We start from the raw sequence: 70,960 nt of genomic DNA, 5'->3' as shown, positions 1-70,960 counted from the left end.
AGGCCAGCTGGGCCGGGTTGACCCAGCAGAACCGCCGGGTCCGGTTCACTCAAAGAATGAACCAGACCCGGCCCGTTTGTACCATTTTTATTAGGTTAAATAATACTTTATTATTAAATTACAATATTTTATTTACAAATTAAATGGATAAACTTTCAAAAATGATGCCACGGATGAGATTCGAACCAAGGACCACCACCATGGAGATTATCTGCATATCTTTCTTGTTTAAATATAAACCATAAATAAATATAAAGAAGCTGCAAATATTTTTTCTTAATTTAATTCCAAACAACAAAAAATTTAAAATAATTTATAATAACTTTAAAAATTTTAAGAAATATCAAAATAATTTCAAAAAGGATAAAATAAGTTACATTTTAATTTGTTTATCTATCAAATTAAATTATTAGCACATCTTTTTAAGTTCAACAAAAATTACATATCAAGTAATATTCTTATTTTAAATTAAAGTTATCATCAACTTATTTACTTATTATAGTTTAGGTTGCCTCTAGATTTCAATTTGGTCTTTAACTATAGGGCATCATGTTGTCATTGAAAAAAAGTTACTAATCAAAATAATATGGTGTTAACCATTATTCAAAGATATTCCTTTTTTACTAATATATTTTTTTATAAATTAATATACATAATTTAAAAACAATTTTTTGTAATTTTATTTTTTATTTTGTAAATTGAAACAAAATAATCTAATATATATGTGACAAATAAGAGTGCCCCTATTTAAGAGAATTTAAGAGTGCATGTGTAGGGACTTAGTGCTTATGAGCCAAAAGACGATTGAGAAAATAATTATTTTTAAAGAAAAATATTTATGAAAATTTATTGTTTGATACTTTGATATTTTACAGATTGATTTATATAGTTTTTTAATTTATTATATGGTCTCTTAATTTTTTATAAATTAAATATATATGTAAAATATTTTGATCCATATCCTACATCTATCTATATATAATTTTCTAATGAATGTCAAAAATAAATTGTAGCTCAAATGGTTTGTTTTTGTTGTCATTAATAATAATAAACCCATGTTGCACTTAGTTAAAAAATAATAATAATTAACAATAATATTAAAAAAAACCTAACCCGGTTAGGCACGGGCCCGGCCTGCCGGGTCCAACCCGGTGGGTCAACCCGCGGGGTCACGGGTTGTGAAAATCTCAACCCCTAACCGGCCCGTCTACACTACAGGCCGGTTATGGGTCAATGAACCGGCGGACTGGTTCCGGGCCAGGCCGGGCCGAATTTCCGGACGGCCTGCGCCCATGTCTAACCGGTACTGGTATCTGCATTCAATGGCCGGGGACGCTCATCACAAATTTAAATTTAAATCTTACAAATCGTCACGTGGAGATTACCATGCTTGAATTTCTGGTTACTGTTTTTTCTTTATTCAAATGAAACCTGGCAATGCAGAGAAGCATGTCTCGCAAAACCGTACACAAATAATTAGAACTACAAGACATCGTACAACACGTGATGTTCGACCTTTTCGTTGGTCATGAATTATGTGTGCAAACTATCGCCACAAAATTCTTATCTCTAGCTCTCTGGTCGAGTTTTTTTTTTTAAAAAAAAAAAATATTAAGTTTAAGAATAGATTTATGTATACCAACCACCACAAATTCACTTTTTTTTATTTTTATTTTTTATGTTTTTGCCTTGCTTTGAATGAGAGTATTTATATTATTGGGATATAAAGTTGAATTTATTCTAAAAAATTTTATTTAATTAATATTATTAATGGTTTGAGAAATATTTGTTAATTATTGATGAAGCAAACACCATATTGGGATTTAGTATATTTTTTTTTGTCTCATAATATTGTACTGCATCCATTGAACATATCTAATAATTTTTTTAAAATTTTTATAATTTAATTTTATGATCACATATTTAATGTATTGCTACAATTCCACTTTGTGCTAAGTTTTTTCAATTAACTTCAAATTGGGGCCTTAGTCTTCTTTTCAAATTTTCAATTAACTTTAGAGATCTCAACGGAGGGCTCCTAATTTTTATTAAAGGAGGGCTCCTAATTAATTCATAACATTTTTCTCATAATTCAGTATTGATATCCACAAACTAAGCTTAAAACAAAACCAACTTGATCTTGTTCATCTTAAAAATTTCAAGTATCAACATAGGTATTAATTCAGTCTCATAATCCACATAACTAATTAAGAGAATATTTTTTGTTTTTGACAAATTGGCGATAAGCACTTTTTTATTATTATTTTTTTGCATTGTGCTCAAGAGGTTTCGAACTCGAGATCTCCCAAACACAAACTAAGCAGAAAACCACTAGGTTATGCCTTGGTTCCTCTAATTAAGAGAACATAATTCATTATTTCATCAATAAACAAGATACGCATGAAAGCCATTTAAAATTGTGATGAAATATGCTAATGAAAAACAAGAGTACCAGAGCACAACCAGACCCCACTCTTCTGATATTATAAAAAGGCAAGCCTTCTCCGCATCTTCATCTTCATCTCCCACATAAACCATCAATCAAACAAACAATGGCAGCAAAATCAAGACCAAAAACTATCTCTCTGCTTGCATTATTCATTGGCATTCTCTGCCTATATTTCCCGGTGACAACAGCGGCAGTACTTCCTCTAGTGGAAAAGTCAGGTGCAGCCGTCGATCTCCTCTACTTGACTCTCGTGGTATCATGATATCATCCCCTTCTTTTAAAGATTTTGAGCATCAAACAATGTGAAAAACACTAACAATAACATCAAATTAATCTGCTTATTGTAGTGGCCGGGGACATTCTGTTACTCAGGACAATGCTGCATGCCAACAACAGGGGAACCAAGTAACGATTTCTTGATTGAAGACCTGAAGACATTAGACCAAACTGGACAGATCGTCCAGGACTGCAACTCAACATGCAGATTCTCTGTTAATAAGGACCCGGTCATACTCATGTCACTGAGCTTTTCCACTTCTTGTTTCTCTATAATAAAAAAAAAAAAGTGTTGAATTAAAAATTTAGTTATGTTTAATTTAAATACATTAATTGTTTTCTTGTTTTGCCAACCATGAACTGATGGAATTCCATTCTCTTCATAGATGCCGTCTTTAATCCCTGACCTCTACTCAAACTGGTGTAACTTGAGCTGCCCATGCAACAACGGCTTCGCTAACTGGAACAACACCTGGTGCGCGTACGGTCAATGCTCACAACTCAACCAAACAGACTACTTCATAGCTGCGTTCAATATGACTGCAAAAGCCAACTTGCTCAATGCCTTTCAAGTTAAAAGCATTGTACCCTCATCTTCTGCCTCCTACAAGCTCACAGAGATCAATACCGCTCTGGCCAATCTCAGCTTATCGGCTCATGTTGAGTGCGTCACAAAAACAGACGGGGCTTCGTTGCTCTCTAAGATCAGTTTCTGTATCTCTACAGATGGCCTGAGTTTTATCGACTGCCCTTTCGACATCAAGCAGACATGTGACTCTGAACTGTGGTTCTATCCCTTCTACATTAACCAGCTCAATACTGAATGTGACTACGATTACGTTGGCTCTGGTGACCTCATCAAGATGCCTACTGCGAAGCACCTTCCTATGTGATAGATTTGCTGCTCCAGCTAGCAGTCCATTCCGCTTCTAGTGAAATTATGACTAAATAAATGTAATCTAGTATCCTCAAAAAATCTATGAATGGACTGTAATCCTGCACCAACTGAAGTTGAATGAGGATCAATGGCAATAAAATTTTGGGATCAGTAGTTATCTGTCAACAAAGAAACCATAACTATCTGCAATTGAATAATTTAAATATCTTACACAACCAAAAAAAGAGCTAGCCACCTGAATCAGGAATTAAAATTAATGTAGTGCTTATGATCTTAACTCCTCAAGACTGCCTTAAAAAAGTGCCCCACAACCATAAGAGAACCGAATGAATTTTCATTGCACTATTATTATTCATGGCACATAAATCTCGAAATCTCGAAATCTCCCTCTGGACAGCTCCTCAACATTAATTCCGCATAGGATATTATCATCAGGTTATTGTGTCAGTGATCAAATTTTATTTTTTTAATATATAAATTTTTACCTAAAGCTTTTCATCTGGTGATATGGGTTCCACTAAGGGTATGTTTGTTTGGATGTATTTTAAAGTGCAGTGAGTTTTGAATTACAGTGTAACTGTAAATCCTGAGATTTAAAAATCAGGAGACTCAAAACTAGTGTTTGGTTGGCTGTATTTGAAGATGCTGGATTTCAAAATTTTGTATTTGTTTGGAAGGATTTTTAAATCTGGATTTTGAAAGCATGTGTTTGGTTGGATGTATTTCTAGTATAATGAATAATCATTAAATTTGATTAATTGTAAGATACACAAATAGAAATTATTAACAATAACAAATTTCATGAAAAAGTATTTTTTAATATTTATTGATTTTTTATGTTATCTATCAAATTTTGGTAACACATTGTTATTAATATTAATAACAAATTTTGTTAAACCCATAGGGTAATGATTTTTTTTTTTTTTGTGTTATTTAAATATATTATTAATATAAATAAAAACCATCTTGGCTCATTGTCAAACAAATATATATTATTAATCTAGGCTACATCACTAAATTCTCAAACTGCTACTTGGAAGAGATGGTGTCAAAGAAGCTTGAGACAACAATCACAAGCTAAATTCAAAGACCCTTTAGTGATGTAGCCTAGATTAATAATATATATTTGTTTGACAATGAGCCAAGATGGTTTTTATTTATATTAATAATATATTTAAATAACACAAATCATTACCCTATGGGTTTAACAAAATTTGTTATTAATATTAATAACAATGTGTTACCAAAATTTGATAGATAACATAAAAAATCAATAAATATTAAAAAATACTTTTTCATGAAATTTGTTATTGTTAATAATTTCTATTTGTGTATCTTACAATTAATCAAATTTAATGATTATTCATTATACTAGAAATACATCCAACCAAACACATGCTTTCAAAATCCAGATTTAAAAATCCTTCCAAACAAATACAAAATTTTGAAATCCAGCATCTTCAAATACAGCCAACCAAACACTAGTTTTGAGTCTCCTGATTTTTAAATCTCAGGATTTACAGTTACACTGTAATTCAAAACTCACTGCACTTTAAAATACATCCAAACAAACATACCCTAAATCTTATGATGTCTTTGAAAAAGGAGAAAGATACCTAACCAAAGAAAAATAGTGCTTTTTCAAAGAGTAGGCATGGGGAGCGTTTTTTTGTTGGGAAACTTGTGTTTGGATGGAGGGCTTGTCTTAGATCCTACTTTTGTTTGGATAAATATTTTTAATTTAATAAAAAAAAAAAACAAAAGAAGTGAACTCTGATAATCCAAAATTATTCAAATCTCACTTTTTTTAGTCCCTAATTTGGAGTGCCTAAAAGAGAGAGAACCTCCTATAAATTTTAGGATAAACAATCTAAATGGTCTGTCTTTTCATGTGTTTCTATTTTGGTCACCCAGTTTTAAACAGTTACGATTTGGTCCCCTACTTTTAGTTTTTGCTACAATTTGGTCACCCAAACATACACACAGTTAACGGTGATCACATATGGTATACTATATGACAATTTTTTTCTCACAGCTAGTGAAGTATGATCGGTGTGTATCTTTGGATGATCAAATTGTAACAAAAATTAAAAATAGGGAACCAAATTATAACTGTCAAAAGGTAAGTGACCAAAATAAAAACACCAGGAAAAAGTAAGGGACCATTTAGATTACCTACCCAAAATTGTGTAACTTTTAAAATACTATAAAACTCTTAATTTTTTAATTAATTGTTACATAACCTCAGTTTATGACAAGGGATAATTTGTAAATCATATTATCGGTTCTCTTTTTTTTCCTTTCCCCTCCATAAGAATTTAGACCCATGAGCCCCTAACCTCTAAGCCAAAGTTGTTTTTTAATTGCTAAGAACTAAAAAATAAAAATATGTTTTAAGAAATGAAAAATTATTTTCCACTTTTTTCCTCAATCTATATACACCCCATTTTATCCAATTATTCTGCATTTTAAGCCATTTTATTTATTCTAGTTATTCTTAATTTGCATTGATGATTGGGGATGCTAGTTTAAAAATAAAAAAACAGAGATGGGAAGCCCGGAAGCTAGTGCCTTCTTCTTTACTAATGACAAGATGAGTATAACAACGGCCTCCAGATCTAAGTAAGAGTCAAAATCTGATGCTGACGAATAGACAAGTAGGTGAAAATTCAGATCCCAGGTAAGAGAACTATGCGAGTTTTGTCATATCCAACAAGATGTGTAAGCAACTTAATTCCATAGGTAAATGAATTAATTTTTTTTTTTTAAAACAAACCTTTCATTTTTTTTAAGTTGTTTTGAGTTATTTTGAGTTGTTCTAAAATTATTCTGATGTCTTAGAAATTATTTTAATTACTTTATTTTTTAAAAATAATTTAAAAAAAAAACTAATGACTTTCTTTTTATTTATTTATTTTTCTTAATAACACCAAAAAATGGAGTGTGGATCAGGTTAAAATGCTTGTGCCCAGCGCCCCCACTGTTTGTATAAATCCAAAGAATGATTTTAACCATTTACTAGCTTCTAGTTAATTATAAATGAGAAGATTTTTTTTTCTCAACTAATGTTGCAACTTTGCAGGCATTAAATTTTATGTCTAGAAAATTCCTATGCCATAGATGAAAGTGCCGCGTGTATTTATTTAGTATCTATTCTAATTTGGTTGAGCATTCCCTTGTTTTCTTGTTTCTTTGATTAATCTTGTCTTCCATGCTCTGATCTGATGTTGTCTTAAGGAGTTAAAGGAGGTGATTAACGATTTCATGAAATTCTGAAGTAGTCCTAGTCAGTGGGGCCACATTTTTCAGTTTGCTTCAACCAATATTTAAAACACTTAACAAATCCAAACATCCCATTGGAAAAAGCATTGAAGCTTTTTTTTTTTTTTTACTTTTTAACATAAAAAATAAACCAATACAAGAGAATTTGATTAAGATTTTTTGTTATTGGTTGGTTGAGTCGTTGAGAGCCTTAAAAGCTAGTAATTGAATTGCACATGTGATTAACTTGAAAAGTTAGCTTTTGCATCATGATATTGCACCATCACAAGGAATAAATGAGCATTAATATATGAAAGCCGCCCCACAAGCCCTCCTGTTGAAATGAAATAGATACTAGGTGCTCATTTTGGTACAAATTGAAATTGTATGCTCAAAATGATATATGGACAAAGTTTAGTATTCACCCAAAATAATTACCCTAAAAACTAGATTAGGATTCAACTCAAGTCACATATTAGGTTTACATATATAAAAACCAAATATATTATTAGATTAAATTCAATAAAATGCTTAAGTCTCCAAGGAGAGATCTAGATTTAGATATTCATATTCATATTAATTATGAAGTCACTCTGTAATATATATATTATCTCATTTTTAAAATGTGCCAGTATATATATTGATAATAAGTACGTTAAAAAAAACATATAATTGATCATATTTTGATATTCAATTATTTATAGAGCAATAATTGTTTCTAGACTTGGCTGTTGTTAACAATGTAATATTATTTAATATATAAAATATTCAAAATTATAATAAGACTACTTAAACATATAACCACAAAATATATTTAAATACTAAGATATCTCAGTAGGATAAAAAACTCAAAGTTACATAATTGTGACGTGGGTGACAAGATTAACTTTTTATTTTATTATTTTTTTTTGTGATAAAATGTGGACAAACCTTATGTTTGGAGTATTCATAGACATAAAATTACTATTTCAATATATGTGTCATTACTTTGTGTAAGCTGATATTAAAATTTTCTCATCAGGAGACGAACACCCTATGTAAAAAGACCCGGTTCTAATAGATCAAGAGGTCTTTAGCTAGATAATCATCTCATTTAAATCCATCCTTTTCATTTTCACCTTGATTTTCACCTTTGAAAACAGTCTTGATCTCTTCAAACATTATATATTCAAAAAATCAATTTTGAGGATAGAAAAAGATAATCGATGGCTTTGTTGGTTAAATGAACATAAAATCATTTGTGAGAGGTATTTCTTTTATCTCTTCTCTTAGTTATCGTGGGGAATCTCTCTCCATCCCTAGGGTTGTTGTAGTAAGCATTTTTCTCTTACACTCCTGGTGGACCCCTATGTTTTGATACTAATTTTTTATGTTGTAGTCATATTTGTACCTAGTTAGTGTTTTAGACATCTTTGTAGCACTTTTGTTATCTCACTTATTTTTTGAAATTCATTATACTCCTCCTCTTGTTTTAATTAATATGATTTATCTATTTTTATTTTTTAAGAAAGAATATATATATATATATAAATAAAATATTAGGTATCATTCTTTGAATAGTCCTTAATTTTTAAATAGTCTTTAATTTTTAAATTTATCTTTTTAGTCACTCTACTTTATACTGTAAGCTTTTAATCTTTTTACTATTTTAAATGATCCATGTCAGTCCCTTTCTTGACGTGTTGGGTTAAGTTTTAGGGTTTTAGGGGATTAACATGGTTCAATTAAAATAATATAGGGACTAAAAGAGTAAGTTTGGAAAAGCATAGGGACTATTTAGAGTATTAGATCCAAATAATAAAATACTATAGATTTTCCTAAAATGCTAAAACATTATCACTAACATCATAGATTTCATGATAAATCAAAAGGTATAATTCTCTAAATAGTTCACCTACTTTTTCAAAGTGACCTTAGTCCTTCATTTTAAATTGTAACCTTTGAGTCCCTCGACTATGTTTAAATAAATCATGTCAATCCTTCTTTTTTATTGTTTAGGGTTAGGGTTTAGGTTTTAGGGAGACTAACATGACTAAATTAAATTGTAGAAGGACGGAAAGATTACAGTTCAAAGTAAAAGGACTAAAAGGGTAAGTTTGGAAAATTAGAGGGACTAGTGTAAAATTATTGTATAAACACTGTACACTAATGTTCACCAATTGTTTACTAGGTCTTTTGTGAGAGGAGCTGTATTCTTTATCTCTCCGGGTTGAAGCAAAGGGGATTTACCGTTGTAGGGTTATGATTTATGATATATCATCATCTTGAATGCATGTGAAAGACCGTTATTGCCTCGGGTGTTAACTTGCCTAGGGATGGCAACGGGTCGGGTCTGGTGAGGGTTTTACCATACCTGTACCCGCACCTACTAACCCACCCCTATACTCGAACCCGATTGGTTTTCAAAACCCTAACCCACACCCGCACCCGACGGGTAATCAGGTACCCGCGGGGATCTCCGCCCCGTCATGACACTATTTAAAAATATTTAAAATAAAATTAAAATACAAAGTAAAAAATTAAAAATATCAATCCAAAAGCATAGTTTTTTTTGTTTGAATGAACACCATAGAGTAAGAATTGAAAATAAACATTCAAAACAACACAAAATAGACAAATTCAACACCATAGAGTGAGAATTTAAAAAAAAAAACCTAACAAAAACATTGAATATATATAATTGAGTATATTTGTTAATTGAATTTCGGGTCGAGATCGGGTTCGGGTTCGTGTTGGGTATCAGGACTCCAATACCTGCACTCGTACCCGCTTTATATTAGTTGGGATTTACTCAAACCCCACCCAAAATCCGGTTAAACTGGATTTTACTTGTTAAACTCGGGTCCAGTCAAATTTAGGGATTATTGTCATCCCTATTGTTAAGCTACCATGACGGATGTATCACTATACTCTTCTATTTTTTTGAAAACCGTGTGTGGATGTCGCTTAGCGTCTTGAATTTCTGGTTACTGTTTTATTTTTTATTTTTTGGGATAAAGTTTTTGTTTTATCATGATTCGAATGAAACCTGAAACATGCAAAGGACGCACGTGTTGCAAACCGTACATAAATAATTAAAAGTTTAAAACTACAAGACATCGTACAACACGTGATGTTCAACCTTTTCGTGGGTCATGAATTATGTGGGCAAACTACCGCCACAAAATTCTTATCTCTAGAATCTAGCTCTTGCGTAGAGTCTTTTTTAATATACCAACCACCACAATAAATGTATACCAACTACCACAAATTCTTATTTCAAACTATCCTGTCAGGTTTTTTTTTAATTTTCTTTTTTGTCTTTGTTTAGAATTAAATTATTTATATTATTGGAATATAAAGTTGAATTAAATTTATTGTAAAAAAATTATTTAATTAATATTATTAATTGTTTGAGAAATATTTGTTAACGATTGATGATTTTGTAAACAATATTTTAATTAATTCATTATTAAAGTATATGGGAGGAAGCAAACACCATATTAAGATTTGGTATGATTTTTTTTTGTCTCAGAATATTGTACAGCATCCATTGGACATATGTAATGATTTCTTTTAAATTTTTATAATTTAGTTTTATGATCACATATTTAATGTCTTGCTATAATTTCACGTTGTGCAAAGATTTTTCAATTAACTTCAAATTGGGCTCTTAATCTTTTTTTTAAATTTTCAATTAACTTCAGAGATCTCAATGGAGGGCTCCTAATTAATTCATGACATTTTTCTCATAATTCAGTACTAACATCCACAAACTAAGCTTGAAACAAAACCAGCTTGATCTTGTTCATCTTAAACATTTCAAGCATGGACAGCGATATCAATTCAGACTCATAATCCGCACAACAAACTAAGAGGACATAATTCATTATTTCATGATCAATAAACAAGAAAAGCATGAAAGCCATTTAAAAATGTGATGCAATATGGCATTGAAAAGCAGAGCAGCAAAGCACCAGACCCCACCTTCAGTCCCTATAATAAGGGATTCATTCTTCATCTTCATCTTCATCTTCATCTCCACATAAACCTTAAATGAAACAAACAATGGCAGCGAAATCAAGATCAAAAACTATCTCTCTGCTTGCATTATTCATTGGCATTCTCTGCCTATATTTCCCAGTGACAACAACGGCAGTAGTGGCAGAGTCGGGTGCAGCCGTCGATCTCCTCTACTTAACTCTCGTGGTATCATGATATCATCCTAATTTTGAAGATTTTGAGCATCAAACAATGTGAAAAACACTAACAATCACATCAAATTAATCTGCTTATTGCAGTGGCCGGGGACACTCTGTCGCACAGGAAAATGCTGCATGCCAACAAAAGGGAAACCAGCTATCGATTTCTTGATTGAAGACCTGAAGACAATGGACCAATATGGACAGATCATCCAGAACAGCAAGCCAAAATGCAGTTTCTCTATTAATCAGGTTCCGGTCATACTCATGTCACTGATTGTTTCCACTGCTTGTTTCTCTATAACAAAAAGTGTTGAATTAAAAAAAATTAGCTATGTTTAATTTAAATACATATTGTTTTCTTCTTTTGCCAACCATGAACTGATGGAACTCCATTCTCTTCATAGATGTCGTCTTTAATCCCTGACCTCTACTCAAACTGGTGTAACTTGAGCTGCCCATGCAACGACGGCTTTACTAACTGGAAGAAAACCTGGTGCAATTACGGCCGATGCTCAGAACTCAACCAAACAAGCTACATCATGACCGCGCTCAATCTGACTGCAAGTGCTAACTTGCTCGAAGTCTTCCAAGTTAATGGCATTGTACCCTCATCTTCCGACTCGTACAAGCTCGGAGACATCTATATCGCTCTCATGGCCAATCTCGGCTTATCAACACAAGTTGAGTGCGTCACAATAACAAAGGGGGCTTCAAACAGTACATTGCTCTCTAAGATCAACTTCTGTGTCTCTGCAGATGGCCAAAATTTCATCAACTGCCCTTTTGACATCAAGCAGACATGTGACCGTGAACTGTGGTTCTATCCGTTCACCAGAAAGCAGCTCAAAAAATGTCGCAAGGATTACGTTAGTTCTGGTGGCCTCATCAAGATGGCTACTGAGAAACACCTTGCTATGTGATAAACTTGCTGCTCCCTCAGTCCAATTCGCTTCTAGTGAAATTATGGATAAATAACTGTAATCTAGTATCCTCACAAAATCTATGCATGGACTTTAGTCCTGCACCAACTGAACTGGAATGAGGATCAATGCCAATAAAATTTTGGGATCAGTTATCAGTCAACAAAGAAACCATATATATATAAACTATCTGCAATTGAATTATTTAGATATCTTAAATAAGAAAAAGAGCTAACCACCTTAACCAGGAATTAAAACTGATGGAATGCTTATCTTAACTCCTCAAGAGTGGAATAAAAAAGTTACCCCCAACCATAAGAGAAATGAGAAGGAATGAATTGACGCAGCACTATTATTCATGGCACATAAATCTCAAAATTTCTCTCTGGACAGCTCCTCAACATTCCGCATAGGGTATTATCATCCAGGTTATTGTGTCAGTGTTCAAATTTTATTTTTCTAATATATAATTTTTTTTACCAAAGACCTTGTATGTAGTGAGTGGTATTGAACCCACAGCAAATAATGTATTTTAGTATTTTCATTACCCATAATTCAAAAAAAAAGTTCTTGATTTTAGGAGTGGATATGTGGCCCAATCTTGTGTCCACAGTGTTAGTGTGAACGAATGCACAAATGATAAATTCTGTGTCCCTGTAATGCACATGACCCATAAACATAGCTTGCTCACTTTATAAAAAATATATATATATATATATAAGTTCTTGAAAATATTTTAAGAAGGACATTATACTAAAGTGGAGTTTTAGTCAAGATTGCTAAGAAAAAGTGCCACTTACATGAGCTTAAGCTATTCCACCTAATTTTTTTTTAAAATAATAGGTGATAAGTGTTTTTTTTATGAATATAAATAGTACCGAACAATATTAGAGTCCGTATGTATAATACAAGAATAATATAAGAATCACAGGTGAATAGTATATAAACAGTACAAATAACAGTACTGCTAAGGGAGGAATTGAAAAATTAATATTTATTTTGTTATATATTATAATACTAAAATTAAGAAAGTTTGCCTATTAAACGAGAAGTAAACTAAACTTCAAATTAAATGGAAACTAAAGTTACATAAGTTGGAAGCTGATCATGCTTGAGTTTCTAATGCATCATTTTGATTAAAATTAAATCAATTAATACAAACTTGATTTAAAAAATAATAATAATTTAAATATTTCATTTAATTAGTCCTTTATGATGGCGCAACCATAAATAAAAGCTAAACTTTTCATTGAATCACATCACAATTCAATTAGTTTTTAAGGAAACTAACCAATAATAATAATAATAATAATAATAATCTCAAATTCTGGGATGGTGTTTTATCAATGGAATGTTTGGTTTTTAACAAAAGGCGATAAGCGTTATCCCACAAGAAGATATTAAGGGATAGGCAAATATGGTGGTGCACCAGTTACAGTGAGTTAACAATTCACTAATAATTTATTAACTCGATTAGACATCACTAGGACCTATTAAAATTCTATTCCTTTTAAATAATTTCAATAATGGAGATGATTAATAAATATAAAATAATGGAATTCAATGTTGAAGGATGAACATTTTTTCTAAGATGTTTGCTAATAATAATTGCCGTAAATAAAATAATTCGATGAAGAGGAGTATATATAGATTACAAAGAAAATTGAAAAATTATTTTTTTGTTATTTTTAAAAGTTGTTTTTATATTTTAAGTTTTATTATCTTTAAGGGTTGAGTGGTTAGCTTGTTGCTTAAGGTTTGATGAGATTATGGGTCAATCCGTAAGCAGATTTATTACAGTATCCCGGTTACAGGTTTTTGGTTCTGGTCCACAAGTCAAGTGACCCAGTGGGTTTCGTCTGGCCAGGCCAAAAGTTAGCTCATGCCTATTTCTAATCTATATATGTATATATTAAATAAAACCAAAATATTACAATACTAAAGATTTTCCCAATATATTAAAATATTATTAATATGACCATAAATTTCATGATAGAATAAGGAGAAAATTATTTATTAGTCCTTGTAAATTTTTAAATATTCCCTGCAGTCTTTCTGACATTTCAATTTCCTCTACAGTCTGACCTTCTTTTCCAATTTACTTATTTTTCAGTCCCGGTCTCAGTTTATTTTATTTAAAAATCCAGTTTTGCCCCACTTATGAAATGTACTTCCCGTTTACACTACAACAAAATAGAATTTTTGTGACGTTTGACATATGTCGTAAAATAACAAAAAATCATCGGAATAACTCTATACCGACTTTTGTAACAAATGTACATTATATGTCACAATTGCCACAGTCAGTATACTTTGTTGTGGCATTTCCAAGAAACTTCGGTACCTATATATTCCAACATTTAATGTGATATTTTCCCAACATTTGTAAATAGTCTCAATATGAATTTTATTCCAACATTTGTATATGGCTTAAGCAACACTTTTTTTTTATTTTTTTACAACATTTGTAGATGTCGCCACAAGTTTTTATCACATTGATTTTGAAATATTGCAATATTTATAATTGTTGTTATAGAGGTTATATAATAACATTTGTTAAAGGTCTCTTAAATTACTTATATTGACTTTTTGTAAACATTGGTTTAATAAAATATCAATTATATATGAATACCAATTTAAGTCGATATTTGTAAATGTTAGTAAAAGTTATTAATCTTATCTAATTTTCAAATTAAGTGTCATTTATAAATGTTGGTATAGGGATATTGTATAATTTTTCACAATATTAATTTAAACGATATTTATATATGATTTAATTAAATAAAATATGAGATATAATTTAAATTCTATAAAATTAATTTGCATAATTTAACAAAATATTAATAAAAACTATTCATCAAAAATTTAAAAATCATTATGGTTTAAAACCACATGGTGAAGCCAAAACTCAAACATTTAGATACTACATAAGAATGTTTGAAAGTAAATACATTCAACTGAAATAGAACGACAACTGTGCAAAGTATTCTAATTAAATTATTTCTATGCATACCTTGTCGCATCGACCATGTTACAGACAGGTAGATGTCATGCCTCCTTAATCCATGCATTGAAAGACTCTGCCACATTCGAATACATCTCGCCCCAATTACATTGTCCTCTAAACAAGTAATTGCACCAATGCATCATGTCCAACTTTTCAAATAACTAATTATGGGCTTGTGTTGATGCCGCTGACAACGCACCCACAGTTGCATCATACTCCGAGGATGTGCATGCATATGCAATCTTAACAATCAAGCTCCAACACTCATCTTTTAATCCTTTCCCTAGGCGACTATTAGCCTTCAAAAAGTTTGCTAGGAGATGTCGCAAATAGTACCCATGTGAGACAGAGGGGAAGACTGTGGCAATAGCATTAAAAAGTCCTTTAGAACGGTGTAAAATGAATGTAATGATTTTGTGGTAGTCATCTTGACCATATATTGCATCACCCAGAGTGGAAATGGACCACGTCCAGTTATCATCAGTTTCATTGTCAACAATAGCAAAAGCTAGATGAAATAGACCTTCATTACCATCCTTTGCAGTTGCGCCTAGTAGGATGCCATCATATCTACCTAGCAAATGGATGCCATCGAGGAATAGCATGGGTCTACAACCACACTTAAAACCTTGAAGACATGTATGAAAACTAAAAAAAACCATGCTTAAAGCGTTCTCCATCCCTCTCAATGATAACGATGCTACCTGGGTTGGTTTTGGAAACCTTACTTGCATACCATATCAACAGATCATAACTTGCAATGTTGCTTCCATGGAGAATTCCCTTTGTCACCTCTTTACCCATCCAGGCTTGTTTATATGGTAATCAAATGCCATGGTCACGCAATATATCACGTTGTATGTCTACAGCCCGGTATAGAGGACGATCTTGTAATTTCCTTATTACTTGCCTACTAACCCATTTTTTAGAAGCCCTCGGATGAGATGTTGTGCCGATAACCCCACCACATGTATGACTATTTTGGTTGTTTTGATTCTAAATGTGGGAAGGTTGCTATCTCTTGAGGCGTGGACATGCCATTGACATAACTCGGCAGCACATGTGACAGTAACTCTATCTTTATCATTTTTTATGAACCTAAAGTTGAAATTACGGTTGATGGTCGGCATCCTTGAATTCTTGTACATTTTTAAAGCGTTGCCCAACCATGAAATTTCCAGCTTCTGTATCTTGTGAAGAATTGCTTATAGTTATGCCTCCTCCATATGTCACTGCCAGTGTATTTTACGATGTTAGTACCCTTGTTATATACATTAGGTAAATAGTTAGTAAAATAAATAAACAACAACAATTTAAAACTGAATAGTGATGGCAAATAAGCTTCGTCAATAACAAAAACTAATGGCTACAAAATAAAACTAATACCAAACAAACAATACTATATCCAAAACAATATTAATGACCACATATGCGCAAATGAAACATAATGCAAATCCTTGCCACATTATACAAAAATGAGTGCAAAACCAAAAAGAATAAGATATTTACAGTGACATTGGTGAAGTACATATGACTACCGTTGTTTCATTCATAGTGTCTATGATCATGTTCACCGCGGTCTTTTTGAATATACAATGAACATTACACATGTTCTGAAAGTCATCCTCTGAGCTAATGGAGCACATTGTCTTGTGCTCGTCAGGCATTATATACTTTACTCGCACTGTAGGAGGTTTGAGAGCCCAATATGTGCATATCTCCTCAAATAATGTTTGGCATCCAATCAAGACAGTGAAATCTAGCATATAACCATCCCCTTTATACTTTACAACTCTGTAAAACATGTCCATAAAGACCTTGCATTAAGAAAAACCACTATAGATGAAAGACTGATGAACGTGATACTAGGAACCCTGCATTAAGACCAAGATATGCATCTTGATGGGGATCTAAGGAATACCTTCACACGTTCTTTGGGATAGAGCTTTGTGAAGTTAGCGATCACTGCCGAAGAACAGAGATGGTGAGTAGAGATGGGTGATAAAAGAGGAGAATCACTCCAAAACCAAGGCCAAGGAGGAAGAAAAGAAAATAAAATGAAGAAGATGCAAGCTTCTCCAGCAAGACAAAAGGTAAGGAAGAAGACTTTTGAGGAATGTCAAAGTACAAGCAACATGCTGCCTTGACAAGACATGGCGCCAAATTTTGCTCCCAAAAGCAAAGGGTAAAGTGGGGTTTTTCAAAAATATAAATGGACAAAGATGATGGTAGGGACGAAATGGAAATGATTTTAAAAAGGAGGGACTGCAGGGTATACAATTTGGTCAGAGGGACTTATTGGGATAAATGAAAAGTTTCAAGGACTAATAGATAATTTTTCCTAAATGTAATATAAGAGAGAACTTATTAAAGACAGCTTGATAATTCAACTTAATTTTGCAAACAAAAAAGACTAAAAGAAAAAAAAAAGAGTTGCAAAGAAAAAACTAAAGGAGACTAGATCTAGGGTCATACCAAAGAGATAGTCCAATAGTATGACACCAAAGTGTAAAGGGGGAGGCCATGGGTTCAAATTCCTCCTTCGGCAATACTGTCATCCGTACTGTTCATACTGTTATCCATATTGTTCATATTGTACTGTATATACACTGTATATCCGGGTTCCAGTACTGTTCCATACTATTTACATTTATAAAAAAAAGCACTTGTCGCTTAAGTACAGTTCAATACTGTTTATATTAATAAAAAAAAAAATGCGCTTGTCACCTTTAAAAAGGAGACTATATCTTTTTGAAACATCATGTATTCAAAAAATCAATTTTGATGATAAAAAAAATAAGAGAAGATCATGATAATATTGTTTGTTATATCTTAATAAAGTCATTCGTACGTGAGAGGGATATATTTGTAAGAATATATATATATATATATTAAATAAAATCAAAATATTATAATACTAAAGATTTTTCTAATATACTAAGATATTATTCGCTCTTGTGGTTCTTGTAAAAATAAATAAATAAATAATGACAATAATAATAATAATAATAATAATATGACCATGGATTTCATCATAAATCAAAATATCAAACATAAGGAACCTAGGGTAATCTAGCAATAACTACTATATAGTGTGCTTGAAAGGTCTTAAATTTGAGCATTTTAACTCACATTGCACTAGTTCCCTTATAGGAGTTTTGAAGTTCCTTCTCTTCATGATTGTATGATAAATGGGTTTATCCGTAGAAGGTCATCCAAATCAACGTAACTGATGCACCTCTGTACCTATCTGTCTTTTGATTTGGTGCTTGTCGTCATTGTATATATATATATATAAAGAGAAAGAAAAGGGTTTCTGTGGACGTCCAGGTAGTAATAAGGTGGGTTATACTGTGCATCTTATTTTTCATTGTGCACTATTTATAAGCATATTAATCTATAATGAACAAACCGTTGGATTGAAATCCAACGGTTCATCTAAACATTCATAAATAACTATGTTATGAACTTCGATCCAACGGTTTTGTTAAACATCCATAAATAACTATGCTATGAATATAATATCTATAAAGTATTTATGCTCATATATATATACACACCAATCATAATTCAACCTCTTAACTCTCCTGTCGTAATCATACATTTAACAAATTTTAAACACTAGCTTGAACATTAACACATCACTGATATCTGCATTCAGTGGCCGGGGAGACACTTACCAATAATTTAACTTTCTGATTCAAATGAAACCTAACCATGCAAGGAGACTTGACTAAAAGATAGTACATAAATAATTGAGACTTTTAATAAGTGGTCGTACAACACGTGATGTTCATTCTTTTCCTATTGATGAAATCATGTGCGCAAACCGACAACCACAAAATTCTTATCTCAAACTCTCTGGTCAAAATTTTTTTCCCCTAATTAAATGTTGAATTTATTTAATATTATTAATTGTTTGAGAAAGATTTGTTAATGTTAATGGTTTCTAAAAATATCAAATAGTAAGTAATTACTTAATTAATTAATAAGAACATATTGGAGGAAGCACGCACCATATTAATATTTAGTATGATTTTTTATTATAAGATATAAATTAAATATTTATCAGGGTTGTGTACATAAGTGGAGTTAATTATTTATGTATGAGGAACCTTGGCCTAGCCCAATGGTAACTACCCATGGTTGTAAGTGAGAGGTCTTGAGTTCGAACCTCTCAGCTTACAATTCATATTTAGAGTCTCCTGTGGGAGTTCTGTGTGAGGATTACCTCTCGTTCTCCCCTCCAGGGCCTCGCATGGTGGTGCACCTCTTTATTCTATTTATATTAAATTTATTAAATAATTTTTTTATTTTATTTGTGTTTAAATGTTTAAAAGGTTTTGAATTCGAAATCCCGCACAATATAAAGAATTAGAAAATATTTATCATTAATTTGTTAATTTTTTTTTTTTCCCAAAACTCTAATATGAAATAGACCATGAGCTGGGAGGCATAAATTTTTTTTTAATCTTGAAATAATTGCATCTATTGTACCTATGTAATGATTTCTTTCAAATTATATATATTTATGATCACATTTTCCAATGACTTCCTACAATTCCACTTTGGCTCAATATAAAACATCTCTAACCAAACACCATCATCAGCTCTATAAACAAAACCAAGCTTGAAGACCCCGTTGATTGCAAAGTTTTTCTTCTAAAAGATTTTCAATTAAGTTCAAATGAGGCTCGTAATTTCCATTTTCAACTCAGGCTAGTAATTTATAACATTGAGTTCATGATTCAGTACAAACATTCACAAACCAAGCACCAAACAATACCAGTTAGATCTTGTTCATCTCCAAGTTTTACCTTTCAAAACTTCAAGAATCGACAGGGCTATCAATTCTGGCTCATAATGCACAGAACTATGAAAATTCATTATTCATTAATTGACAAGACAAACAGTTAAAGCCATAATAAATAGGGAAAAATATAAAAAAAAAATTATGGTTTTTAACTTTTGTAAAATAAAAACATATTTTTTTTATTCTATGGATGCGATTTCCTAAATTTGAAAAAAAATTATTACCAAAGCATTAATTATTAACTCAGACAAAATCATTATTTATTTAAAAACTGATTTATATTATATATAAATATTTTTTTTTAAAATTTATTAATCTTTTCTAAAAACACAGCAAGAATAGAAGAAATGTTGAAAAATGAAATCGCCTTATGTGTGCAGAACTTATGTCATTTTCACTCATTATACAGTTTTAGCCTTTTAGGTGATGACATCGTAATTGTGGGGGACTACTGGTTACTTGACCTCCAACACCAAGAGGTAATGGTGCCATTAAATAAAAAAAACTTAAATCCAAAAATCAAATAAAATTATATTAAAATTAAATTTTTTATACTATGTGACAGTTTACATGGATGAATGATTTTATTTAAAAAAAACACTGTTGAAAGTTTTTTCACTTTTTCTAAATCTGGAAAATCCAAAGTCATCCGTTCCAAAAAAAACAAACCATTTATCCTTATTTTACAAAAAAAATAAATAATAAATAAAAATAGTTTTTTTATTTTGTTTTTAATTTTTCGTGATAAACGTGGTGAGTTATGGCGTTGGAACAGAGCCACAAAGCACTACCCCACTGTCCCGGACACTGGAGAAAGACCGGCCTTTATGGCGTTGAAACAGAGCCACAGCACTACCCCACTGTCCCGGACACTCGAGAAAGACAAGCCTTCATAAGTTCATTCTCCACATCTTCATCTTCATCTTCATCTTCATCCCACATAAACCTTCAATCAAACAAACAATGGCAGCCAAATCAAGATCAGAAACTATCCCTATGCTTGTATTGTTCATCAGCATCCTCTGCCTGTATTTCCCTGTGAAGACAACAGCGGCCGTTGATTTGCTTTACGTGACTCTCAAGGTATTATATATCATCATAACCATTCTTTTCAAGATCAAAGCATCAAACGAAGTGGAAAAACATTAACAAGTAACAATGACATCAAATCTGCTTGCTTGCAGTGGCCAGGGACACTCTATGAGTCAGGACAATGCTGCATGCCAACAACAGGGTCACCAGCGGAGGATTTCTTGATTGATGACATCAAGACATACGACAGCGGAACTGGACAGTTTGTCAAGAACTGCGACCCATCATGCAGATTCTCTATTAATAAGGTGCTAGTTTTTCCACTTGCTTTCACTTAATACATTGTTTTCTTCTTGTTTTTTTTTTTTTTGCCAAACATGAACTGATGAACTCCATTAATATTCTATTCATATACAGATGCATGATTTGATCACTGACCTCTACTCATACTGGAGTGACTTAAGCTGCCCATGCAACAACGGCCTACAAAACTGGAAGAACACCTGGTGCACGTATGGCAATTGCTCAAGCCTCAGCCAACATGACTACTTTCAAACCGCGCTTAATATCAGTAGACGTGCCAACTTGCTCGAAGTCTTTGAAGTTAACGGCATTGTACCCTCAACTTCCACCAGCTACAAGCTCCGAAACATCCAGACCGCTCTCATGGCCAATCTCGGCTTATCAACCCATGTTGAGTGTGTCCAAAGAGGACCGTTTTGGCGGAGAACTACATTGCTCTCCAAGATCAACATCTGTGTCTCTGCAAATGGAAAGTATCCCATCGGTTGCCCTTTTGATCAGAAGGTGGTTACATGTAATGGTGATGTGTGGATCTATCCGTTTGCCAGCAATAAGCTCAAAGAATGTTGCTGGCCAGCTGGGTCTGGTGATCACATCGACATGGTTACTGAGAAATACCCTGCAATGTGATGAACTTGATCCAGCTGCAGTCTTTTAATTTCTAGTGAAATTATGGCTAAATAAATGTAATGTTATTATATCCTTGCAAATCTATGGACTGTAATCCTGCATGAACTGAAGTTAAATGAGGATGAATAGCATTAAAAATCTTGGCTAAATAAATGTAATGTTATTATATCCTTGCAAATCTATGGACTGTAATCCTGCATGAACTGAAGTTAAATGAGGATGAATAGCATTAAAAATCTTGGTCTGTATTCCATCTACTACCAAAAAAAAAAAAGGAAAAAAAAAACTCAGCAAAGGAAACCGTAATTATCTGCATGCAATTGAGTTAGGAATGTTAAATTACAAAACAAAGCCACCTTAGGACTTAAAATCATGAAGTGCTTACTTTTAACTGCTCTAGCCTGCATCAGATAAGAGCTGCCTACCTGCAAAGCACAGATGGACAAGTTGTGCGTTCCTATCAAAGAGCATGAAAAACAAGCAAAAATAAATAAAAAACAAGTTATCCTGCTGGCATGAGTTGACAGATGGAATAATTAGAGGAATTTTTATCAAAATTAGAGGAATACATATCTTCAGAACTTGGTAGTTGGCAGCTGAAGTAATCCATCTTCCGGTGGAGATCACTGACAGAACCTGTAGTGCCTCTCATAAATGATTTTAAAGCAATAATGGCTGCTCTACAAAAGTTTCAATTTCTCAACCTATATATGAATTCCCGAATCCCGACAACCACATTGGTACCACATAAATGGAACATAGTATACTCTCTATGGTTACATGTCCTTGCATCAGATATACATCTTGGGCAAAAACAAATTAGGATAAGGTAATGGTGAATTACCTTTACTATTAATTTCAACCAGGATTGCTTTCCAAAATGGAAGACTAATGATGCCATTGTCAAAGTTGGTCCATTAATTCTCTTATTCCATCGCTTATATCATTAATTTTATCCAATTGCCCACTGCCAAAGACATGAAACTCAATTGCTAAAATTTCTTTTTAGTGGAAGTGATATATCTAGCATATATTCTGTTTGAAACAAGGAGGTTCACTCGAATTATATTACACAACACTTCAAGGTATAGATGATTTGCTTGACCACATTTAAAGTGATCTTCAACTCCAACTATTTCCCACTGTTGAGCAAGCCGACTGGAGGCAACTCAATAGACCGTTATAGTGAGTCAAAGCACTGATTCAAATATAATGTGGCGTCTACATATCAAACAACTTACTGGCCTTGGGCAATAGCTGATTCAACTCAAATTTTAAATCTAAAAACTTCATACTATAGGGTCAAAATGTATATATACGTACTTTGGAAGCTCCAAATACAAAAATGAAACATGTTCCTAACTTCATGGATATCCTAACTAGTGGGCTAAATTTCAGATGAAAGGAAAAAGATATAGGATGGGCAATGAGAAGCAAACTCTAGCAACAGCAGTAGAATGTGTGACAATACATAAGTAAATGCCTACAAGGTAGCTATGGCGACCCGCCAACCGGCCTATATATCTCTGTAATCTGTTGTGGCTCATCAATTTGCTAATTAAATTTCAAATGGAAACTAAGAGAAAAAAAAAAATGTTAAAAGCACAGGTGTTGTTGGAAAAGTTTTCTTGTTATCAGCAAGTATTCATAACGCATTACTTGTAAACTTGCTATAGAGCTACTGACTATATGACCTTTAGGGTGTGTTTAGTTCGCAGTAATGATATATTACTATGATAATGAGATTACCATGGTAATAAAATCAGAAATATTATATGCCCAAAAATATTGTGCTAATGTGAGATTACTATGTTTGGTTGAGAATTTACATTACTGGTAAATTATAATATTAAAAATTATTTTTTTATAAAATTTTAAAATACCTTTGTATTTACCAAATTACCCCTAAATATAAAAATTTGAAAAATATAATTTTAAGTATTTAGATAAATAAATAATTAAATTATACTATTAAAAATTATTTTTGCACAAATTTTAAAATACCTTTGTATTTATCAAAATACCCCCTATATATAAAATTTTGAAAATTTTAATTTAAAGTATTTAGATAAATAAATAATTAAATTATACTATTAAAAATTATTTTTTTCACAATTTTTTAAAATACCTTTATATTTACCAAAATACCCCTACATATAAAAATTTGAAAAACTTAATTTAAAGTATTTAGATAAATAAATAAATAAATTATAATATCAAAAATAATAAGAGAAAATAAAAAACTAGGGTTTTGATAATGAGTGTAATAAGGAAATAGATTAAATGAATGGGGGCATAATTGGAAAAAAAACATTACATACATTACCACCAACTTGGTAATCTGAATGGACATATATTTTGGTGGTAATCACATTACCACTTTATTTGGTAATATTTCACTATCACATTACCACCATATTCCCGGTAATTTTTTCACATTATCGCGAACCAAACACCTCTTTAATTAGGGTCATTTGATTTGTAATAATGATATATTACCCCGTAATGTGATTACCATGGTAATATTAATAGAAATGTTATATAGTTGGGTATATTGTGATAATTTGATATAACCATGTTTGCTTGAAAACTCTTTTTATCAGGAATAGTTCATTACCGCGTTATGAGATTACCACATATTTAGTAATCCAAGATAAACACTAAATTTAATAGTAATAAGATTACACATACTTTTTTTATAATGTTCTCAGATTAGTAATGTGATATTACTTTTCAAATTACCGTGAGTGCAATACCAAATGAGGTAATATTTTCAAATTATCACGTAACACGTGATAATTTTTTTATATTACCACGAAACAAACAGTCCAGTGTAAGAAATTTTCCAAACCATACCTTACCAAAGAAAAAATTGATTGCACATGCTAGTGGGATTCTATCTCTGATTACAAGGGCCACAACTTTCAAACACTCTCTCCTACTTTAAAATTAAGCCGTCATTTTCCAATAATTATCTATTAGTAGATTACTAAAGTTCAAAATTGTATTGTTCTCATATATCCTACTTTTTGCCTTCTTCACAATATTATTGATAAAGAGATCATTGGGCGTGGTATTTAGAGGAGGCTCTTGGACAATTTCTATGCTGCTCAAGCTTATCTTATACATAGCCGATAGCTCTATAGAACAAATGGATTTGGCTATGACATCATTGATTAGGTCATAATTAGTTATATAAACATTTATTTCTTTCTTTACTTAATACTATGTTTCCTAATGATTTCAAATGTTCAACTTGTATTTTAGCAAAAATTCATCAAGCTTGAATAAAAATTCTACTCCTTTTACGTTAATCCATTCTGATGACCTGTACTAGTTTCTACTTCTTCAGGTTACCGTTGGTTTGTAAACTTTATTGACGACTATATTCAAATAAATTGATGCAGCCCACGGCCTGGCCCACCTCATAGAGAATCAGAGGAATCTCCAATTCCTTAGAGTCCATCTCAAGGCTCATTTCCTCTCCCAGCCCAACCATAGCAGCAAAGGGATCCACCGCACGATCCTCGAGATCAACCACTCGATCCATCATCACCTGAATGAACGGCTCACCTTTATACACCATCTCCTTACTAACATGCTCCATGTCAACCTCGGATTGCTAACCTGTCTCGAATCTCACTTCCGGCTTGCGGACCTGCCACAACTCGACACGTCTCCCCCTCGGGCCCCGCGAGGTCAGTACGGATCCTGGATCACCCGATCCACCCGGCAACGCTTGGATGAACGAGCCCGTCCGTCAGTTCGTCCACGGCTCACAGCGCAACCACCGGTCTGGAGCACCGGCTCCCTCAAGCGACCAGTCGCCGGGTGACTGTGAGGGGAGCTATGCTCAACCTCCACTGCACGCCTTTCCGGGGAGCTACGCTCAACCTCCGTCATGCCACTATCAAGCCCAAGTCCGGGGGAGTAAAGCTCAGCCACCGTTAGAGCCACATCATGTACCTTGGAGGCATCCCCGCCGCTCACCAGACTCCTCTGGTCACAACCACCGGTCCGGAGCACCGGCTCCCTCAAGCGACCAGTCGCCGGGTGACTGTGGGGGGAGCTGTGCTCAACCTCTATTGCACACCTTTCGGGGGAGCTGTGCTCAACCTCCGTCATGCCACCAACAAGACCAAGTCCGGGGGAGTAACGCTCAACCATCGTAGGAGCCACCTCCGTCATGCCACCAACAAGACCAAGTCCGGGGGAGCAACGCTCAACCATCGTAGGAGCCACCGCATGTACCTTGGAGGCATCCCCGCCGCTTGCCAGACTCCTCTGGTCACAACCACCGGTCCGGAGCTCCAGTTCCCTCGCCTTTACATGTTCTTCTAGAAAATTCCTCTGGAAACGGCAAATGAAATGATCCTCGCCGAAAACATTCATGTAGAAATCCAAGGTTTCAGATTAGGGTTTCGAGGGCTGTACATGACACTGAGATTCACCAGCGCCTTCACCCTGTCCGGCTTCAGCGTGCACAGATCCCACGCCACCATCGCTCCCCAATCATGCCCCACAACAAAAACCAGGTCTTTGGAGAGGGAATCGATGAGGGAGATGAGATGTTCCTCACTTACTGGAGCTCATGTGCCTTTCTCCCATTTGATAAATCTTGTTGTCACAATAGTTTATGTATCTCATAAACAGAATGCACTTTCAAACCTTACAATTCCAGACTCCTCGACAAGTTCTATCTAATCATGTTTTTCCATCTACGTTCTTGATATTTCCTCTGAGAATTTTTTGATTGTGTGGCATTTATACACCTTGATAAGAATTAGCACACCAAGCTAGATCTATCCACTATTCACTGGCTGTTCCTTCGTTACGTATTACAACAAAAAGGCTACCAATGCTATGACCCAAAATCCAATAAAATCTTTGTTAGTATAGATTTAACATTCCTTGAAACAAAATATTCTCCTCACTATCCATCTGAGGGGGAAAGAGATGAAGTGGATACATTTTAATTAGCTAAGGTTTAATGGCAGCAGCATACCAAACTATAGAGAATATAATTAAGGGTTGGTTGTAACTCCAGAGATAGAGATAGAGATAAAGGTAGATCCAAACTTAATTACCTATTCTACCTATTCTACTATCCGAAGATGAAAGAGAAACACCTCACTCCACAATGCTTGAAACCCCATCTGCTGAAAATAAAAGAGAAACACCTCACTTCACAATGCTTAAAACCCCATCTGCTGAAAATATAGCTGAAGGAAGCTCTTCTATGATTTACATTGATATTAATAACCCTACTAGCAAGCTATATATGCCACACAACCATGGTTGTTGTCATGCCCCCCACCACCACACACACACACACACATCGCGATCACGATCACACGGGACCAAACCCTTACAGTTGTCTTTTCTGATAACTAGGCAACTTATCTAAAATAAACAACCCCCCTCCCGATCACGATCACGATCACACGGGACCAAACCCTTACAGTTGTCTTTTCTGATAACTAGACAACTGATCTAAAATAAACAAGAACTCATTAAGAATATATACATGTGGATATATAGAGAATGAATCATATACGAACGTTCGCAGATTTGAAATCTACGAATGTTAATGCTATCAATCGTTGGATTTCGATCCTACGGTTCAGCACTGTTTCATAAACAGTTTTACTGTACTTATGAATAATAGCACAGTGCAAAGTGGGATGTTCAAAACCAAAACTAATGAACCCAGTTAATTTTAATTATGTCTCATTGTAGCATCATGTTTAGCACTGTGCTTACCTAAGAATATCCACAGCTGATGTTTTTCCATATATATATATATATACATACATGTACAATAGAGGTCTATACAATTAAAGGAAGGGAACGCACCTCAAGGCTATCCATTTCTAAGTATGAGTACACATTCACAGGATGTCTAGGTGTTTCTGCTTCTACAGTTGAGTTATATTTCAATTGGGCAGTAGTGGTTTCTCAATAAAAAGAAAATAAAACAATAACAAAATAAAATAGATAAAACTGGAAATATGAATATAAATAAATACTGGTTGAGTAATCATACTTAAAAACTTTATTAAAATCGATACAACACTGGTAGATAATTATTAATATAGCAAAAATTTCAAACACAGTACACAATGAGCAACTAAGTCCTGCATGTACACACCTAAGCTTAACACCTCTCATCATGCCCTGATAGTTGAAAACTGATAATTGGTATCAGTTGATAATTGTAAACTTCTAACTAATGACTAAGTCACATACGTATGTTTATCCCCCGAAGGGCAAACCATTTTCCCAAAAATTAAAGTATAGGTAAAGTTTTAATGAATAGTGGTTTAAAAATTCTTCTTACATAAATGTGATATGGAATGTGGACCCAAAGATCTGAAAAGTGCATGCACCAAGCTCCAGGGGCGGACCCACTAAATTGGCAGCCCGGGCTGAAGCCCGGGCTGGTCTGCCAAAAATCCTTGAAAGACATGAGTTTGGTTGAGTATAAACACTGGCTGGCAAAGAGAGCAGCCATGGCTGAATTTTAATACTAAATGTGTTTCAGTTTGGTGACTGAAGTTTTGTTTTAAATTAATAGATGATTAGTAGTGGTACAAGTGGAGGGTCAAGATGAGTTCATCAAGTTTTTTGTTTCAAGTTCTAGGCAGATTTGTGTTTGTTGAGTTGTGGGACAAATGGAGGGCCAAGATGAGTTCATCATGTGTTTTGTTTCAAGTTCTAGGCAAGGTGGTGTAAGTGTGTTGTTGAGCTGAGTTGTTTCATTGTTGGTTAAGTCAAGGGTAGTATTGTATTTTACTAGCTTATTAGGTCTATGTTTATGTTTTTCCCTCAAAATTGAGCAGCCCCTTTCATTGTTCTCTAAAATTATGTTTTTCATTGTTATTTCACTTGTTATGTTTTGTATTTGAACTTTGTTCGTATATTTATTATTGATATTGAATGTTGACTTAGTTGTATTGTCCTTTAAATTTGTCTGTGTCTTTTGTAATTAATATCAAACATTGACTTTTATTTAAAACTGGGCTGGACTAAATTTCTGAGTCCGCCACTGCCGAGCTCTAGCATAACTGAGTGTATCTCAAAACGTTGTGTACCTTATTTAGGTCCCCAATAACCCTCTAATTAACTAAGTAAATATTTTCTTAAAATTCCACAACACAGTACATCAAAACAACAATTATTCAAACTGAAACTGGGGAACTTATTCAAATTATATTAAAAATAGTAACCATTCAAATTGTTGATAAAATACTGGTAAACACATGTATTCAATAAATAAAAAATTCAAAAAATCAACCACTACCAACTCACATGTTTTTTTGCGATCACTGCCTAACTGAATTATTTAATAGATCTTTCTTTCCTATTTTTCCCTTTAGCCTTGCTTATAAATAAAATAAATAATAAATATTGATAATTAATAATATTTATTTATAAATGAGAATATACACATGAAAAAAAACAGAGAAACTCTTCTGATTAGGTCCACTCACTTAACCAGTTTGAAATTGATTTTCAATTACGTCAACTAAGTGGGCACAATTATTGATTTTCACCGTTGATGGGCAGCCGAAGTATGTGCCAGTTGATCTTTTCTCTTCGAGGCTATATACTGAAGATAGTGGGAAGTTACCTGTGCAGTTAGGCTTGTGGGAACCTCCGGTGAGGAGAGCGAACGGGGATGGAACGGAGAGGAGAAGAACTTTACTTCGGCCGGAAGAGGAAGAAGGAGGAAATAAGGGTGAGTCTTCTGGTGAGTTCCAGATGGTGGTTGAGCCTTGCTCCCACGGAAGAGACGATGATGTTCGCCAGGTGATGGTTGAGCCATGCTCCCAAGACAACGATGGAGATGTACGCACCGATATATATGGTTGATCTTCCGATGGTGGTTACGCCGGGATCCCACGACTACAAAGGAGTGCTTCTCAAGGATGATCGGGGGGAGTTCCCAAAATATCACAAGGACCTGCGACGGTTTGTGCTTCCTGACTTAACAGACGCAGGTGGGGAACCTCTACCAGTGCTTAGCTGGCTCACATCGGAGGAGATAGGTAAGAAGAAGATGACTGAGGTGGTTGCAGGTACGACACTGTTGGGTGTGATGGAGCTTGGTTCTCGCCTTGAGGAGGGCCATTAGCGTAATCCTTTGGTGAGGAAAGACGATGGATTGCGAGCTGCGAGGAAAAGCTCGACATCCCGGCATGAAGAAGACGATGACAAAGGATGGGGTGATCTTGCTTGTAATTACTCGACTGTGGTGGAGCTTCGCTCCCACGCGGGTGATGGTGATGGTGTGGTGGAGCCTTGCTCCCACGCTAGTAAAAGCCCAGCAGTGGTGGAGCCCTGCTCCCATGCCGGTGATGTTGTCCGGCAAGATCGTCCACGGGTGCTATCGCGAAGAACTGATGGTTTCTCTGGTGTACGGGGATGGACCAACAGTCAAGAAATGGCTCAGTCAGAGAGGCAGAAGAGATCAGGGAGAACTGACTAGTCATGGTTGCACGGCTCGAGGGGTAGACGTGTCGAGTGTTGGCTACCTTGGCAATATCCAAAAGCAAGGACAGGTGTTGAGCATACCGGGTTTACGGGAAGGAACTACATGGTGGTTGGAGCTGCTGACATGGATATTCTTTATCAGTGTCGAATGGCAAAGGGGGCTTTCTCTTGCGAACCTCGGGAGATGTTGGTGGACCCATTAGAGTTGGATGTTGGACTTAATCATTGCTCAAGCCCAGGAAAATCTAAGGCTTCTCTTGATAAGGAATTGTTGAATCCTTTAATCTTGTGTGAAGCGGGCTATCTGTTGGGCCAGGTTAATGCGTCAAGAAGCTTAGTGCTTATTTCTGAAACTGGGCCTGAAAGTAGGTCGGCTGCGGTGGATGCGGAGAGGGACTCACTTAAGCATGTGGGGGATCCATTGGAAAGAGGCGTTCAAGCAGCCAAATTTGTTTGTCCATTGGAAGGAGGTTTACTGGCAAATGAAAAGGAAATTCCTGGGGAGGATTTTGTTAATGAGTCGGCCTTAACCACTATGTCTCCTCTATTGGGCTTTAAATGGCAATACTTGAAAGAGTATTGGGCCTTGGTGCATGTTTTGGCAAAATCAGTGGATGGTGTCATTCATAAGGAGATAGTGAAGGTGGGAGACGAGATTGCTGATTTTCAATCTTCTCATAAGAAATTGTGAAGATGGGAGATGAGGCTAGTGTGGCTCCCACAGGTGTGGAGACGCAAGATAGGATCGCAGGCTAGATCTTCTTTTCTCTTTTGGGTGGGTTTTGGGGTGCCCGGCATTCTTCTTGTTTGGTTCTCGTTGGTTTGTCCTTTATGTTTTTGTTGGTGTACCACATCTAGTGGTCTGGTGTTATTATGTTTTCGGGCAGTTTGTTATTTTGTTTTTCCTACTTTTTAATTGAAGTGGTTTATCCACTTTTTTTCAAAAAAGAGCACAATGGAGTACTAACTCCATAGACCATGCAACTGCATGCTTGCCATGAGACTCTTCCTTAAACATGCACCGAATCTAGATAAAACAACAAATACAATTCCCTAAACCTTTTATTTCATAATCTATTAATCATAAGTGGATGATGATAACTACATAAATTAAACAACTAATTAAATTACTAATTATGTGAGGATGAGACAAGGCATGAAAAAAATTCAAAAACAAAATTAGAACTAAGTATGATTAATTTAATTCTCATATTTGATCATCATTACCATTAAAAATAAAAGTATAAAAATAAAAATAAATCCTAAATGATCTATACCTCTTAAACAATTTACAAGTTTCTTTTTCTCGTACCTCTAAACTCCAAAGTTCCAAAAATCCAAATAATATTTTCGACAAATCAAGACTCAAAGAGTATCATGAAATCAAGAAAAAGAGCCAATTCATGCCTTAAGTCCTTTCTTAAAAACAAAAAACAAAAATAAAGAAAAACAAAAAAAACAAAAAACAAAAAACAAAAACAAAAACAAAAATAAAGAAAAAAACAAAAAAACAAAAAAACAAAAAAACAAAAACAAAAACAAAATAAAGAAAAAAACAAAAAAACAAAAAAACAAAAAAACAAAAACAAAAATAAAAAAATTGAAAAACCGGGTTCCATCCGGTTTTTGGTCCGACCGGTCGGTTCACCGGGTTTGGCGGGTTTGACCGGTTCAAAAATTCGGTCAACATTAATTCTAAAACCGGACCGGGCTATGGGCCGGTTCACGGTTTTTCCGGTCCGACCGGCCGGTCCGGTCCGGTTTTCAAAACATGGCTCATAAGAACAATTGATGTAATCTCGCCACCAACAATATCATGACCATCGCTCATGGCTCAACAAAATTATTATCTCATACTATCTGGCCAAGTATTTTTTTTTTTTAAATAAAAGAATATATATATATATATATAGAGTATATAATTGGGATGCGAAGTTGAATTTATTAATTAATTATTATTATTAATTGTTTGAGAAAGATCATATCCTACCAAACCCCGTCCTCTCTCTATGAACAAAACCAAGTTTGAAACCATCCGGGCCGCGCCCGTTTGGTGCAAAGTTTTTCCCTTGAAACATTTTCCATTTTAACTTCAAACCAGGCTCTTAATCTTTTCTTTCAATTTTCAACTCAGGTCAAGCAGTCCATAACATTCATCTCATAATTCAGTCCTAACATTCACAAACCAAGCTTGAAACAAAACCTCCTTGATCTTATTCATCTCCAAGTTTTTCCCTACAAGTAATCAATAGGGCTTTCAATCCAGGGCTCATAATGTTTATTTCACCAATAAACAAGACAAACATGAAAGCTATAAAAATGTGATGAACTATACATGACGTTGAAAAACAGAGCAACAAAGCACAACCAGACCCCACTGTGAGTCACTATAAGAAGGCATGCATCTTCATCTCATCCAAAGCCATCCTCCCCACTTAAACCTTCAATCAAACAAATAATGGCAGCAAGATCAAGATCAAAAGCTATCCCTCTGCTTGTATTATTCATCAGCATTCTCTGCTTATATTTCCCGGTGACAACAGCAGCAGCAGCAGCAGCGTCGGATGCAGCCGTCGATCTCCTCTACTTGACTCTCGTGGTATCATGATATCATTCCCTTCTTTTAAAGATTTTGAGCATTAAACAATGTGAAAAACACTAACAATAACATCAAATTAATCTGCTTATTGTAGTGGCCGGGGACATTCTGTTACTCAGGACAATGCTGCATGCCAACAACAGGGGAACCAAGTAACGATTTCTTGATTGAAGACCTGAAGACATTAGACCAAACTGGACAGATCGTCCAGGACTGCAACTCAACATGCAGATTCTCTGTTAATAAGGACCCGGTCATACTCATGTCACTGAGCTTTTCCACTTCTTGTTTCTCTATAACGAAAAAAAAAAGTGTTGAATGAAAAATTTAGTTATGTTTAATTTAAATACATATTGTTATCTTGTTTTGCCAACCATTAACTGATGGAACTTCATTCTCTTCATAGATGCCGTCTTTAATCCCTGACCTCTACTCAAACTGGTGTAACTTGAGCTGCCCATGCAACAACGGCTTCGCTAACTGGAACAACACCTGGTGCGCGTACGGTCAATGCTCACAACTCAACCAAACAGACTACTTCATAGCTGCGTTCAATATGACTGCAAAAGCCAACTTACTCAAAGTCTTTCAAGTTAACAACATTGTACCCTCATCTTCCGCCGTCTACAAGCTCAAAGAGATCAATACCGCTCTGGCCAATCTCAGCTTATCAGCTCATGTTGAGTGTGTCACAAAAACAGACGGGGCTTCGCTGCTCTCTAAGATTAGTTTCTGTATCTCCACAGATGGCCTGAGTTTTATCAACTGCCCTTTCGACGTCAAGCAAACATGTGACTCTGAGCTGTGGTTCTATCCTTTCTACATTAACCAGCTCAATACTGAATGTGACTACGATTATGTTGGCTCTGGTGACCTCATCAAGATGCCTACTGAGAAGCACCTTACTATGTGATAAATTTGCTGCTTCAGCTAGCAGTCCAATCCGCTTCTAGTGATATTATGGCTGAATAAATGTAATCTAGTATCCTCACATAATTTATGCATGTAGTGTTATGCCAAACACAGAAATAATATGGAGTTAAGTTTCACTGGTGGCCATAAATATTTTATCATTATAGCGCAATAGCCACAAATATTTTTTTTGTAACATTATGGCCACAAAACACATGATCCACGTAGGAAGCCTTTGTGGCCACAACGTTACCAAAAAAACATTTGTGGCCATCAGTGCGACCGGAGAATAGTTTTGTGGCCACAACGTTACAAAAAAATATTTGTGGCTACAGTATTATAATGATGAAACATTTGTGGTCACCAGTAAAACTTACCCATAATATGGAGGAAAACAAAGGAAATATAGTAGCACATAGAGATTTACGTGGTTTTTACGTGGTTCGGTCGATGTGACCTACGTGCAGGAGTAGGGGAATAGAGATTTTTTATTCTTCTCTTTCGAGAGAAAAATTGATGCAGATGATACAGAAAAAACCTATATATATCCGAATTAAAATAAAATAATATAACCCACAATGGATCAGTCTGTTGGGTAGACCCAAGTTAAAAGCCCATCACATATCTTCATTGAATTTTCTAATTTAGGGTTAAACTCCCTGAATTCGGGTCGAGTCATAATTTGAATAGGGTCACCATCACACTCAAATTCAAGGCATCTCAACAATTCTCCACCTTAACTTGAATTTTCCCTTGCATCAAGAACCAAGAACATCTCTCTAGCATCCATGCCCCTGAAGGGCCTCATGCTGTGCTAATATTCACCAAGTCCAAGCTATGCTTGAACTTTTCTAGAGGCAAAGGCTTTGTCAACATATCTGCTGGATTATTTGTTGTAGCTATTTTCTCTATGGAGAGCCTTCAATAATATCCCGAATGAAGTTCAACCTGACATCAATATGCTTTGATCTTTCATGATAGGCTGGATTTCTTGCCAAGCTTAATGCACTCTGAATGTCACAATAAATAATTGGTCTTTGCACATTCAAGGCCAAACTATCAATAATACCATACAATCACATGCCTTCCTTCACCCTTTCTGTCAATGGCATGTATTCTGCTTCAGTGGTAGACAAAACAACTATAGACTAAAGTGTTGCTTTCCAACTGATGGCACACCCAAATAGGGTAAAGATATAGCAAATTAGAGATCTCCTCTTAATAAGGTCTCCAATATAGTCAGAATCTGTATAACCAACAAGACCACCAGTACAACCATGTACCATAAATAAAGCAAATATCACTCATACCTTTCAGATATCACATAATCCATTTAATTGCCTCCCAATGAGCCTTCCCTGGATTACTCATAAACCTACTTACCATACTAACTGCATGAGCCAAATTTGCCCTAATACATATAATTCCATACATCAAGCTGCCAACATCACTACAATAAGGGACTCTACTCATGTAATCCTTCTCATTATTTGTACTAGGTAAAACATTAGCATCAAATTTAAAGTGTGCTACCAAAGGAGTACTAACCAACTTTGAGTGTTCCATCTGAAAAGACTACAGCAACTTTTTAATGCACTTCTGCTGAGAAACATATAACAGTCCTGCTTTCAATTTCAAACATATAATGTCTCTCCAAATCTCCATGCCCAACATTTTCTTGGCTGCACCTAAATTTTTCATTTCAAACTCATTGCTCAACAATGCCTTCAAGCTATCAATTTCAACTTTATTCTTAACTGCAATCAACATGTCATCCACGTATAACAACAGATATATAAAGGAACTATCTAGAAGCTTTTTAGAGTAAACACAATTATTATACTTATTACGCACAAAATCATGAGAAACCATGAATACATTAAACCTTTTATACCACTACCTCGAAGAATGCTTCAACCTAACTATACGAAGATCTTTCTAGAAAATGTACATTGTCTTCCTTTCCGGAAACAAAAAATCCCTCTGGTTGTGACATATAAATCTATTCCTTTAGATTCCCATGTAAAAAAAGCAGTTTTGACATCAAGTTGTTCTAACTCCAAATTAAAAGCACTTACAATGGCTAGAATAACCCGAATTGTTTTGTGCTTCACAACTGGTGAGAAAACTTTATCATAATCAATTTCCTCCTTCTGTGAGAAACCCTTTGCCACAAGCCTTGCTTTGAACATCGATGGCTTAACTCCAAGAATCCCTTCTTTCTTCTTGAACACCTATTTGCATCCCACTGGTTTTACACCCTTTGGTAATGAAACTAGTTCCCAGGTTTCATTCTTTGCTAGAGATTGTATCTCTTGTTTCATGGCAATCAACCATTCTGATGCTTCTTTACGCTACACTACCTCTTTATATGACCTCGGTTCATCAGAATCAATATGTTCTCCTACTCCCAAGGAATAAGCAATAGAGTTAGTATCAACAATATTCACACAATCTACATACCCCAAAGGCTTTCTAATTTCCCTTCTTGGTCTCCTTGCTGCTATACTCTATGATTCAACAGTTTCTTCTATTCCTTTTTGAGATTCAATCTCAAACTCCACCTTCTGGTTAGCACCCTAATCTTTATTACCTGTAAGATTATCAAGCTCCTCTCTCTGACCAAACATAGCAGATTCATCAAAAGTAACATCTCTGCTAATAATAAATTTTGGAGTTTTATCTTTTTCAGTGCACCAGAATCTATATCCCTTAACTCCAACAACATACACTAGAAATATGCATTTCATTGCCCTTGGCTCAAATTTACCATCATTCACATGAGCATAAGCAAGACAACCAAATATACGCAGGCCAGAATAATAAAAAGGTTTATCGAACCATACCTCTTGAGGAGTCTTCAAATCAATTGCAGTTGATGGAGATCTATTCACCCGATAACAAGCAGTATTAACTGTTTCAGCCCAAAATTGCTTAGAGACAGCACTTAATCGCATGCATCAAGTACATTGTAAGAGTGTTTGGTTCATGCGTTCTATAACTCTATTCTGCTATGGTGTATGTCATATAGTGTGGTGCCTCACTATACCTTCTTTCTTGCAAAACTCATCAAATGGTTAATTACAAAATTCCAAACCATTATCGGTTCTAAGTGTCTTGACTTGTTTTCCTGCCATTTTTCAACCATAGTCTTCCACTCCTTGAACCGCCCAACAACCTCATCCTTTGATATCAGAATATATACCCAGGCCTTTCTAGAATAATCGTCAATGAAAGTAATGAAGTACCTACATCTGCCATGAGATCAACTAAAGAGGGACTCCACAAATCTGAATGAATATAATCAAGAATACCAGTTGAAGTGTACTCCCCAGAGCTGAATTTCACCATGTGTTGCTTTCCCATAACACAAAATTTCAATTTTCCAGTTTCTGCACCACCCAACAATCCTTGTTTGCTCAAACACTGCAAGCCCCTTTTAACTCATGTGACCCAATCTATAATGTTATAATTCTGTTCTATCACTATGCTGCTATGAGAAATGAGATACAACCATTGTTCCCATCACTGAACTGCCCATCAATAAGTAAATACCATGTTGTAATTTACCCTTCATGACTACTAGAGCACCCTTAGAAACTCTCAATTGCTCACCATCACCAGAGAAACTGTACCCCTATTTTGCTAGGGTACCAATAGCAATCAAGTTCTTGCATAGACTAGGAACATACCATGCATCAAATGTTCTGACTAATCCATCATGCATCTTAATCTATACAGAACCACTGCCTTCAACACTAAGCTCCTAATCATCACCCAAATGCACACTACCCTTCCATTCCTTGAAAGGAGTGAACAATTCCTTTGAGAATGTCATATGATAAATGCTCTAGTGTCCAATACCCAAGTATTTGTAAAACCTAAAATACTGACAGTTAAAACATCACTGCCCACGCCTTCATCAGAACTATCTAAAGCTACATCATCATTATCTTGCGTCACTGTAACTCCTTTCTATACTATAGATGTACTGGCATTACTACTTAATTCTTTATTCTCATTTCCCTTCTTTCTCTGTGGGCAATCCTTCCTGAAGTGACCTTTTTTTTACAGAAAAAACAACGTTATCCTCCAGGTCTCTATTTGGAACGTGATTTTCCCCTGCTCCTACCATCCCGTTCCTTGATTCTGCCTTTGCTAACAATCAAACCCTCTTCTGCAATGTCTTCTTTGGGACCAGAAACCTTCCGCTTCAATTCCTTAGAATGCATAGCATCCTTCACATCGCTAACAAAAATACTTTCTCTACCATACATCATAGTATCAACAAAATTCTCATACGGATTTGGGAAAGAACATAAAAGAATGATAGCTTGATCCTTATCATCAATTTTAACACCAACACCTTGTAGATCTAGAATAATCCGGTTAAAATTGTCAAGATGATTTTTCACCTGCATATTCTCTGTCATCCTCAAGGTATACAAATGTTGCTTTTGATATAACCAGCTAGTTAGGGATTTCTTCTAAAACTTGCTTTCCAGTTTCTTCTATAATCCTGTCGTAGTCGTTTCATCAATGATGTCTCGTAAAACTACATCAATTAAACTCAAAAGAATAGCGCTATGCGCCTTAGCCAAAATCTCTGTCTTCTTCTCCACCTTCAACTCCGTTGGTAATTTTCCTTCTCCTTCAACTCCGCTGCCGCACATCCCTGCTGAACCAGAATCGCCTTCATCTTGATCTTGACAGAGTGAGATCATTCGATCCATTGAACTTCTTAATTTTGAATTTATGAGAAGCCATACTTTCAGCAAACCCAAAAACCCTAAATTCGAAGTTGAATTCAAGGAACCTTGCTCTGATGCCACTTGTTATGTTAAACACAGCAATGATATAGAAGAAAACAAAGGAAAAATATTAGCAAGCAGAGATTCAAGTGGTTCAGTTGATGTGACCTACGTCCACGGGCAGGGAGATAGAGATTTTTTATTCTTCTCTTTCGAAGTAAAAATTGGTATAGACGATACAGAAAAAACCCTTTATATATCCAAAATAAAATAAAATAATATAATATAATATAACCCACAATGGATCAGTCTGTTGGGCAGGCCCAAGCCAAAAGCCCACCACATATCTTCATTGAATTTTCTAATTTAGGGTTAAACTCCCTGAATTCGAATCGAGTCATAATTCGAATAGGGTCACCATCACAATTGAATTTAAGGTATCTCAACATGGACTGTAGTCCCGCACCAACTGAAGTTGAATGAGGATCAATGGCAATAAAATTTTAGGATCAGTTATCTGTCAACAAAGTAACAATAACTATCTACAATTGAATGATTTAGATATCTTACATAACCGAAAAAGAGCTAGCCACCTGAATCAGGAATTAAAATTAATGAAGTTCTTATCTTTAACTCATCAAGACTGTCTTAAAAAAGAAGTATCCCCCCCCCTCCCCCACACACACACACAAAACCAAAAGAGAACCAAGCATGAATGAAATTTCATAGCACTATATATAATTCATGGCACATAAATCTTGAAATTTTTCCTCTGGACAACTCCTCAACATTCCGCATAGGATATTGTTATGAGGTTATTGTGTTAATGAACAACAACATTGTACCCTCATCTTCCACTAACAAGCTCTGAGACATCAATACCGCTCTCATGGCCAATATCGGATTATCGACCCATATTGAGTGTGTCACAGTAATAGATGGGGCTTCAGAAAGGACACTACTCTCTAAGATAAACATCTGTATCTCTGCAGATGGCCAGAGTTTCATCAACTGCCCTTTTGACATCCAGAGTACATGGAACCGTAGACTATTCTTCTATCCGTTCAACATTAACCAGCTCAATACTGATTGTGACTACGATTACGTTGCTCTGGTGGCTTCATCAAGATGGCTACCGAGAAGCACCTTGCTATGTGATAAACTTGCTGCTCCAGCAGTCCGCTTCTAGTGAAAATATGTCTAAATAAATGTAATCTAGTATCCTTACTAATCCATGCTTAGACTGTAGCACAAACTGAAGTTGAATAAGGATGAATGGCAATAAAAATCTTGGTCAGTTATTTATCAACAAAGAAACCATGACTATCTGCAATTGAATTATATAGATGTCTTACATAACAAAAAGAGCTACCCACCTTAATTAGGAATTAAAATCAATGGAGTGCTTACCTTACTCCTCAAGGCTGCATTAGAAAATGCGCAACAACAACATTTCCATCATCACTATATATCATCCTCAAATCTCCACCACATTTAGTATCTTCCTTATCATCTTTCCAAACCATCAACACCACATCATGCGCCCACAAGCTCTCTCTCTCTCTCTCTCTCTAACTCAACACCAACAGATCTTAGAACATGAAGAGAAAATCAACATGAAGCCTTACCTTGATCTCTTGGTGTCTTTCTGACGGCCACTAGCTGTCACAACCTCTTCATCTCTTGATGTCTCCCCGAATCACTCCACTCTATCTCCTTCCCGGCGCTAAGAGAAGTTTGGATGCTTATATGCAATCCAACTTATTAGAGAGTAATGCCAAAGAGGATAAGTTGGCAGGGTTTATAAAAAAAAAGAGCTCAATTTACACTTGGTATAATTCCGTAAACAGTTCCTCTATTTTCCAAACTTACCTTTTTAGTCCCTTTATTTTTAACTGTAATTTTTCGATCCTTCTACAATTTTAATTTAACTAAATCAACCCCCCTAAACACTAAACTCTAACCCTAACCATAAAAATAGAGAGATTGATATGCCTCATTTTAAATAAGAGGTTACAATTTAAAATGAGGGACTAAAAAGATAAATTTGAAAAAATAGATAGATTATTTAGAGAATTATACTTTACACTTTGCTAACAAGATCCTACTCCTTTTCTCTTTAAAGTTCTTGCTAAATTATTGTGTGATCCTTAAGAACTTTTACAATCAAGTCCTCAAAGTTTCTTTGAACCCCCTGATTTGCCATAAATATTTGCATACAAGCCTTTGAAATTCCAAATCAACCCTTCACTCATAAAATCATTAACAACGTGTCCTTGCAAAATTTAAAATAAATCCCTGAAAATTTTACAGCAAGTCCCAAGAAGATTTAAGATGCTGCAATTCACCCCTTCTTAACAATAGTCTATCTTCAAAATTTCCTTAGCAAATGAGATCCATTCCTATTAGGGTTCAAATGGACTTTGTGTCTGTTGTCTAAATTTAAAAAAATTTAAAAAAAAAAATAGTGGGATGCAAATGGGCATTTTTTATGAAATATAAAGCGGCTGGTAATATAAGATTGGTAACTAAAGAGTAAAAGTAAACATATGACCCAGATTAATAAAAAAACATTTTCTCTAATGGTCAAGAATCAAGATGGATATATGATTAGAGCACTACTATTAATTATTGGTAGCAAACCTTGACTGGCGCATGCATCAATTCGATCTGAAAAATGATTGCCTCTATAGAAGAAATGTATTAATTTGGATATTTCCCTAGGATATACAACCTCTAAATCAAAGATGGAACATAAGCTATGACAAGTTTTGCATGGGTCAAAAGTTAAAACAATCCCCTCAAGCATGACTTGAGTGATTTAGTCTAGTAATGGGTTGTCATAGAGCAATTTAGATCATACCTAGCTAGTTAATGAAGCATCAAATGTTAATGGCAATTGTGCTATGACTAATTTATGAAAATGATACAATAAATACAAGCAATGATCTAGAGGAAATAACAAAACTACAAAAAGAGCTAATCACTGAATTTGAAATGAAGAATCTAAGCTAACTAAAATTTTTATTAGGAATTAAGGTTGCTAGATCAAAAATTTTGAGGATAGAAAGAGATAAAAAGAAAATAATGATGGTTTTGTTGGTTATATATTACAATAAAATGGTTTTTTTTTTTCTTTTATGAAATATCACAATAAAGTCCTAGGTGAGAGTTATACATTTATATGTAATATAATATATATCAAATAAACCCAAAATATTATAATACTAAAGATTTTTCTAATGCAGTAAGATAATAATATTAATAAGGACATATATTTCATGATAAATCAAAATACTAAGCATATTTTAACTTCTTAACTCGCCTTTAACAATCGCATCATTAAACAAATTTTAAACACTAACTTTAACATTTAACACAACCACTGACATCTGCATTCATTGGCCCGGGACACTTGTCACAAATTTAATTTTAAATCTAACTAATTCTCACATAGAAATTAACATTAAACCACTAAATATGCTTGAATTTCTGGTGGCTGTGTTCATCTTGATTCAAATGAAGCAAGGAACCTCGCCTAAAAGACAGTACATAAATAATTGAGGATAAAAGTGATAGTACACAACAGGCGGAGTTCTACAATCTTTTCCTCAATCATGAATCATGTGCGCAAACCACGACAAAATTATTATTATTATTTAACAAAATAAATAAAATTAAAAATTACAATGAGTTCAAAGATACAAAACACGTGAGAAAAAAAGAGATCACGGACAAAAAAACAAGAGTACATAAATAACATAATTAATTAAAACTGATCTTAGTGAAAATGGGACCCTTGGGCAATAATTTTTTAAAATTATTTTTATTGAATAATAAATTATATAATAAAAACAAAAAATATAAATCATGATTAATAATTATAAAAAATAAAATTATAAACTTACAGAAATTAGAAGAGATCTTTCATTAATCATTTTTCTAATCGATTTGCATGTAATGCATAAAAAAAACTCAATTAACCCCACTTTTCTTGTTTTCCGAAATACAAAATTATTTATTAAATTTAAAATTTAAGTTGAGATTTTAAATTCTTCTCAATAAAATTAATGGTCAATCCATTTGATTTTTTTAAGACATAATTGATTGTAAAAATTATTTTATATTAACTTTAATTTTGAAAACTTTAATCCATTGAAGCCAAATTAGTTTGATTTTTATATGAAATTAAAAACTTTTAGTGGTGCTTTTGTTCGTTTTTGAAAAAACAATAATAGTTTTTATTTATAAAATTAATCCAAACCATCAATATTAAAAAATGTGTCTTATTTTAGAAAACTCTCGAGATTAATACATCTATATTTTAAATTAATTATTATTTAAAAACTTTAATATTCTAAATCACGAGGAAACCCAATAAATTCTACTTGATACAGTAAAAACGAAAAAAAAACTTAAATTTAAAAATAAAAATATAATATAATAAAATTGAAGTCATACCTCTTTCCCTTACTAGTTTGTGTTGATTGCAGTTAATGAAACTGATTGACATTGATAAAACTAAAAAATAAATAAATAAGAATTTTGCAAACAAGAGAAAAGAAGAGATTTTTATTTTAAATAAAAATAAAATGGCATGGGCTTATACTTCTATATTTAAAAAAGTTAAGATTTCTAATATTATGATTATTTGATAAGATAATTAATAAATAAAAAAAATTTAAATATAGAGTAATTTCCCCCAAGTTATAATTCCAACATCAACTTCATTTACCAATAGATATTAATATTGTGCCAATTGTCATAAATATTACAAAACAAAATTTATTGTATTTTAATATTATCATAAATCAATTACATAAAATAAGTTTAGTATTAAAAAAAATTAAGAATTTTAAAATTGGATAGGATAACAATAAATAAAAAATTAAAATATTATTTTTAAAAAACTGTAACATAAATTGTGAGATCCCAGAAAATCATGAGGTCCTAAATATAGATCTTAGTTACCTATATCTAAAATCGGCCTGTATATAATATGCACTAACTAGAGGTGGATACATCTAGGAAATAAATTACAAATTCCTCCTAAAATGGCACTAATAAGAACAATTGATGTAGTCATGATCATCAGTAGCTAGGCTCATGCTCATTGCGACGTTGAATTTATTTATTAATTACTATTATTAATTGTTTGAGAAAGATTTGTTAGCGGTAGTAGTTTCTAATAATATTTTAATCAATTAATTAAATCATATTGGAGGAAACAAAACACCATATTGGAATTTGGTACAATTTTTGGGTCTTGGAATGCATTGCATCTATTCCAATGACTAGCCATGATTCCACTTTGTGCGAATATAAGACATTTCCTACCAAACCCCGTCCTCTCTGTATAAACAAAACCAAGTTTGAAACCATCCGGCCTGAGCCCGTTTGGTGCCAAGTTTTTCTCTTCAAACATTTTCCATTTTAACTTCAAACAAGGCTCTTAATCTTTTCTTCCAATTTTCAACTCAGGCCAAGCAGTTCATAGCATTCATCTCATAATTCAGTCCTAACATTCACAAACCAAGCTTGAAACAAAACCTGCTTGATCTTATTCATCTCCAAGTTTTTCCCTACAAGTAATCAACAGGGCTATCAATTCAGGGCTCATAATGCTTATTTCAACAATAAACAAGACAAACATGAAAGCTATAAAAAATGTGATGAACTATACATGGCGTTGAAAATCAAAAGCAACAAAGCACAACCAGACCCCACCGGAGTCACTATAAGAAGGCATGCATCTTCATCTCATCCAAAGCCATCCTCTGCACTTAAACCTTCAATCAAACAAATAATGGCAGCAAGATCAAAAACTATCTCTCTGCTTGCATTATTTATTGGCATTCTCTGCCTATATTTCCCGGTGACAACAACAGCGGCAGTGGCAAAGTCAGGTGCAGCCGTCGATCTCCTCTACTTGACTCTCGTGGTATCATGATATCATCCCCTTCTTTTAAAGATTTTGAGCATCAAACAATGTGAAAAACACTAACAATGACATCAAATTAATCTGTTTGCAGTGGCCGGGGACATTCTGTTACTCAGGACAATGCTGCATGCCAACAACAGGGGAACCAGCTAACGATTTCTTGATTGAAGACCTGAAGACATTGGACCAAACTGGGCAGATCGTCCAGGACTGCAACTCAACATGCAGATTCTCTGTTAACAAGGACCCGGTCATACTCATGTCACTGAGCTTTTCCACTTCTTGTTTCTCTATACCCAAAAAAAAAAAGTGTTGAATGAAATATTTAGTTATGTATAATTTAAATACATTAATTGTTTTCTTGTTTTGCCAACCATGAACTGATGGAACTCCATGCTCTTCATAGATGCCGTCTTTAATCCCTGACCTCTACTCAAACTGGTGTAACTTGAGCTGCCCATGCAATAACGGCTTCGCTAACTGGAACAACACCTGGTGCGCGTACGGTCAATGCTCACAACTCAACCAAACAGACTACTTCATAGCTGCGTTCAATATGACTGCAAAAGCCAACTTGCTCAATGCCTTTCAAGTTAACAACATTGTACCCTCAGCTTCCACCAGCTACAAGCTCCGAGACATCAATACCGCTCTCATGGCCAATCCCGGATTATCGACCCATATTGAGTGCGTCACAGTAACAGATGGGGCTTCAGAAAGGACGCTGCTCTCTAAGATAAACATCTGTATCTCTGCAGATGGCCTGAGTTTCATCAACTGCCCTTTTGACATCGAGAGTACATGTAACCGTGAACTGTTCTTCTATCCGTTCAACATTAACCAGCTCAATACTGATTGTGACTACAATTACGTCGGCTCTAGTGGCTTCATCAAGATGGCTAATGAGAAACACCTTGCTATGTGATAAACTTGCTGCTCCAGCAGTCTGCTTCCAGTGAAAATATGGCTAAATAAATGTAATCTAGTATCCTTACTAATCCATGCTTGGACTGTAGCACGAACTGGAGTTGAATGAGGATGAATGGCAATAAAAATCTTAATCAGTTATCTGTCAACAAAGAAACCGTGACTATCTGCAATTGAATTATATAGATGTCTTAAATAACAAACAGAGCTACCCACCTTAATTAGGAATTAAAATCAATGAAATGCTTACCTTACTCAAGGTTTCATTAGAAAAATGCGCAACAACAAACCACCCCACCCCCAAAAACACCCACACACACACAACAAAAAGAAGAGAACCAAGAAGGAATGAATGAATTGACGCAGCACTATTATTAATTCATGCCACATAAATCTCAAAAATTTCCCTCTGGACAGCAAAAACTAGAAGTGTTGAAATGTTTCCAAATTCTATTTTTTTCTAATATGAGTTTCTGCAAATATATTGAAGACAATATAATAAAGGGAAGTTTCAATTTAAGATTGCTAAGAAAAAAAGCTCCACTTACCACACATGATTTTTCACTGCATATCAGATATGGCTGATTCTTCAGACAATCAGTATTTCTCGTACTGTCTTGAAGAATTTTTCCCACTTTAGTGACAATTATGTTCAATATGACCACCTCGTCATCAGGCTGAAAATTCTGAGTAGAAAAGCTGCTTGCAAATATTTTTAAACCTAAAAACACCAGCAAAGTTGCAGCATAAATAACATTAAAAGACACCCAAAATGCTCACCAGGCTAACATCGGCTTCTTGACCCACCTTGAGTGCACCATTATTGGCCATTTGCAAAGAACTTCAATGCTTTACAAGATAAACATCTGTGTCTCTGCAAATGGCAAGTCCATCATCATCTGCACTATCACCAAGCCAACTACAAGTGGGGAGATTATGGTTCTTCCCATTTGGTCACACACGCAAACCATTTGGCAAGCACCACTGGCTTTGCCAGCCTCATCAAGATGCCTATTGAGTAAGACCTTGTAATGTGATAGACAGTTTCCAGCAGCCCATTTCTAGTGAAATTATGGCTAAATAAATGTAATATTATATCCTCACAAGTCTGTTGTGTCAATACAGCCCTGCATCAACTGAAGTTAATGAGGATGACTAGTGATTACCAATAAAATCCTGGCAAGTGATCTGCAAAAAAACTGGCTAAAAGGAAACCATAACTCTGCAATTTAATTAAGAAAAGGCACAATGGCCTAGATCTTAAATCAAAAGCCCAGAAACTAAAAATTAATCAAGTTGCAGAAGGAAAGACAAAAATCAAAAAGCGCTTACCTTTTACTCTCAAGACTGTATTATACAACAGCTGAAGAGAACACAAGGACACACAGATAGACCGCTTGCTTCATCCCTGCCAAAGAGCATGAAACATGGCAAGACTAAAAAAACCACATTGTCCAACCATATGAAAATCAATAAGAAATGAATTGGTAGCATTATCATGGCATGTAAGTCTCCAATTTCGCCTGGATAACAAAAATAAGTGTTTCAATTTCTCTTTTAATTCTGATATGAGCTTCCGAGCATATTTCGATAACAAAATTGTCAATTTCATTTTGTATTAAAAAACATTTCCTAGCACAACTCGAGAGAAAAACAAAGATTAGGGGCCTCATAACATCATCAACTGGTGTTTCAGTGTGATATTGATAAGAAAAAGCTCCATTTACAGCACACAATTTCCACTGTATATCACATATGGCCGATTCTTCATGCTCCAATAATCATTATTTCCCAGACTGACCAAAGTATTTTCCTGCAATAGTAGCCAGCATGTTCAACATCACCACCTCGTCATCAAATTCTGACTTTTCGGCCAGGAGGCTCATGCACTTCCGGAGCAAACATCTGAGAGAAGCACTAGTCTCTGCATGGAGTGGATTATCCACTGACACACACAGTGCAAACAACCATTGACAGTCATTCTTTGAAAGAGACCTTGCAGTCTCAAGCATACTTATGATCTTTTGTAGTGTCGCAGCTCGAGAAACAACATCCATGCACAGAATCGCACTTACTGTAGGAGTACCCTCCGGCCATTGTTTGCCCTCGAATTTCTTGCAAGAATTCTGAGAAATTTCTGAATTGAAAAGTTGATTGCAAGGATTTTCTAGACCTGAAAATGCCTGGAAAGTTGCAGCATCAATAGCAGGAATATACACCAAGCAAGTCAAGAGGGAAGACCATGGATGAAAAATGATTTCTTATAAAGTTTAACACCATAATTCATTAATCAGCTATTATCTAACTAGCCGTTCTAGACAGAACAATAATCAAAATCAACGCATAACATATAATGTGGTGCACATTGGGCAGCACCAGGTCAAAAGCTAACTCGACATGGGGAAAGAACAGTGGTAACAAGTCAAGTCATCAAACCCTTGTATAAAGTAGCCAATTTCCTACTGCTAAGTTGTGGGACAGTCCATCAAACATAAGAAAAAAATGACATGTCAAAAAGCCAACCAAGCAAAATAGTCCTCAGTTCTATTAAGACCAAAAAAATAAATCAGATTTTATATAAGAACACATAGGGAAAAATAAAAAGCTATGCCAACCTGGACTTTGTTTTTTTCCTAAGTACTAAACAATGATATACAAAGCAAACGGCATTCTTTTGAGATCAAGTCTTTTACAAACTCTCCTGTATACATTTATCATGTAGTCTCATCGAAGTAAACCATGTAAAAAAATTACCTTCCTAATCTCTAAAAAAATTCAGAGAAAAAGCCTCCTCCCATTGTTTTGAAGGCAGTAAGTTTGGTGGACACTTTTGCAATTTCAGGGATGTTGGGCATGTAATTTGTCTGTTCATTGCTAATCTTGTTTGGTTTAAGCTTAGCCACCTTCACCTTTGGAATTTGATTAGCTTCCCACCTATCAAATAGTTATATCAGCAACAGTTAAATACTTGTTTAACTATATTTTGACTGACAAATGTCATCATGAATAGATAATGGTCATCTTTCACTGATAATGGTTATTTATCTTTGCATAGTTGTGATTGAGTTCGGTCAAGTAAGAACATATACCAGAAAACTTAAAAGCAAGCCCCACTCTGGACTTCACAAAGAGAAACAAGCAATATAACACACACGCACACAAAATAACAACAACAACAACAACAACAACAATCATAAAATCTAAAATAACTCAAGCTAATTTACTTCAAAATTCTGAAACCAAAAAAACATAAAAAGGCTTACCTAACACGTCTAAGATACTCCATACCATCTTGTGGAGAACCTGACTCAAAATCAGGTTCTCCTTCAACATAGAAGGCAGGTCTCTGAATGCTATCAGATTCACCATCACTGCTGTCATCATCATCTTCAAACGTCTCTTCCACATCAATGCCGCTTGAGTTACCAGCCAAATAGTTATTAGCAAGATCATCAGTCTCATCCAATTCATCCAGACCAAGGCCAAAGTTTTCAGTGAGAACTTCAGCTGAAATATATAGCAAGTGAGCATAGTATCTCAGAATCATAATATTATCTCACAAAACTTTTGCATAGGGATAAATGGCCTTGGCAGAATCTTATTCGTCTTGGCTATAATTAATAAAGGTTATATTGTAATGTTACATTCAAACCTTGATGCACCTTACAGGGGAAAAAACAGAGAAACAAAGAAGAACTTTGCATAGGTACAATAACCACCTTATAAAAAGCCTCCATGGCAATAGCATCATTTAATCTGTGTCTAGCTTTGCAAATGGATCAATAAATCTTGCAAACAACACTTGCAACTCGATAATTCATCAAATTCACAACTTTTAACTTAAAAGCAAGATCATAATCCCCATCCAGACACTAAATGCATAAAATAATAGATGGCACAAATGATCATGGCTTGAAACAATGAAGCCTCTTTCAATTGCATTGGGTTTCCAAAACTCAAAAAGCACCCATTTTTCATGAGCACATGCTGAGAGTAAAGTATAAAAATAACAACTAAAAGGGGCTTCCTATTGATAATAGAGTCATAGTTATAAAAAAATCAGTAAGAAAACACATTAACATAACATATGACCCTTCGAGCTCTCATATGCAAACAAAACGTCATCAGAAAATAAAGAACACTACAAATCCAATCCAAGTTGTCCAAAATAAAAAGAAAAAAAAAGCACCTTGATCAATAATCTATGCAACGCAAAGAGCCATTCATATGAACATTGCCAAATTGATTGTCAATCAAAAGAAAAAGCATTACTTTTAGCAACTTCCAAAAACCAAATTCAATAGTAAACGTTGAGAATCCTACAAACAAGAACACCAAAACACCAGGCGAGAAGACAAGAGGAACAAAAAACCAGTGCCCAAATTTAATCTTGGTTACTGGGAAAGAAAAGGACGTACAGAAGGTGATAGGGAGGCTCCTTCTTCTTCGGCTTCCTCTGAGGCTGCTGTTTTTGGGTGCCGGAGACAATCAAACTCGCCCGCGACAACTGATCCGAGACGTTGGTAAACCTCGTCCCACAACCGGCGCTGGTAATCGACGCCGGCGAACCTCAAAGACTCCAGCTCCGACCGTGAGTACCTCCTCTTCATCGGATTCGCTATGTCCTCTGAAAAACCCTCTTCCGATTCCATTGATGCTCTTTCCCTTTCTAATAATGAACACTTGCCAAACAAAAGAGACTCGTCCCAAAACCCTTTCTAATAAATAATTGGTGATTTATTTAAAAATAAAAAATCAATTTTTTATTTTAATTGGGTTTCTTTGCATATTACAATATCTGTAAATTCTCATTTAAAAGATTTTGTATAAATAAATGTGGTTAAAAATAATTTAAAAAAAACTGCAAATAGAGAATAGTCTCACCTTAAAAAAAATGGAATGGAATAATGAAAAAACTTGAACTTCCATAAAACTTTTGCAGTCCAGAATAGTTTTTCTAAATAACGTGGATGTTCATAACAACATCTATATCATTCTTTTTTTTTAATCATTATCTTAAAAAAAAAAACTTAATTCTTATTCATCATCTAAACTCTAAATTTACACCACAAATCCCTTAATGGAAAATTCCTCCTTAAACCCTAAATACTAAATTATTGTAGGAGGGATTTGCGGTTTCCCATTTGAGTTTAGAGTTTAGTGTTTGATATTTAAAGGATTTAAAATTAAAAATTTTGGGTATTGGATTTTATAGTATTTGAAAGATGGATAAAACCACTTCAATTAAAAATAAAAAAACAACATACAAATCCCAACCACAAGAAATGGAACAAAATAGATACAAACCAACAATAAAAGCACAAAACGAGGCAAACAACCGCCTCAACCATCCCCTATGAACTCAGCCTACTAGTCAGTATGCGAAGATAGCCCTCGCGATCCGGAATGGATGCTACAACTCGCCTCCTCCCCGTCGAGCTCGGGAAACTCCAAAATCGCTACCGATGGTAGTAGAGTGCTCCTCCATCTTTGCTCTCGATCATCACTAATCGCGAAAAGCCGGGATAATAATATTCGATCAATCTTCACAATTAGAGCCCCGAGCGGACATCATAATATCATTAAACATGCGATCATTCCTAGCAAGCCAAAGATTCCACACAATCGCTTTCATCACTAAGACCCCTAACTCTCTCTGCATTGGTCCGACAGATAATCTCCAAGCCCCCAAACCAGATGAAGGCAATCCGCGGATCCAGGAGACCCGAGCAAACTATTGAAGTATCTCCACACCGCTTTGCCAAGGGCACTACAAGAAGAGATGATCCACTCGTCCTGGTCGCGCATTGTACTAAGACACGTGTCGTCAGTCGAAGGCGGTTACATTTTTCTCGATTTCTAAGTTCTCCAGGTTAGAATCCTGCTTTTTCCAAGCTAGCCAATTAAAAATGTTTATTTTCTTCGGGCAATGACTTTTCCAGAAAAATTTCGCCAAAGGGCACCGCAGTCCACCATCATTCAGGAATGTGTAGAATGATTTCACTGTGAACACCCCATTCCTAGTAAGACGCCACCTTTTAGAGTCTCGATCACCTCATCCCTGCACTTGCCTCCTGCTCCATAAAAAGTCTTCACTTCCTTCTCCATGAATAGGGACCGTGACAAAAGAAAAAAAGCATGTAACTAATGAGCTCCATTCGGTTCCATAGATCTACCAAATTCCTCCTTCCAAATATACATTGGTGCTCTACCACTTAACCAGCTGTCTTTCCAAACTAGCGTCTCCTCCCGGAGTTAATGTCATGCCCAATGCAACTTCGAAAAGCCGGAAGACAATTTAACACCCCTTTCCAAAAAAAAGGAAATTCTCCCCGATTGCCTTGGGATCATATTCCAACGGTCCATACCATAGTTGAACTTAATTACCTCAGCACCACACCATGAGCGGTCCGACATAAATCTCCACCACCATTTCCCCACTAATGCTTGATTGAAATTAAGTAAGTCCAAAATGCCCCAACCCCCTTGGTCGCGGTCAGCGATGATATTATGCCGCTTATGAGTTCGTAGCAGATGAATCAAATCGTCCCGACACCATAGAAAGTCACGCCTAATCCGGTTTATTTCCTTGATAACCCAACAAGGTAGAGCGAAAGCAGGGGACATCCAGTATGTAGGTATTGCAGTAAGCACTACGTTAATTAACATGAGTCTACCCCCCAGAGAAACATGTCTGACTTTCCGCGATGCCAACCTCTTTTCTAATCTTAGAAATGAGGCCCTCCCAATCTTGCTTCCTTGGTCTTCTTCCGTAAATAGGGATACCAAGATACGTAACTAGAAGCAAACCCTTTTCACAATTAAGTGTATCCGCGTCTCCAACTCCCGGGAGTTTCCCCGGATCCGAAGAATAAAGGCATGTTTTTAGAGAAATTGGTAGCTAAACCGGTTTATCCCCTCAAATATATATAAGATTAGCTTAACAATTCGAAGATCTTCTAGTCCACCAGCTTGTCAAAAACAAGTAGATCATCGAAAGCATAATGAAGATTACATCCGTTACCAAACTCTCCTAATGGAACTCCCACCGGACCTTAGTCCTCGGTGCATGTGCAAACATAATACTCAGCACATCCGTTACCAAAACAAACAGCAAAGGTGAAAGAGGGTCACCTTGCCGCAACCCACTTTTGTAACGCACATAACCATTTGGAGAGCCATTCACCAAAAATCGACGCTTTAGAAGAGAACAGTATACATTTGATCCAACCTATCCAACGCTCCCCAAATCCCTTGGCTTTTAACAAATCCAAGAGGAAGTCCCAATCAACACGGTCAAACGCCTTATTGAAATCTACCTTCAGAATGTGGCCATTTAGTTTATGCTTATGAATGCTAAACATAAGTTCCTCCGCCGTTGCAATGTTGTCTAGAATACACCGCCCTTTAAGGAAAGCAGATTGTTCTTTGTCCACCAACAAATTCATTACCTTACTTAACCTCGTCGCCAACAGTTTAGAAATAATTTTCAGGTGATTCCACTTTAGGAATAAGCGCAATGCTGGCCCAATTAATTCTCTCCAAGTTGGCATGGTGCCAGTAAAAATCCTCACAGAGCAAGATGATGTCCCCACTGACTGTAACCCAGAATTGCTTGAAAAAATGAATGGGGAATCCATCTGGCCCTGGGGCTTTATCACCACCAAGCTCAAACACTGCACTTTTAATTTCCTCTACAGAGAACGGACTCTCCAACATAGAGAGATCCACTTGATTTTTCGACTGAAAAAGTTTCTGGAAATCCACCCTAAGCCTGAAAGATCTCCTACTTCCAAATTGTTGATTAAAATGAGTAGCGAACATCTTGCCAATTTCGCAAGGATCCGTAATCAAGGCACCTCCCTGATTAAGACCAAGAATGAAGTTGCAATTCCTCCTACCATTTGCAACCGCATGAAAGAATTTAGTATTTTTGTCTCCCTCTTTGAGCCATTGTAACCTCAACCTTTGTTTCCAGTCAACCTCCTCTTGCTTACGGATAACCTCTAACTATAAGAGCAGATCATTCTCCTTCTGAATTTCCCCCAGAATAAGGCCTCTAGTTTCCTTAATGGTATCCAGAGTCTCCAATTCCTGCATCAAGGCTAACTTTCTTAACTTGATCGACCTGAAGTTAAATTTAGCCTACTGACGTAAGTGATCCCTAATCCCTGCAATTTTCTTTGAAATAATGTAGGCACCACAACCCCTGAAGTTGTTCCCCGACCACCAATGTTGCACCAGCTCTTGAAATCCTTCTGCAGTAGACCTGACCCTTTCATAACAAAAGAGTCGTGGCCTGGAAATATGGTTACACACCTCCAGTCTTAAAGGCACATGATCCGATCCCAGTCTAGGCAGGGACATTTGTACCACTCTAGGGAAATGAGTGAGCCACTCATTATTGATCAGGAAACGATCAAGCTTTACCCAAATGGGTTCCTCTTGATTATTGGTCCAAGTGAATCTTCTTCCCACAGCCGGGGGTTCTTGCAACGCCAGATCCTGCAGAAAGGCGTCGGCTTTCCTGATATCTTCCCAATTATGATTACGAGAAGGTTTGTCATCCACGTTGAATATGGCATTAAAGTCCCCTCAAAATACCCATGGAATTCCCCAACACCATAAACATCGATCAACTCCTCCCGAACACCCTTTTTACCGCTCGGTGGGTCCATACACGTTGTACATCTCCACCCTGAGATTGTCCTTCTTTGCCACAAATTCCATTGTCAAGTCTGAATTCACCAACATGAACCAGTGACCCATCCATCAAAGAACTATTCCACCCCATCGCAATACCCCCACTGAACCTCGTCTCGAGCACAAAAATTGAGCCAGATCCAAACTAGCACCCCTGATCTCTCTCCGGGTGGCAGGGTAAAAGCAATTCTAGTTTTGTTTCTTGCAAGCAACACACATCAACGTAATGTAGATCGCGGAAAAATCTTTAACTAGAAATCTTTTTTTGCTGGTCTACCTAGCCCCCTAACATTCCAATTTATAATATTCATAAACAACAAACTAGTTCCCGCAGCCCCTAGAGGAGGTTGCCACTAATCCTTTACTGGAAGAAACACGGGACAATTCTAAAGAGCGAATATGATTTACACAAGCCTCTACAGAGTCAGTAAAAGAAATTCCACATGCATCACAATAACTAGCAATTTGCATATCAGACCAATCTGAAATAAGCAGCGGTTTAGAGCTAGTACCTTTTGCTCCATCCGCTCCTGCTCCTTTCTTCTTGGTAGATTTAGGAGGTTCAATCAAATATCCAGCATCCTCCGTGAAACGGGAAGAAGGCTTTTTGGGTCTTTCACTTTTCCTGAGCCCCTTCGTTTACCCCTGCACTTCATTATCTGAACCACCCTGAAACCTTGGCAACAACTCTCGAATATTCCTCTCAAATTCAGTAATCGAGCCATCTGACTCAGCATCAGCTCCCAAAGCAACCTCATCAGATGCTCTAGCTTCGGAACCCTCATCCCCCTCATATAGTAACTCATCACCACTCCGGTTCCCAGTATCACTAAGTAATGAGGCTGGAACCAGGGCCCAAACCCCTGAAATAAATTGCCACAAGAATCCATCTGGCGGTTCAATAGCAGGGGCAACTGAAAAATCCTTAAAATTTACTTCTGAAAAATCTTTGATAGCAAAATGAACCCCCCTGTTATGATGGCCCTTCGGCTCGTTAGGTTCCCCGCTCCCTGGAGCCCACTCCACCACTGAATCATCATTCTGCTTGGATAATGAAGCCTGGTCCACTTGCAAGCCCACATCACTAATCAATAGTGGGTCACCAAGTTCTTCATCACTGGCGGGCCTTGATCTGTGGGCCGAAGTCAATGATGGTCCTGCCAAGAGAGCAATTGGATCAACATATCCACTGTCCACCATTTGGGCCTCCATTTTATTCAATAACTTCCTCTCCTTAAGGCCCAATAAGATCGCCCCAGCCTCTCTCTTATCCTGATCCATCGGATCAGATGCCCCCTCAACCCTGCTACCCATAACGTGGTCCAGCGGATCACCATTCACCTCAACCCCGAGAGACGCATCCTTAAACTGATCCCTCATCTCATTAACATGTTCCCTCCCCTCCTTAAATTGTTCCACCCTTTCCTTAACCTGTTCCTTCCCGTGATTCTCATCAACCTCGGACGCTGCAGTGTTGCCACGTGCCCCTTTAACCTGTTCGAGTGGCGCCACCTACGAGAACCCCCATTGTGCGACACGTCCGGGTCGGTACCCTCGAACTCTCACCCACTTCTCTGCGATCATCGGCCGCTCAGGAGACCGAGCCCTCCGGGAACCGTCGGTCCTTCCCGACTTATTTGCACGACTGTCGGATCGATGCATGTCCTTACCGGCCAACGGGATACTCCCATCGGTCTCTCTGTGGGAGCAAAGCTCGACCAATTCCGGTGAGGACTTAGCATCCGAAACTGCCACCAACCTAACCTTCTCCGCTGGCCTCGCCGATTCAACATCAACTGCCTGCTCCTTCGCATGGGGAGCAAGGCTCAACCACCGCCTTACCCTTCACTTTATCCGTCACCCCGATGTCCAATGTAGCCTCTTTGGTCGCATGTACCATCGTCCCGCTAAAGGCGACATCTCCACCCACTTTGGCATTAAGGACATATCTCCCGCCTCCGGCGGAAAAGTTGACAGTGCCCCACGCTACTGTAGAATAGAACATTGTACTTCCTCATCCCCATGCTGAAGTCTATCTCCATTGGAAGCTTGACACCGTCCCGTCGCCGAACCAGAGCCGAGATAAAGTATTTGTGTGGAAGCTCTGCCTGCTAGAGAGCAAATAGTTCCACCACTGGGCTGAGAACCTCCGCAATAATGGTCCGACACCACGCATGTAAGGGCAAATTCCAGATATGCAGCCATTGACCTTCTCCTGATGCTCTCCCCGCCGCACCTAGCTCCGCCGACCATCGAGAAATGTTTAGCAAACATGGTTCGTCCTTTGTTGCAGCTGAGAAAGATCCCAGTTTACACAGCTCCTTGACCTCATCCCTATTCTTCATCGGGAGCAAAAAAGAGCAATCATTCAGAGGTGTAACCGTCCCAGCTAGCTCTCTGTTGATGATAGACGGGATAACAGCAAGCAAGCTTGATTCGTTGACTAATCCCTCCTTCAACTAGAGCACTGCCACTCTCGCCAATTCCTCCCTCAACTTCTCAGATTCAGGAGGTAGTGCAATAGAGATTGTCGACCTAGGCTTAGAGATAACCTGCACCACATCTGTCCATGGTCCCTGATCTCGCACCGCATGACGCGCCGGAGAGCCTGGAGTCATGTCCTTTCGTTTAGATCGCGATGCGGTTTCCTTCTATGCGGGCTTCTTCTCGGTTCTACGGTGCACCTCGCCGCCATATGGCCCACACATGAGCACCTCAGGCACACGACTTGGTGTCTACATTCCGACGTCTTGTGTGTGGTCCGGAAGCAACGACCACACGTGCTGTCCGGCGGCGACCTAGGATGCTTAGTTCCCGTCATCTTGCTATGCCCAATCGAGGCCACATCTGTTGGACAAAGCAGATGCCCTTCTTCACTCGACCCGACCTCTTACGAAGACAACGAGCTAGCGGCCTCACGCGTGACGTGAGATCTTTCTTAGTTGGAATCTTGTCCCTGTAATCCCCTCGCTAGAGCGCTCCGGAGAACTCTTTTCACCCTTCCCAGTCACCACCACCACTCCCGTCGGAGACCCCGGAGGGTTCTTCAGAGGCTCATCTCTCCCTCCCGTGGGATGGTTTTTCTCCCTTAACTATATTTTTTTGTAGTATTTGAGTTTAAAATTTTAGGGCTTTAAATTTACATTTTTATAATGTTTTATAGTTCTAAGAGTTTAGGGCTTATACTGACTCAAATTTGAAGTTTATAGGAAAAAATAATGTGGATGATTGTGGGATGGCCACATTATTCGGAAAATCTATTCATCAAATATAGCATGTAAATATATGTTAAATATTCTGGATGATAGTTGTGCACGTGAGATTTTGTTTTGTCAAAAATGATTGCACCTACTTTTGGTTGGTGGATGAGATTAGGTGAGTTAATTAAAAGTTTAAACTCTTTGAAAGAAATGAATGAGAGTGAGAGTGAAGAAGTGGGAGAGAAAATATAAGAATATGAGTGAGAAAAATATTATGAGAGTTAGTATATTCTCCTAATATAAGAGAGTGTGTTGATTCTCTCTTTATTATTAGAGAGATTGTAATTCCTGAAATTTTCTCACATTGTAAATTCTTCTATTTTTGCCTACAGTTTTTACCCTAATTATTTAGAAATTTTTCATATAATATCTGTGTGTATTTTATTTTTCAGCATTATTTTTTATTTTTATTTTTTGCTATGATCCTGTTGTCCTACATTTTTATAACAATATAGACTTTGCTCTATATATCAACATTATTAGATTTGGGTAGTCATGAACCTGTCTGTCAAGTCTGAATCAGTTACCTATTTTTTTGTAAATTATTTTTACAAATAAAAAAATAAATCTTGATTTCGTTGGGATTTCATAGTAATTGTCTTTATTATGAATATATATATATATATATATGCCATTATAAACCATGCATACACATTATATTGCCATTATGACCATGCATACATAATGTGTTTTATTTAATTTATTTGGAGAAGGCTTTAGGGGAAACAAGTGCCATAAGTCTTTAATTCAATGGTTTGGAATTTTAAAATCATTCAGAGTCATTTGATTCTAGAATCTTATATTTTGTTCATAATATAATTACTAGGAATGTGATTCTTAAGTCATATTGACAAGACTATGTGTAATTTCTATTTGGTTGACTTAACATGGTTCGAACATTTGTTAATATTATCAATTGTCTTTTTTTACAAAAATGTCTTCACATAATAAATGTTAAATATATTAAAATTCATTAATACGTGTTATTATTAAAAAAAATAAAACTTTAATTTAAAAATATTTAATTTTCATTAATATTAATTAAGCCAAACTGAATTATTGGAAAAAAAAATCTAGTTTTATTGAAACTAAAGAATAATCCTTTATGGAGTTAAAATGATAAAAAATACAAATGAAGTCATAATATATGGATTTAAAAATCTCATGTTATTGCTTTACATTTGGAGTGCCACCTCCTCTGTTTTCAAATGAATGAGCTGTTACTAGACAAGTACGAATTCTATGCAACTGTGATACCAACTTAGCTTGTGTCCCCCTCTAATAAAAATTTGTCAAATCATACATTATAGCTGCCTATCTAATCACCACCAACGATTAATTCTTTTTGTATTTTTATTTTTAATGTTTTCAAAATTTTTATCTTTACCTTCCTTATCATCTCATTTGAAATTAAATTTTAATTTTTAAATCAAAGACGCACCATTTGCCGGTGTGCTCTTCATCGGACTCTTGATGCATGACTGCGTCATGCCCCTTTCTCTCATTTCATGCCCTTTCTCAGACTATTTTTTTCCCAAATATCTTTTTTTAATTTTATTCACTTTATGAAAAAAAAATTTTACGTTTCGTCGAGATATTACCCGCCTTAAACTCAATTTTCTCCTCTTGAGATTTCTTAGCCAAGCTTCTTTCCATCTCTTCCTTCTCCCTTTGGATCACATTAATTTAATTATTAAGCTTGTGAAATTTTTTGGTAATCTATGTTTTTTTTCTTTTTAATCTTTTCATTACATTGATATTTTAAGTTAATTTTAAATGTTTGCAGGTGTCCTTCCCATTCATTGCAACTAACATCAATTAATGGAGTCCAAAACAAACAAATTAAACCCAATAAAATCACATCTTTATGCATAATAAACTTGAAAAAAAATATATAGAAAATAAAAAAAAACAAATTTTTATGTAGAAATTAGATTTGTTTATGCATGTTCTTCATGTTAGAATTTCTAGTTTAGTCTAAAATCATGAAAAGATCCTGAAAACACCAACAAAACAAAAGGCAAAAATAATACATTAAAGTAAAGATAAAATGTTTTTTTAAATAAAATAAAAACATAAAAAAATTAATCGTTGGAGCGAGTGGGTGATTAGATAGAGGCTAAGGTGGCTATGTATATCGACTTGTCAAATTTTTAATTAGAGGGGGACACAAGTCGAGTTGGTATCACGGTTGTATAAAAATCCTTATTCTTTTTAATTTTTTTGTAATTACTATACAATCCCACTTTTTAATAAAATACAATTAGTAAACCATAATATTATTATATATATTTCCATGTTTTTAGATCAACCAGTACGTTTCTCTTTATTTTCTCTCACTAAAATTTCATTATCCTAGATAAATCAATCTTTCCCTTTTTTTCCCTTAACTTTTTATTTCATATATTCTTTCCATTTTTTTCTTTCACAGTTAAATTCAAACACTATATAAATTTAAAAAAATTAATATAATACATTGTAAAAAAACTAGTGAACTAATCAAATTCAAGCTAATCTAGTAATCTTACTCAATAAAAATAAGAAAAACAAGGAAAAACAAAAATCCAAATAAGACTCTAAACTCTAAAAGTTGCGCACATGTGCTTTTGACATTCCAAAGTTTTCATTCATCTTCATAATTAAAGTCTAAGTTCTCGAACTGATCTGCCTGGATGAGTTCATCAATATGATGTTGAAAGAGAGGGTGGCCGATTGTGCATGTCGTTGTTATTATGGTGGTTGTTCCGCTAGTTGTAGTTGTTGTTGTTGTTATGGTACCTGTTCCAGTTGTTGTTGTTGTTGTTATAATCGAAGGTGGTGATTGTTGCAATGGTGTTTGTTGGAGAGGCGATGGTGGTTGTTCCGATGATGTTTGTTGCAGCGGAGATGGTGGTTGTTCTGATGGTGTTTGTTGTTGTAGGCTTCTCAACCAAAGAATAGTGTTGGCGATAGCAATAGCGATCCATGTGTTTTACCATGGTTTCTTCTGTACAGAGTTAGATATAGCATCATATTAACAAAAATATTTGAATTTGATTTTTAATTTGAATTAATATCTTGATTATATTAATTTAGTTTTTTTATTTTAACTTAAAAAATAAAATTGTCTATCATTTTATCATTACAAATATGAAATATCCAATGTAAAAACCTAATAAGTATTCTTGGTTGGTTGAAATGTTATTTAAATTCTTATTTAAAAAAAAATTATCTGAATCATTAAAAAAAAAATATTGCACGTCCATCCTGCACAGCAAGCGCAGGCATGGTGGGCACGAAGGGCAAAGTCCCATGGATGAGCTCAGAAGTTATCATGCGCATCCAACTTTTATATATACACTATGTTCTCTAATGCCTATGATTCAAACACTTGCACTTCACAGCTCTTGCGAGTTGTATTTTTTTATAAAAATCGACAGTGATAAAAGCAAAAAAATATGCTGACTCCCGGAAGAAGAATGAGAGGTAATCGCTCACGAAATAACTCTCGCGGAAAAATCTGAGCATGAATTATGAATCCGAGAGGTTGGAGCTAGAGCTAAATGAAATCTAAACATTTCCTATAAATTATATAATAATTAGCGAGCGAAGATACTTACCTACCCAATGGATATTTCTATGCCGTGCCATTCCCTTTTTGTTGATCTATAATAAATTATAAAATCATTTGGCTCTGGATATATATATATATATATATAATCACCCCACTCCCTGATTTAAATATATCATTATCCTAAATATCTGTTAAGATTAAGATACTATTTTGAGGATATAGTTACAAATAACTAAATGTCATAACAAAGATAATTCAAATTAGATTGAAATTGTTAAGAGTGATGTGCTATTAAATGTGGTGACTAGTCATTGTTGACTAGTCTATGTTAATGTATTCCATTGTATGTGTGTGTGTGGTCTTATCCGAAAAAAATTAGAACCAAAAAGAGAGTGAAGATGAGGTGAAGATTATGCTGTGAAGAAATCTTGATGCATTTCATGATTTCATCCTCTGATGCATTTGAAGATATATTAAATGGAATTAAGCTATTGATATTGATGTTGCCTTTTACTGTGAAGTAGTATTGGTATTTCTATTCCTCTGGATCTCTTGCTGTTTTTATTGCAGACAAATACCAGAAAGTGAGAGATAGAAGATGTATTTTCCTATCTTACAAAGGCTGCATCTTTATCAAGTAAGGATCTTGTCATTGTCTATCTAGATTGTGTTTTATGCTATCTATTGTGTTATTCACAACATGAGAATCAAGCATTGATGTAAAAGCAAAAATACTTGTTTGAATTCAGATGAAAGTATGGTGGTTAGCCCTTTACTAAATTATATTCTTGGTCTACATTTAGCTTCCATTATTTTTTGCCAAGATGAGACTAAGCCGCTAAGAAAAGCAAGGGTCTTGGCGGAGTAAGTGGAAGTGGAGCTCGCTCACACGTGGAGCGTCCGCACGCAACCACTACTCACACTCTCATCTATGATTGAATTTTTCACCCCCTGTGAAGAGTTCTTACATGAAAATGTCTTACGATGCGTAGGTGTTCTACACATTAACTACTCTAACGATTTCCACTAAAAATTAGCATCCAGTTATCTTAATTTTTGTGCGGTTGGGACTGAGATAAGTCTTGTTTGCCATGATTACGCATGTATGAAAATAAATTTGGCGACATTTGATTACAATCATATATGTATGTATGTATATATATGATCAAGTAAAATGTTTTAAATTAATTACAATCATACTATGTAACTTACCAAAAAATAAAAAAATAAAAACTCATGTCTAACTTTCGAAATTCTAGCCCAACAAACTTGAGGAAGTAATCTTGCTTTTTATGAGAGTGAGTGGAACTTCACTCCTTTGCCAATCAAACATTAGGAATTGTTAAAATTAAGTTTACAAAATCTTTACTTCCCCAAACCTAACGCACAAAAGTGGCCAATGTTAACACTTTTCTTTGCAACTAAACATATACATCTTACAATTTCAATTGAAACCGTTACTTTCACACCTCTACTATTTTTGTAAATCATTTTTTTTAAAATAGATAAATCACAAATTCATTATAAAAAATAAGAGGATCTCGGGGCTGCCGAAACAATAAAACAAAGACCCAGAGTCTAAAAATGAAGGTCAGAGGATGAAAACAAGAAAAAGAAAGAAAGAAACAATAAATAGAAAGCCTCACGCCAAAGAGAGGGCATGCTAGAACGCATATATCATATGTTTAAGCAAAACTATTCAACTTTTTTTCAAATTATAAAAAAAAACACACACAAACAAGCGAGGCCTCTGAGGTTGACATTTGCTCATCTAAAAACAATATTACAGCTTTCAACAAAATTATTAGAATAAAATACAATACTCATATTGAGTAATGCTATATAGAATGAAGAAAAAACACATGAAACCATCCACATGAATGATGTGGCGGGTGGCGATGTCAAATTATTTTAATTAAAAAAATAAAAGGAGAAATTAGGACACAAATCTCTTTCTGTATGGCTCATGCTCATCTGCGGCTTCCCTCCTCGCGACCGGTGGGTCTGTTTCCCTCCCAGCGACTAGCCCCGCGACTGAATGGGGCCGGGACCGAAGAGCGAGGCGAGGGAAGGACCGGGAGGCGAGGCGGGGAAGGGAAGTCGGGAGGCGAGGCGGGGAAGGGAAGCCGCGGCTTGAATGGGGCCCGGAGCGGAGGAGGAAGCCGTGAGGCGGGATTAGGAGTCCGAGAACACACACAAATGAGGAGAAAGAGAAAGGACTCACGTGCTAATTCTTTCTCCTTTTATTTTTTTTTAATTAAAAAAATTGACACGTCACCGACCACATCATTCTTGTCTTGATTCGATGTGATTTTTTTCGTAACTAAAATCTCCTGTTCCTGTTAAGAAAAATTTTTAGAATATTTTTATATTATTTTTGTAAATTATAATCATTGAAAAACAAGGAAAAATGCTTTTTGTCAATTAAAAAAATTAAATTAAGCATTAAAAACAAAACATATATGTAAAAATATTATTTTTTGTTATTAATAAAGATTCATATATCATGCATATGTATCTTTAGCCGCATATATATATATATATATACTATAATAATATCTAAAAATAGGTGTAATTTATTTCTTCAATTCAATTGTAGATTAGTATATCTAGATACTGATAAAAGTTTGGCTAAATGGGAAAATAATATAATTATTTGAATTAACTTTATGATAATAATAATTTAATTTAGGATTTAATTTAGATGAAATAATTGTTAACTTGATAACTAAAATCTTATTTTAATTCTTAATAAGTACTTTGGATAATAATAAATTTAAATTATGAAATGGAGAGATTATATTTTATGACTCACCCAATTAATCTCCTGTTCCTGTTAAGAAAATTTTTTAGAATATGTTTTTTATATTATTTTGTAAATTATAATCATTGAAAACAAGGATAATGCTTTTGTCAATTAAAAATTAAATTAAGCATTAAAACAAAACATATATGTAAAATATTATTTTGTTATTAATAAAGATTCATATATCATGTATATGTATCTTTAGCCGCATATATATATATATATATACTATAATAATATCTAAAATAGGTGTAATTTATTTCTTCAATTCAATTGTAGATTAGTATATCTAGATACTGATAAAAGTTTGGCTAAATGGGAAAATAATATAATTATTTGAATTAACTTTATGATAATAATAATTTAATTTAGGATTTAATTTAGATGAAATAATTGTTAACTTGATAACTAAAATCTTATTTTAATTCTTAATAAGTACTTTGGATAATAATAAATTTAAATTATGAAATGGAGAGATTATATATATATATATATATATATATATAACAACACCATATGAGAGAATGGTATAGATTGGAAGTGCTTTCGTGGGTTTCTCAGAACTTATAGTTTAATAGCCATGGGTGGAGGTAAGTTTCTTTGTTTCTGCTGATTATTATATAACTATACCATATATTAAGATGTCATATATTCTGATTATTTCTGACATTCACCGCTAATTACATGGCCTCACTGGGCAGAGTTGTGAAGCTGAAGTATTAGAATCCTCCCCTTTGAAAACATAGTAAATATATGTATGTCTACACAAACCATTAATTTTATTTAACATTACTAAATCCGTCTCCAGCAACCATTTGGTTCCTTTTAATTAATTAATTTTTTTTTTTTGCTGGGAATGAGCCCAACACCATTCATTCTACTGATGATGTTTTAGTCTATTAGTATTGAGTTCTTTTATAGTGTTTATTTAGGGGAGAACCAAAATCGAATCCTGCTATGTCTTGAAATGTCTTTCACAAAAAAATAATAATAATGTATATACCATTGCTTGATTGACCAATTTTTTTTATTTAAAACAAATATATATATATATATATAGTGTTTTTATTGTTTTTCATGGTGATGGCATATATGTATATTGTTTTTTTTTTTATTGTTTATTACTCTCTATTCACTCCCCCTGTTTGGTTTTTGTTTTTATTTTTATTATTTTTCATGAATATATATATGTAGATATGATTTTGTGTTTTATTTTTGTTTACATTGTTTGTTTGTTAGGGTTTTTTTAACAATAAATAGATATATTCATTATTTCCCATGTTTGGTTTTTATTTTTTTTTTTATTTTTATTATTTTTCATGAATATATAGATGTAGATTTGATTTTTGTGTTTTTATTTTTTTGTTTACATTGTTTTGTTTTGTTAGGATTTTTTTAACAATAAATAGATATATTCATTATTTTTCTATATATATATATATATTGATTTTTATTATTTGTATATTATTATATTTATTGTTTTTTATTTATATTGATCCAAAGGTTGTACATGCATGCATCATTGTGATGCCATTGTTCACCACATTAAATACTGTGTGAAACAAGTGAAAATGCTGTACAGCCATTGAATTTGAATCAAATAACATATCTTATTTAAAGACGTGTATGATTTTCTAGAGCTAATTCTTGTCCTTCGTGTTCACTGTGCCTAATCTTACTGCTTACTGTGCACAATGGACTTGCGTTATTTTTAATGCATTCAATTTATTTTTGAAGAAAGAATTAAAATAAAAATTTTGATGTGCTGCTTCTGTTATGGTTATGAGTCAAGTCCTTGACCAAATTCAGAAATTTGAACCCAATCCAGAGTACATATTAGGTTTAGCATTTGAATATTCCAATGATAAACTGATGGGAAATTTTATTTAATTTAAATTAATATAATCATGATGTTAATTCAAATAAAATTCGAATTAATATAAAATATATATTATTTTTATAGAGGTTATTTATTTATTGATGAATTAATAATATATTAATTTATCAATAAATGAATATTATTAATGTAGAGGGAGTTTTCCTATTTTATACAATTAGGAAAACAAAGACAAATGAAGATAAATGAAAACATAGATACCAAACTTATATGCAATTTATGCATATATGAGGAATAACTTGCGGAATGATTTTCTAAATTTTTTATCAAAATATAAAAATAAAAAATAAAGTCGAAATTCCCATAAAGATTTCAAAAAACCATAACCAAGTGCTATATTCACACAAACATATAATAATAATAATAATAATAATAATAATAATAATAATAGTAATAATAATAAATTTTGAAAATTAACGCAAGTGTTTTAATGGTTGGAAGATAAGCGTAACGCAAATTTGCAAGTATATTTTAATATAAATAGAAGCAGTCTAAAAATTTCAATACTATAAATTTTATATAGTACTTTATCTATGCATTGGATGAATTATTAATTTATAATTTCACTAGGTTTTATAAAGTTTTCAAACAATTATTATCTTATGCATTTTGAGAAATTATTAATTTAGTGCATTGACCAAAATATGATGCTATGCTTAATTTTATGCAGATAGAACTAGGGAACAACCACAACAGCGGAAACAACAATCAACATCAACATCAACATCAACGACTTTCACAGCTTCAGTAATAACCTCTGGACCAACCGCTGTAACAATAACAACAACAACTATTGGAACAACCCATGCAACAACAATCACCGTTGCCAACCCTCCCTAACAACATCATGCATATTCATGAAAATTTTAGAGTGGTTTATTACATATTCATACAACTACCGTAGTTTATATATATATATATATATTTAATTTTTGGTTTTGTTATGCATTGTTCAATGAATAAGACTTAGCTAAAATTTGATTTATTTACTTGATTTATCTGATGTGTTATATTAGATGTTAAGTTGGATGCTATTCATAACAATTTTACATGGTGTAGTCTACTTTTAAATTTTTCCACGTGTCAATCAAAAGCAAATTGTTTCCCTCCAAAACCTAACAGAGATCCTATTAAATATCAAACTAATGATAAATTCGAATAAATCATTAATGATAATATTAGTAGTGATAAATGTCTTATATAATAATCTTATCTTATTATTCAATAGTCTTTTGCCACATGGCAGATAATGCTATAATTTAAATAAATAATTTTCAATTTATCTTTTATTTGTCATTAATAATATTAATAATGATAAGTATCTTATCTTGTAATATCGATTTGTTAAGTTTTTGGTATTATTATTTATTTATTTATTTAACTCAATAAATTTTGGTTGGCTTGGAGAGCTGTGTCTAGTAATAGCTCTACTCATTCATTTAAAAAACAGAGGAGATGACACTTCAAATATTAAGCAACAAGATGAGAAATTTCTTTTTAAAACCCATATATTATGATTTCATTTGTAATTCATTTTAACACCATAAGGGTTATTGTTTAGTTTTTAATAAAAAACTATATATTTTTTTAAAAAATAATACAGTTGGGTTTAATTAATATTAATGAAAAATTGAATATTTTAAAAATTAAAGTTTTATTTTATTAGTAACATGTATTAATGAAATTTAATATATTTGACATTTAAAAAAATAGTTGATAATATAAGATTCCCGATTAACCAAATGTTCGAACCATATTCACATTCCTAGTAATTATATTCTAAACTAAATATGAGATTCCGAAACCAAACCACTTTGAATGATATTAAAATTCAAATCATTAAATAATACTATTTAGCTTAAATTAGTAGTCCTAGCTAAGCAAATGTTATGTAATTCTTTATCTATCTCTTTATTAGAAAAAGATTTAATTTTTATAATCTAAACCCTTGTTTTATAATTTTAAAATTTTAAGGATTTATCCTAAGCTCTAAAACCCTAATATTTTAAAAATCTTAAACCCAAATATTATAAAATCTTTAACCCAAAATTCAAAAAACATAAACCCTAAATCCTAAATCCTAAACCCTAAACAGTAAAACCTAAGCCCAAAACCCTAAATTATAAATCGCATAACATTGAAATTTGTCTTTATAATTTTAGGGTTTAGGAGGAAAGGTTTCAGCTTATCGTTTACACTAAGTTTTAGATGATAAATATAAATTAGATTTTTTATAAAAAAAAATGACGTGGATCCTGATATAGATGCCAACTTGGCATCCACGTCATTCGTACCATCAATTCCACCTAAATATCATTACTCAAATCGAATTACATGATGAATATTTTTTATATCTATTTATTTTTTTTTATGTTATACATAATTTTATATTTTTTCCTTAATTTTTAATTTTTTTTTTTCAAAAATTTCCTTTTTTTGAATATTTATTTATTTTAAAAATAATTAAATTAATTGACCCTGCCAATTGAGCCGATTGAACTGTAAACCAGCCATCCAACCGGTTCGGTCACTAGGCTAGTTATTAAAACATTGCTTTTCACTGCTTGTGATAAAAGTAACAATAAGTGGGGGTATTCTGGTAATTTACATGGGAACTTAACATCAGTTTCTCAGTGAATTTGGTAATAAAAAATGAAAAGGAGGGATTTATAAGGGATGTGCAAATTTGGAGGATCATTTGTGGGTATCCAAATTATAAAAGGATTATATGTTACGGGACCGCTGCCAGGGCTGCAATCGAGCCGAGCTTTGTTATGTTCAAGCTTGTATTGATACTATTTGAACTGAGCTAGAGCCAAGCCTATTTCGAGCTTCCGAGCTCGAGCCAAGCCTATTTCAAGCTTCCTTTGTGACGCTTGAGCTTGACTTGCTAAGAAAATATCAAGCTCAAGTTTTGCTCTGTAGCTATAGTATAATAGCTACGTGATGTACTAATACATGAATCGCTACAATAATACAAGTACGAAAGCATGTGAGCTACTAGAATTTTAATCAATATAAAATAGCTACAATATTAATTTAAAAAAATATTTAAATTGCTACAATATCATATGGTGCATGATTAAAGCTTCTCGGTTCTCACAAGCCTTAGCGAGCCGAGTTATTTAAGGCTCAAGCTCGGCTTGATTATCTACTCAAGCTTGAAAATCAAGCTCGAACTTGATTCGTTTGGTTAATAAACGAGCATTTTTTGAGCTGAGCCTCGAGCAGCTTGGTTCGTTTGCGACTAGACTGCTCAAGGCGGGCGACAACCCTCCTAAGCCCAAAGACCCATCCAAAAATCGAGAGTTTGGACAAATATATAAGTCCTGATGTCCTGGTCTTGACAAAAAAAAAGAAGCCTATTTTAAAAAACGTGTTGGGTTTGATTTCATTATTAAAAGCCCTAGCCCTACCGATCCGATCCGAAATTATAAAAATATATTTATTAATTAGTTTTGTATATACTTATATAATATATATTTATTATTGATTGCCATTAATTATAATGGTTTGTTATAATTGAATAAAGATTTGCATCTGGTATTTTAATTTTTAAGTGTTTTGTAGAATAATATTTGGTCATATTCAGATATTAATAATATTATTAATTTTTTTTATACTTTATATATTATTTGATGAAAAACTTATTTGTATGGACTTGGGCAAACCTTGGGTAAAGGTCTCATTAAATTTAAATGGGTTCTGGTAAGGATTAAATTTCAAATCTTCGAGCCTGACTAGGCTTGAACAAATTTGAATTTTAATAATTATGGACAAAATCCGATCTGAACCCGGCCTGGCCTGATCCACGGACACGTCTGTTTGCAGCCCTACGGGACCCCGGTAGTTCCTTTTTTTTATTTCCCATTTCCTCCGCTTTACTTTTTACTTTCTAAACTCGTCCAGCACCCCCACCAAGCAAGCCCAAAACCTGCCGGAGCGCTCATCGAGATGTATGAGTCCGATCACGTGGAGAAGCTGGAGGAGGCGACGGCGGTAGCGAGGAAGCAGCCGTTGCGGATATGGCGTCTGGATAGTTAGTTGATGTTGAACTGGATCGCAGCAAGGGAAGTGGTGCAACGGCCATCTTTTGGCGGTGAAGGAGCTTGTTGAGAATAGCCTCTGCGCCGGTGCTACCTCCATATCCATCGTTGTTTAAGGATGGAGGACTCCAGCTCATCCAGGTTTCTGTTAACGGCCATAGCATCCGGGTATTTTTCCTCTCCTGTATATGATACCCCAAATGCCTTGCTTGCATTTGATTTTTTTTTTCCTTCACGACGTATCTGAGTGGTTCTTCTTATGATTTCTCCACGGAAGGACATTAATTTGGCCTTTCCCATTGTTTTGCCATTATTAAATTTCAGCTTTTGCAACAATCAGAGCGATGGAGGTTAAAATTTTAGTTCCATTCTCGGAGGGAAGTGTCTTAGCGGTCCAGTAATTGCTGTTTCATATGACAAAATTTATTAGTAGTGTCATATCATTATTATGGTTTAGGTTGATTGATAATTTGAACTTTGTATATAGTAAGATTGAAAATTAGTGCTTGGTGGCGCTCTAATTTACTAAGGAAATGTGGCCGAAGACTGTCCCTTTTAGTTGATAGAAAATTTGAACTTTCTATATAACAAGATTTTTATAGACAATAATCTTGTTTAATTTTAAGATTTTCTCATATTTAACAAATAATATTTGGTTGGTTCCTAACTTTTTCATTGGAACAGAAAGGCTGACGTTTAGTTGATAAAATAAGTGGAAAAATCACATCATAGATACTTAATATAGATCGTCTTGTACCCTCTTTGACACATGTAGAACTTGTCATTGGAAGTAATGGATATTGGATAGTTTTGTTTCAACGATGGTGCTTTTCATTAATGGTACGGCAACAGGTTTTTAAATACATTCTGCGCTTGGAAATTATGATTAGATATAGCTTCAGAAACTAAGTTGTGGAGTTGTAGACAAATTGTGTTAAACTTGAATTATCCTTCTGTAATTAATTCAAATCCAACCAGGAGAAGTTGGTTAAGTGCTGTGTTTTAAGCAGGTAAAAATGAGAGCTAAATATGTGTGTTGATATTTAGAGTTGATGCACTTTATAATCTAAATTAGAAAGAAGACCTGCATAAATAATGCATGCTTATATGATATTGATATATCTGAACTCATGTTAGAGTATGACAGGACAAAAGTCTTATTTTGCTTGTGGTATGATATAACATTTGCTTTGGAATGTCAAGATAATCCCAAGAAAGATTGTTGCCCTCAAATTTTTACCATAATATCCTTCAATCTCATCTGGAGTGGTGGCATTACATTCCTGCTAGTAATTT

General features: G+C 34.6%; 5 protein-coding genes and 1 long non-coding RNA gene across 8 annotated transcripts in view; 5 read left to right on the top strand and 1 right to left on the bottom strand.

The window, feature by feature from the left end:
• Positions 1-2,505: 2,505 nt before the first annotated feature.
• LOC120260661 (ribonuclease 3-like) lies at positions 2,506-3,773 on the top strand. Its single transcript, XM_039268197.1, has 3 exons — positions 2,506-2,702; positions 2,797-2,955; positions 3,112-3,773. The coding sequence occupies exons 1-3, from the start codon at positions 2,553-2,555 to the stop codon at positions 3,616-3,618; spliced, it is 816 nt and encodes a 271-aa protein (XP_039124131.1). The 5' UTR covers positions 2,506-2,552; the 3' UTR covers positions 3,619-3,773.
• A 7,071-nt stretch (positions 3,774-10,844) lies between these two features.
• Positions 10,845-45,651, top strand: LOC120261121 (ribonuclease 3-like). Of its 3 annotated transcripts, none has more exons than XM_039268842.1 (3): positions 10,845-11,072; positions 11,165-11,317; positions 44,879-45,618. In XM_039268842.1, the coding sequence occupies exons 1-3, from the start codon at positions 10,920-10,922 to the stop codon at positions 45,395-45,397; spliced, it is 825 nt and encodes a 274-aa protein (XP_039124776.1). In that variant the 5' UTR covers positions 10,845-10,919; the 3' UTR covers positions 45,398-45,618. The 3 variants fall into 3 exon arrangements, with proteins under 3 accessions (XP_039124776.1, XP_039124777.1, XP_039124775.1); XM_039268843.1 differs by lacking the exon at positions 44,879-45,618 and adding an exon at positions 11,473-12,169 and having other exon boundaries at positions 10,883-11,072; XM_039268841.1 differs by lacking the exons at positions 10,845-11,072; positions 11,165-11,317 and adding exons at positions 44,135-44,472; positions 44,564-44,722 and having other exon boundaries at positions 44,879-45,651.
• LOC120261123 (ribonuclease 3-like) lies at positions 20,658-21,941 on the top strand. Its single transcript, XM_039268845.1, has 3 exons — positions 20,658-20,891; positions 20,993-21,148; positions 21,258-21,941. Exons 1-3 carry the CDS (start codon positions 20,772-20,774, stop codon positions 21,771-21,773), a joined length of 792 nt encoding a protein of 263 aa, XP_039124779.1. The 5' UTR covers positions 20,658-20,771; the 3' UTR covers positions 21,774-21,941.
• Positions 32,694-33,872, top strand: LOC120261122 (ribonuclease 3-like). The gene is made up of 3 exons (XM_039268844.1): positions 32,694-32,868; positions 32,963-33,121; positions 33,275-33,872. The coding sequence occupies exons 1-3, from the start codon at positions 32,728-32,730 to the stop codon at positions 33,779-33,781; spliced, it is 807 nt and encodes a 268-aa protein (XP_039124778.1). The 5' UTR covers positions 32,694-32,727; the 3' UTR covers positions 33,782-33,872.
• Positions 45,652-47,068: 1,417 nt separating the features above from the next.
• Positions 47,069-50,051, bottom strand: LOC120261868. The gene is given in 6 exon segments (XM_039269876.1): positions 47,069-47,659; positions 48,166-48,232; positions 48,234-48,333; positions 48,663-48,906; positions 49,818-49,887; positions 49,929-50,051. Coding segments are annotated over 6 exon segments (1,080 nt in total). The 3' UTR covers positions 47,069-47,183.
• A 19,665-nt stretch (positions 50,052-69,716) lies between these two features.
• Positions 69,717-70,960, top strand: part of LOC120261927 — a 2,842-nt gene continuing 1,598 nt past the window's right edge. The window contains exon 1 of the long non-coding RNA XR_005536662.1: positions 69,717-69,832. This is a non-coding gene — a long non-coding RNA (uncharacterized LOC120261927). The remainder of the gene's footprint in view (positions 69,833-70,960) is intronic.

Source organism: Dioscorea cayenensis, chromosome 5 (assembly GCF_009730915.1).
Source record: "Dioscorea cayenensis subsp. rotundata cultivar TDr96_F1 chromosome 5, TDr96_F1_v2_PseudoChromosome.rev07_lg8_w22 25.fasta, whole genome shotgun sequence".
NCBI classification, from domain to species: domain Eukaryota; kingdom Viridiplantae; phylum Streptophyta; class Magnoliopsida; order Dioscoreales; family Dioscoreaceae; genus Dioscorea; species Dioscorea cayenensis.
The sequence above is the reverse complement of the archived record's forward strand: the minus strand, read 5'-3'. Positions and strand labels throughout refer to the sequence as shown.

What these genes read in the sequence shown, in the direction of transcription:
- LOC120260661 (XM_039268197.1), top strand. Translation starts at nt 2,553, where the DNA reads ATGGCAGCAAAATCAAGACCAAAAACTATCTCTCTGCTTGCATTATTC. An exon ending in TCCTCTACTTGACTCTCGTG is followed by an intron (nt 2,703 to 2,796) that starts GTATCATGATAT and finishes TGCTTATTGTAG; the next exon opens with TGGCCGGGGACATTCTGTTA. An exon ending in TCTCTGTTAATAAGGACCCG is followed by an intron (nt 2,956 to 3,111) that starts GTCATACTCATG and finishes TTCTCTTCATAG; the next exon opens with ATGCCGTCTTTAATCCCTGA.
- LOC120261123 (XM_039268845.1), top strand. Translation starts at nt 20,772, where the DNA reads ATGGCAGCCAAATCAAGATCAGAAACTATCCCTATGCTTGTATTGTTC. An exon ending in TGCTTTACGTGACTCTCAAG is followed by an intron (nt 20,892 to 20,992) that starts GTATTATATATC and finishes GCTTGCTTGCAG; the next exon opens with TGGCCAGGGACACTCTATGA. An exon ending in GCAGATTCTCTATTAATAAG is followed by an intron (nt 21,149 to 21,257) that starts GTGCTAGTTTTT and finishes ATTCATATACAG; the next exon opens with ATGCATGATTTGATCACTGA.
- LOC120261122 (XM_039268844.1), top strand. Translation starts at nt 32,728, where the DNA reads ATGGCAGCAAGATCAAGATCAAAAGCTATCCCTCTGCTTGTATTATTC. An exon ending in TCCTCTACTTGACTCTCGTG is followed by an intron (nt 32,869 to 32,962) that starts GTATCATGATAT and finishes TGCTTATTGTAG; the next exon opens with TGGCCGGGGACATTCTGTTA. An exon ending in TCTCTGTTAATAAGGACCCG is followed by an intron (nt 33,122 to 33,274) that starts GTCATACTCATG and finishes TTCTCTTCATAG; the next exon opens with ATGCCGTCTTTAATCCCTGA.
- LOC120261121 (XM_039268841.1), top strand. Translation starts at nt 44,215, where the DNA reads ATGGCGTTGAAAATCAAAAGCAACAAAGCACAACCAGACCCCACCGGA. An exon ending in TCCTCTACTTGACTCTCGTG is followed by an intron (nt 44,473 to 44,563) that starts GTATCATGATAT and finishes ATCTGTTTGCAG; the next exon opens with TGGCCGGGGACATTCTGTTA. An exon ending in TCTCTGTTAACAAGGACCCG is followed by an intron (nt 44,723 to 44,878) that starts GTCATACTCATG and finishes TGCTCTTCATAG; the next exon opens with ATGCCGTCTTTAATCCCTGA.